Source organism: Molossus molossus, unplaced genomic scaffold, assembly GCF_014108415.1.
Source record: "Molossus molossus isolate mMolMol1 unplaced genomic scaffold, mMolMol1.p scaffold_m16_p_21, whole genome shotgun sequence".
Classification (NCBI taxonomy): Eukaryota; Metazoa; Chordata; class Mammalia; order Chiroptera; family Molossidae; genus Molossus; species Molossus molossus.
Window position 1 is genome coordinate 12,544,729 of NW_023425357.1, and position 60,911 is coordinate 12,605,639.

The 60,911-nt window shown below is 47.4% G+C and overlaps 1 long non-coding RNA gene and 1 pseudogene across 1 annotated transcript; one reads left to right on the top strand and one right to left on the bottom strand.

The window, feature by feature from the left end:
• Positions 1 to 1,450: 1,450 nt before the first annotated feature.
• LOC118639263 lies at positions 1,451 to 7,030 on the bottom strand. Its single transcript, XR_004961164.1, has 3 exons — positions 6,643 to 7,030; positions 4,752 to 4,931; positions 1,451 to 2,775 (listed from the first exon to the last, which is right to left on the bottom strand). It is a non-coding gene; the product is annotated as an uncharacterized LOC118639263 (long non-coding RNA).
• A 30,621-nt stretch (positions 7,031 to 37,651) lies between these two features.
• LOC118639262 lies at positions 37,652 to 46,216 on the top strand (annotated as a pseudogene).
• The last annotated feature ends 14,695 nt before the right edge of the window (positions 46,217 to 60,911 follow it).

Here is a 60,911-nt window from a genome sequence, read left to right on the forward strand (position 1 = left end):
TAGCTCTTTCATCGTACTGGTCACTCTACATGTCCCGCAGCTAAGTGATACCAACTCACTGACATTGTTGGTGCAGGTACCTTCACAGGTGTCCCATTTCGCCTTTGACCTGAGCACAGGCTTGTATCTGCAACAGAACTCTCCTATCGTAGTGGATATTTGACCTATTTGAGCCAAAATGTCGACGTCCAAAATATATTCAGGCAGAGGTGAATATATTCAGGTAGAGGCCCTGCTAGTGCCTCGGGGGCAACCAATCCATCTGCATACAGAATGAGACTCGCTTTCCCTTATAGAACCACCCCCCTAGCCATTGACAGCGGTAACATAGCCCATAAACTTACGAATATTATAATAGGTCAACGTGTATTCTGTTCCGGTATCTATTAGAGTCAAGACCCATATTTTATTTCGTGGGATCTAATGGATGCGCAGCCCTTCATGGGGCCTCCAGTCCCCTTGCGCCATCCGGTACGTGCGCTTGAGCAGGAATAGAACCTGCAACCCTTTGGTCCAAGGGCCGACACTATAACCGCTGAACCCAACCAGACAGGGCCCGCATGCTGTTTTAATTTACTTATCATGACCAGGAGGCCTGTATGGAATCCTGGAGATGTCAATCATCTCCTCCTCCTCAGACAAAATGAATGAGAGGGATGACCCTTCTGTGGAGTCCCAGTTCTTGGGATCTCATCCGCCCTGACCTGATCATCCGGACCCAGAGGCATGGTACTCCCTTTTCTTTCAGTGTTGTTACCCTCCAGACTAAGGTTTCTACCTTCTCATCATTTTCCTGCAAACATTTCGAGAGCCCTTCAGTGGTCGCCACCTGTGGTGGGTGAGCTTCTCTTTCTAATCACAGGTCATCTTCTAAACAGCGATTTCTAGTAGCCAGTGCTAGTGCCTCGTTCCAAGAGAACCTCTAAGCGCAAAGGGAGGGCCGGGCTCCAGTGGCCTCCGTAGACTTAACATCTTCCTTTTCTTTATCTCCCTTCAGCCTCTCCCATAACTCTGCTACATCCCCATACACTCACTTCGTTCCCTTAATCTCCAAGGCTGGTACCAGGTAGCCCAAAGCACACGTACTTGGACATCCTGGGACTTCCTCCAGCACATCTTGTTTTTCCCCCATTTCACCCTGGCTTTAATGGGTTCTTTGAAATCCTACTCACAGCGCCAATTGTTGGAATGCGTTCTGTGCCTATAAACATACAAGCCTTCAAGTATGAAAAATCGAAACATGTAAGCAAACCCAGCGAGGACAGAATCTCCACGCTGCTTCGTGCCAATGCTGATGGATTCCATCAACTGACACCTGTAATTGTTGGCCATCTCGTAAACCTGGAGCTTTTTTTTATGTTTTTTTGTTTGTTTGATTTTTGTTTTGTTTTTTTGTTTTGGTTAATCCTCACTCGAGGATATTTTTCCACTGATTTTTGATAGAGTGGAAGAGAGGGAGGGAGAGAGAGAGAGAGAGACACGTCGATTGGCTGCCTCCTGAACAATCCCAACCAGGGCTCGTGCCTAAAAACATGCACGTCTTCAAATGTAAAAATCGACACCTGTAAGAAAACCCAGCAAGGACATGTTCAACCAGGGACTGAGCATGCAACCCAGGGACACATGCTTGACCCAGAATCAAGCCTGAGACCCTTCGGTGAGCAGACTGGTGGCTGGTCAATCTCAGTCAAGTTCCTCAGTTCTCAACTGATTTGCTTGATGATGAAGATGCCGGCTTAGGTTTAGCAGGGCAAGAGCTTACTGATGACTGTGGGACAGTACAGAACATCGGTGGAGAAGCAGGAGCTGAGGAAGATGGTTTACGGCGGTGAGAAGGTGAAGGGGACCCTGGGCATCACATCTTGACTGAAGGAGAAATAGCAGATGAGGTTATGACCTTGGAAGAGGAGGGTGGGGGTGAAGATAACGAGGAAGAAGAATCAATACGTCTCTGTCTTTTCTCTTAAGATCTTCAACTATTGGATGAGGCCTACCTGTATTATAGAGGATGATCTCTTTTACCCAAACTCTTTGATTTAATGGTTCATCATGTTTTAAAAATCACATTTATGTTCATGGCAAAACAAAATGGAGTTTGACCCAATGTCTGAATACCATAGTCTAGCTACGTTGATGCATAACATGAACCATTATAGGCATATTCTGCAGGTCCAGAAGAGTTAGAAATCTCAGTCAAGTTCCTCAGTTCTAAACTGCATCTGTTCAGGAATAGGCTCCCACCCCTAGTCCCCGGGTCCCCCTCTCTGATTAAGTATAGAGCCTTTGCCTAGGCTGAGAGCTACACTGTTAATCTCACCGGCGGACCTTTTCCCACTGACACTGACCACTGAGCCAGACCAGCTAGAGCTGAAGGTCTGCTTTTTACACTCAAGTCCTGCTCTGGGTCGTTACCTCTGCCTGCCCTTCGGCTGTAGACGGTCAGGATCCCTTCAACTCTGACACTTTGCTTTCAATTGCTAGTGATAGGTCTGAGCCAGACCGTGTCTCTCATTGATGCTCAGTGGCACTTTTGAGCAGCTCTCTTTGTCTTTACCTTTCTCTCAACCCAGGGACAGGGTAGCAGCTGTGCACCCCCAATACCCATCCCAGCACTCCGCAGGTGAAATATATGTGACCCCATGGCTGACACATACCTGGGACAGGCACCCTGCTTCCAGAGGGCCTGTCGCGTGGTGAATGATACCACTCAGAAACTACCCTTGGGGCCGTCTTCTGAGGACCACTGCTGGTGTGGATGATCTCAGGTCCCGTCTCCTAGAAGAAGAACGGGAGGCAGGATTGAGGAGGTGAATGGAAGGGGTGCTGGAGGGAATTGAGACAGTGCACAGTAGCAGGGGCAGGGCTGACTGGGGACCTATTGCGCCCAAGCACTGGGGCTCTGGAGCACACACGGCAACCCAGAGTCACCTCATTTTGGGCTTCAGAGCTATATGCCAGGCAGTCCCTGGCTACCAGCTGCTCTCAGGAGTGTGTGTGTGTGGGGGGGCCACCACCTGTAGAAAAAACTTTGGCTCACCTGAGGGAAATATTGTGGCTCAGCTGAGGAAAATCTATGCTACGGAAGTATCTGTGGGGCTGAATGAGCAGCATGGAATATAGGAACTGAGCAGGGAACCAAAAGTGTTCACTATATTGCATAAGTTTAGAAAACTATCAGGCACTTTGGGAGAAACATCAGGTACTTTGGAAATTAGAAGTGGCAGTAAGTGGTGACAAAGAAGGATGGGATTCCGGTGAGATGGGAGATTGTGAAGACACCAAAGCATCATCAGGGTGAAAGGGAGTTAGTGAGAAAAGGAAAGAACCCCGACACCCACCCCAGAGCGGTGTGGTTTTGAGGGAAGGGCTCAGGGGCTCAGGGGACAGCCCTCTGGGCTGTGTGTGTGTGATTGTGATTGTGTGTGTGTGATTGTGTGTGTGTGCATGTGATTGTGTGTGTGTGCATGTGATTGTGTGTGTGTGCATGTGATTGTGTGTGTGCATGTGATTGTGTGTGTGATTGTGTGTGTGCATGTGGTTGTGTGTGTGCATGTGGTTTGTGTGATTGTGATTGTGTGTGTGTGCATGTGGTTGTGTCTGTGCATGTGGTTGTGTGAGTGATTGTGATTGTGTGTGTGTGCATGTGGTTGTGTGTGTATGTGGTTGTGTTTCTGATTATGTGGCAGCTAAATGGCGCCAGGTTTTGGACCAGCGGAGTCAGGCCAAACCTTTGTTCAGCAACCTTGGTACTTGAGTTCTGGCTAAGAAAGAATTCAGGGCCAAGACTCAAACTACAAGAGAGAATTTATTTAGAAAGTCACAGAGGTAGAAGGGATCTGTAGAAGCAATGGGCTCAGGAAACAAGACTCAAGAAGCAAAGAAGGGCCCTTGGAGCTTCGGAGGAAGAGAGGGGCCAGGAGAATGTGCCTGGGGCAGGGAGACAGGTGCGAGCGCGCTCCACAGGGGAGCTGTGCTGAATCCTCCATTCAGGGCTTCTGAGGGCGGATTGTCGGGGAGGTGCCATGGGAAGGTCTCAATAAAACATGCATCAGCTTTCCAGGTGAGCCCTTTCAGGGCTGTGGTCTCCACTGCTTGGTCAGCGCCAGGCCTGGGGTCATGAGTCAATGCAGTTGGTCCTGAGGTCAGCCATGGCTTTGCTTGTCTGGTTTTGCTGTTTTTCTGGGCCTGGGGCTGAAACACCACTGAGACCTAGATGTATTTGCTGCGGGTCAAAACCTTCTTGTTCTGGGGCTTAATGCTTAAGGGCTATTCTCAGGCCCCCCTTTTTGTTCACCTTCTCAGGGGTCTACATCATGACTAGCAACATGCCTGGGAGGGTCTGAACTGCATACCCAGTGATATGCTCGGGGAGGAAGTTACCCTGGGTGGAGGCCCTTCCTTTTCCAGTTTTGCTCACTGCTGGACACCTGGGCATTTCCATCTGGTGACCTTCCGTACTGGCCTATTGTGCTTGCTCTGCTCACACCTGTCTGCTTGCCGACCACAATGAGATATGTATGTATGTGTAATTGTGTCTGTGTGTATATATGTTTGTGTATTGCGTATCTATGTACACATGTGTATGTGTGATTATGTATATGTATGTGTAACTTTGTGTGTCTGCATAGTAGGCCTTAGCTGAGGCGGTTTGTCATTTCAAAACAGGAAGGGAGTTGTGTGGAAACCAGGGTATTGTGCAGAAGTGCGTTTCTGACTAGAGGGGCAAGGCAGCCAGTGAGGGGTAGACTTACGCAGGGGCAGGGTGGCCTGCGTCCAGCTGCCACCAGGCTGAGATGTGCACCGTGGTTCTCCAAGCCATCTGTGGGCTGGGTGGTCGTGGCCTCTCCGGCGGCGTGTAGGAATGCTAAGGTTGGGCTCCGACCTTCCAGATGTCCTTCAGCCAGGCTGCCAAGCTAGCGGGATGCCAAGATCTGCAAGTGAAACTACCTGAGGGCCCTACGGAGGCTGAGAGGGAGCCTGGGACAGGTAAGGGGACAGGAGAGGGATGGAGGGTGGGGATGCTGGGGGTGTGCTGAAGGCAGAAGACTGGGAAGAACAAGGAGGGCGTGGTGGCGGGGATAGAGAACCAGGGAGAGCTGGAGCGGGGGGAGCCCAGAACAATCTATTACATGGAGAGGTGGGAGGGGGTGGTGAGCAGGGCCAGGGTGAGCAGAGCCAGAGAATATAAAAAAGAGGGGGAGGGCGAGGGTAAGAAGAAAGGGGAAAGAGGATGGAGGAAGGGCCATGCCCTGGAGAACGGGGTAAGGCTCCAGGTGAGGAATTATCCTGCAGTGGGTGGGGCTACTCGTCCACACTTTTCTTCTTTCTTTCTTTCTTTCTTTCTTTCTTTCTTTCTTTCTTTCTTTCTTCTTTTCTTTCTTTCTTCTTTCTTTCTTTTCTTTCTTTCTTTCTTCTTTCTTTCTTTCTTCTTTCTTCTTTCTTTCTTTCTTTCTTTCTTTCTTTCTTTTTATGAGCTGCGCCTGCCTTTCCACTGCCCTTTCCCTCCACCACGTCTTCTTCCTGCCTGACCAGAGTTTGTCTCTAAACTTCCCATACTGTTCGACTTCTTGGTGCATTTGCAACATGCCATTCCCTCTGTCCAAAATGCCCTTCCAGCCCCCTCATCTCCCCAGGTCTAAATGCTCTCTGATTTTTTAAAATTGTTTTTATCCTCACCTGCGGACATTTTTTCATTTTTTGTTCAGATAGAGTAGGAGGCAGAGAGAGGAAGACAGAGAGAAAGAAATAAAACATCCATGTGAAAGGAACACATCATGTGGCTGCTACCTGCACGACCCAACCAGGGCCGGGGACAAACTGCAACTGAGGTACGTGCCCTCAGTGGGAACCGAACCCGGGTCTCTCTGGACCACAGGCAGACGCTCTAACTGCTGAGACATACTGTCCAGGGCCACATTTTATTTCTTAATACCCACAGAGGCTCAATTATATCCCATGATGTTTAAACTGTAGGTCTAACAGGCCCCTTTGGATGGCACAGAGGCTAGTTCAAGTCCACACTCTTCTGGCCGGGCCAGTGTGGCTCAGTGGATTGTCCCGTGGACTGAGAGGTCCCAGTTCAATTCCCGGTCAGGGCACATGCCCGGATTTTGAGCTCGATCCCCAGGTGGGGGTTGCAGGAGGCAACTGATGGATGTTTCTATCACTCTCTCCATTTTCCTCCCTCTAAAAAAATCTATAACAACATATTTAAAAAAAAAACAAAAAACACTTCTAGGGGAATCTCCGCAGGTCCAACTTCCCTCTGTTCCGACCGTGACTTGTCCCTAGACGAATTTGTGTGACAGTGACACACTGCCGATTCCCTGGCTGACCTCCTGGGGCCGCCATTGCATGTCTGCTTCTGCATTTTATGTTGACTCCTCCCTGACAATCTGGAAATGCCGCTACCAGCCTCCTATGGCCCGTCTCCTGCTCTTCATCCCGAGGCCACAGGTTTTCAAAGCCTCCTCAGGAACCCACCCCAGAATGTCACCTCTGAAACCTCCCCCCCCTCCCTAGACCCCATGGGGGCTTCCAGCCCCGGCACCTCCTGCCCCGTGGAGACGGCCTCCCGGCTCCTCATGGGTCCCCTCCAGATTGGGACCCCTCCCCTGCTGGGGGCCCAGGCCAGAGGCTCACCTCTAAATGAGAAGGAAGTCACCACAGAACATCCCTGAGACCACATTCTTGTGGGGCACCCCTTCATCCTCTCAACCTCAAGGCAATGTTAGCAGAAGAGGAAAACAAAGTTCAGAATGAAACTTTCGTCAGTGGTTTTTACAGCTGCAGTTGAGGAATTGGTCCGGGCAGCCAGACAGGGGCCTGTGTGTCCTCCTGAAGATGGTTATTGTAGCGCAATGGAATTATATTTAGTAACGAAGTCGAAATCTCCTTCCTTAACGCCCCACAATGTCTCACAAAAACGTTAGTTTGTCTTTTTTATTTTTTTTAATCCTCACCCGAGGACACTTTTTCATTCTTTGTTCAGATAGAGCAGGAGGGAGAGAGAGAGAGAGAAACATCGATGTGAAAGGGACACATCGAGTGGCTGCCACCCGCACGACCAACCAGGGCCGGGGACAAATTGCAAACGAGGTACATGCCTTTAGCGGGAACCGAACCCCGGTCTCTCTGGACCGCAGGCCAACACTTTAACCGCTGAGCCAAACCGGCCTGGGCCGTTAGTTGGTCTTTTTAAGAATTCACAAAGATCTTGCAGGTACAAGGAGGATTCATAAGCAGAGATGAAAGCACAGTTAGTTTCTGTGGTTGAAAATGGATCATTTTTCTAAAGAACGTGATGTTTTTTTAGACGTTTCATGCCCTACAGGCTGTCTGCAGTTTGAATCATCCTGATGAATACAAGTATCACAATAATCTCGAGTATGTCTGGAGCTATGGGGTCTAGGGTGCTCAGGACTGTCTCCATTCCCCATGCCACTGATCTAGTTCTGATGACACTCCATATGCACCCTGAGAGACAACGGAAAGTCCAAATCACAGCTCTGGGAGTCACAGAAACCAGAGTAGTCCTCAGGTTTCCTTCTACGCGTCCATCCAGAGCAGTACTCACGGTTCCTTCTGCACGCCGAGTCAGAGTGGTGGTCACGGTTGCCTCCATGTGGGAGGTGACACAAGTGACCACGAAGCCTAAGAGAGCAAGAACGGCAGGCATGATTTCCACTAGACAGTCGAAGGCCGTGTCCTTGCTCATGGCCGTCCTCATTAAAAGTGTGTTCTAGAATGGTCTATGTTTTTTTACGGAAGTGGCCCTGCCCCTTGAAGGAAGCCAATACCAACGTCACTTCCTCAAGTGGGTCAGGGCAAATGCCATTGGAAGAGAGAGGCTACAGGCCCGCCCGCCCCATTACCCTAAAGACTTTGTCTGCGCTGGAGCCTGCTGATTGGGCAGGTGCCGGGAAACGAGTAGCACCAGCAGCCCGGCCCCTAACGCTGCTGTGGTCTCACTTCTCGTCACTGTTGTACTTTCAGTTTGACTTCCCTCTGTGGAACAGGTTCCCGCGGATGTGGAAAGCTTTTCTGTCATAACCCTGACAGCCTGTTTACTGCAACAACCCCTTAAAAAGCCACCTTACAGCCCGGCCGGTGTGGGTCAGTGGTTGAGCATCGGCCCATACACCAAGGGTCGCCAGTTCGATTCCCAGTCAGGGCACATGCCCAGGTTGTGGGCCCGATCCCCAGTGGGGGGCATGCAGGAGGTCAGCCGGTCGATGTTCTCATGAATGTTTCTATCTCTCCCTCTTTGTTTATTTATTTATTTATTTATTTATTTTTATTTTTTTATTCTCACCCGAGGACATTTTTCCATTTTTTACTCAGATAGAGTGGGAAGGAGCGAGAGGAAGAGAGAGAAACATCGATGTGAAAGGAACACATCGAGTGGCCGCCACCCACACGACCCAACCATGGTCGGGGACAAACTGCAGCCAAGGTACATGCCCTTAGCGGGAACCGAACCTGGGTCTCTGTGGACCGCAGGCTGACGCTCTAACCGCTGAGCCAAACCGGCCAGGGCTATTTATTTATTTCTTTATTTTCATGGTCCAAGGAACATAAAAGTTTTATTTCAAAATAGCGACATTCTTATATTGAAGCACTGGCCAAAATTCAATACTGATAACCAATGTATAATTTCTTAGGAGGTCAAAATATGTGTGTCCGGTGAACTTTATGAACTTCTCTTAAAGGCAGAAATTTTAAACCATATAAAACAATTAGATACAATATACATCAACAGCATGTGTAAACTAAGCCACATTCAAGTTCAAGCTGAATAACCAACCCATATAAGATTACCTCAACTAATATTTGCTGACATCTAGAACATTGCACACATTTTCAGTAATTTAAAAGTTAAGGTCTATCTACGCTTCTCATCTCCCATTCCCTCGAGGAAATACAACTTTTAAAAATTATATTTAAATGATAAATGCAACTATTTCCTCGTGGTAGGAGACTCTGGTATTATCTACGGCTGAGATAATCAGAAATAAAGAAAATCATGAAGATTTATCAAGTATTTAAAAGTGATCACTTATAGTAATTCATTAGGAGCCCTGGGTGAGAAAGGCAGTTCTTTGTTTTCTAATAACAGCTCAGGTTTACGTTGCGTAATGTAATTCCGCAGAACAGCATTCTGACCAATGGTGAGCACCTTATAGGAAAATTTTTCAACTATTCAGTGTTCCAGTTTTTTATTTTATTTTAAATCTTTATTATTGAATGTAGTACAGATGTTCCTCTTTTTCCCCCATTGACCCCCACTCCCCCCCTGTCCCGCCCCCCTCACACCTTTTCCCATACTATTGTCTGTGTTCATTGGTTATGCATATAAGTTCTTTCGTTTATTTCTTTCCACCCCCAAGCCCTTTCCCTTTGAGGTTTGTCATTCTGGCAATAAATTTGTACTTCTTAATCCTTTCACCTTTTTCACCCATTGCCCCAACCCCCCTCCCATCTGGCAACCAACAAAATGTTCTCTGTATCTATGAGAATGTTTCTGTTCTGCCTGTTCATTTTGTTTGTAGATGCCATTGTCGATAGATATGTATTCATTGTCATTTTGTTTGTTCATATATTTTATCTTTTTCTTCAAAAAGACCCTTCATCATTTCATATAATAACGGTTTGGTGGTGATGAACTCCTTTAGCTCTTTCTCGTCTGGGAAACTCTTTCTATGGCCATCGATTCTAAATGACAGCTTGGCAGGATAGAGTAATCTTGGTTGTAGGTTCTTGCTTTTCATCACTCTGAATATTTCTTGCCACCCCCTTCTGGCCTGCAAAGTTTCTTTTGAGAAATCAGCTGACAGCCTTATGGGAACTCCCTTGTAGGTAACTAACTGCTTTTCTCCTGCTGCTTTTAAGATTCTCTCTTTGTCTTGAACCTTTTGCATTTTGATGATGATGTGTCTTGGTGTGGGCCTCTTGGGGTTCATCTTGTTTGGGACTCTCTGTGCTTCCTAGACTTGTATGTCTGTTTCCTTCACCAAGTTAAGAAAGTTTTCTGCCATTATTGTTTCTTTTTTTTTTTTTTTATTTTATTTATTTTTTAATCCTCACCCGAGGACATTTTTCCATTTTTTGTTCAGATAGAGCGGGAGGGAGAGAGAGGAAGAGAGAGAGAGAGAGAAACATCGATGTGAAGGGACACATCGAGTGGCCGCCACCCGCACGACCAACCAGGGCCGGGGACAAACTGCAGCCGAGTTATGTGCCCTTAGCGGGAACCGAACCTGGGTCTCTCTGTACCGCAGGCCGACGCTCCAACCGCTGAGCCAAACCGGCCAGGGCCTGCCATTATTGTTTCAAACAGGTTTTCGATTTCTTGTTCCCACTCTTCTCCTTCTGGCACCCCCAAGATGTGAATGTTGGCACGCTTGAAGTTGTCCCAGAGGCTCCTTACATTATCCTCCTTTTTTTGGATTCTTTTTTCTTTTTGCTGTTTTGATTGGGCATTTTTTGCTTCCTTATATTTCAAATCAATGGTTTGCTTCTTGGATTTACGTACTCTACGATTGAATCTGTGTAAATTATTCTTTATTTCAGTTAGTGCCTCCTTCATTTCTGACTGGTCCTTTTTTATGCTCTTGACACTCTCACTAAGTTCGCTGAGGTTCTCACTAATTTCACTGAGCATCCTCATAAGCAGTATTTTGAACTCAGCATCTGTTAGGTTGCTTAACTCCATTTCGCTTAGTTCTTTTCCTGGGGTTTTGTTCTGTTCTTTCATTTGGGACCTGTTTCTTTGTCTCCTCATTTTGGCTGCCTCCTTGTGTTTGTTTCTATGTATTACTTAATGAGAGGTATGGGGCTCGCTGAGACCAGATGCTGCTTGTTTGAAAGAATTTAGGAAAACCTGAAGCAGGATCCAAGACAGGCCAATCCTATAGTTGACAGCCGCCCCAGGGAAGGGCTTGCCAAAGGAACAAAGGCCTCTGACAGCACGTTTGTCCCAGAGAAAGCCCCACTCGAGCCCTCACTCCAATGCCAAACAGCTCAGTTCTTCCCTGTATGTCTCTGGTGCCCCTCAAGCTTTCTCCCCTCCAGGCTTAGAGGGAGTGAGTCCGATAAGTCCGTGTGCGGGCCCTTTAAGAGGAGCTGCCTGGGGCTCCAGCTGCCTCAGCCTCCCTGAGCCTCAGTTCCCACTGGTTTTTCCAGCCAGAAGTGATGGGGATTCTCTTCCTGGCACTGGAACCCTGAGCGGGGCACCTGGTGTGGGACGAGGACCCCTCAGTCCTCAGGGAGGACCCTCCCAGCCAAGGTATCCTCCTGATTTTTATTCATCACATGTGGGTGTGGGACCAGCCCCTCCGCCTCCGCCCCTGCTCCCAGTCTCCATGCGGCTGCTGCTTTAATTCGGTAGCTGTAGGACTTCCATTCAGCTTGATTTCACGTGGTTCTGAATGATGGTTGTTCTGTAGTTGAGTTGTAAGTTTGGTGTGGTTGTGGGAGGACGGATACCGCGTTTACCTACCGCCACCCTGACCGGAAGTTCTGCGTGGGCCTTTTACGAGGAGCTTGCCTGAGACTCCAGCCACTCTGTTTCCCTCAGCCTCAATCCTGCTTCTTTTTTTTTTCTTTTCTCCGGAGGATATTTTTGCACTCATCTTCAGATAGAGCTAGAGGGAGAGAGGGAGGAAGAGAGAGAAACATCAATGTGAAAGAGACACATCGACTGGTTGTCACCCGCATGACCCAACCAGGCCCGGGGACAAACTGCAACCTAGGTACATGCCATTAGCGGGAGCCGAACCCAGGTCTCTCTGGACTGCAGGCTGACGCTCTAACCACTGAGACAAACCGGCCAGCGTAGAAAATTGTATGTTTCTAAAAATTTATCCATTTCTTCCAATTTGTCTGATTTGTTGGCATATAATTGTTCATTGTATTTTCTGATAATCCTTTGTATTTCTGTGGTGCCAGTTGTCACTTCTCCTCTTTCATTTCTGATTTTATGTATTGGCTCCTCTCTCTTTGTCTCTTGATTAGTCTAGTTAAAAGTTTATCAATTTTGTTTCTCATTTCAAAGAAGTACTTTTTGGTTTTATTCACCTTTTGTAATACTTTTTGGACTCCAAATCTTTTATTATTGCTCTGATCTTTCTTATTTCCTTTCTTCTACTCACTTTGAGCTTTGCTTGTTGTTCTTTCTCTAGTTGCTTTAGATGTAAGGTTAGATTGTTTATTTGAGATTTTTCTTGTTTTATGAGATACGCCTATAGTGCTATGAATTTTCTCTTTCTATTTGTACGTTGATTTTGCGGCCTTGTGTTTTTATTTTGATTCGTCTGAAGGTATCTTTTGATTTCTTTTCTGGAACTTGTGGTTAATTATTCTTTGGTTCGCAGTATGTTATTCAGCCTCCATATAGCAGCGTGTTTTCCAGTTTTCTTCTTCTGATTGATTTCTAGTTTCATGCTGAGGCAGGATAGTAGGAAGTTAGGGAATTTTTTCTTTCTCTGAATGCCTTGTTTCGCTTAGCATAATACTCTCCAGGGTCCTCCATGTCGTCTCAAAGGATAAGTGATCTTTCTTTCCTACAGCTGTATAGTATTCCATTGTGTAGATGTAGCACTGCTTTTTTGTCCACTCATCTATTGATGGACACTTGGGTTGTTTCCAGATCTTAGCAATTGTAGATAGTGCTGCTGTGAACATAGGGGTACATATATTCTTCCTGATGGGTGTTTCAGGCTTCTTAGGATATATTCCTAAAAGCGGGATCACTGGGTCAAAGGGCAGTTCCATTTTCCATTTTTTGAGAAAACACCATATTGTTTTCCACAGTGGCTGCACGAGTCTCCATTCCCACCACCAGTGTACTAGATCCCCTTTTCTCCACACCCTGGCCAGCTCTTGTTGTTTGATGATTTGTAAATGGCAGCCATTCTGGTAGGTGAGGTGATACCTTATAGTTGTTTTCATTTGCATCCCTCTGATGATTAGTGATGTTGAGTCATTTTTTAAATGTCTCTTGGCCTTTTGACAATCCTGTTAGGGAGGTGTCTATTTATGTAATCTGCCCAATTTTTAATTGGATTATTTAAAAAGATTTGTTTTGCTTTATTGATTTTAGAGAATGAGGAATGAAGAAGGAGAGAGAGAAATATCGATGAAAGAGAACATTGATTGGCCGCTCCCTGCATGCTCCCACTGTGGATTTGGCCTACAACCTGGGCATGTGCCAGGTCAGGGAATTGAACTAGCTACCTCTTGGTGCCTGGATCGACGCTCGATCAATGAGACACATTGGCCTGGCTTCATTGGATTTTTTATTTTCCTTTTGTGGAGTTGTATGAGCATTCTATATATTTTGGAAATTAACCCATTATCTGACGTATCACATAGGCAATAATGCTCTCCCTTATAGTGAGTTCCCTTCCCAGAACAATTTTTCCATCATGTCCCCCAAGACCTGAACCAGTGTGCTAACTGGAATCAAGCGGTTATGGCAGAAAGTCCTTTAGGGTGAGAGAGGAGAGAGAGAGAGAGAGAGAGAGAGATATTGTGTGTCTGTGTGGTAAGGATATTAGATGAGTACAGAAATCTCTAGGAGCACAGGCTGAAATGAGACAGGGCACAGGAAATAAGGTGAAGAGGAAGGTTCAAATCCCGATGACGGGATTAAGAAGTACAAATTGATTGTTAGACTGAGGAACCTCAAAACGAAGGGGGTAGGTGGGGAGGGAGAAAGAAGCCAAAGAACTTCTATGCCTATAAGCATAACCAGTAGACACAGACAATACTGTCAAGAAGGCAGGAGGCAGGCAGGAGTGGGGAGGAGGGTATCAAGGGGGTGGGAAAAGAGGCACATTTGTAATACATTTATAATAAAAATTTTCTTTTGTTTTTTTTTTAATTACCAATAATTTTTTTTTTTATTTTTAATCTTTTGGCTGTTTTGGTCATTCATTTTAAGAAACAATAAGCTGCAACAAATAAAAGAGCTTATTTATATCTTTGACACTAAATATATTTTCTTCCAATGAATAAGAACTAATTTCTCATGAGTAAATAGGAGAATAAAACTCATTTAACCTAAAAGGAAAAACCATTGAGAGAAAAATGTTAAATGGTATTTCAAGATTTTACAACTTTCAAATTTAGTCAAAGAGCATTACTTGAAATTTGATTTGTCCAAAACAAAACAAAACAAAACAAAAACTCCACTAAAACAGTATTTACATATGTCATTATTACAGATATCTAATTAATCAAAAATATAAAAATATGCCCTGGCCCGTTTGGCTCAGTGGGTTAAAGCATTGGCTTGAGGTCCAGAGAGACCCGGGTTCGGTTCCCGCTAAGGGCATATACCTTGGTTGTAGGTTGTCCCCGGCCTTGGTTGGGTCGTGCGGGTGGCAACCACTCCATGTGTCCCTTTCACGTCGATGTTTCTCTCTATCTCCTCCTCTCCCTCCCTCCCACTCTATCTGAACAAAAAAATGAAAAAGTGTCCTCGGGTGAGGATAAAATATATATATATATATATATATATATATATATATACACAGTCAAAAATCTATTTTCATCTTTAAGGCTCTATATAACCCATAAACTGGTACTAAATCTTAATTTCAAACAGTCAATATCTTTCAGTGGAGAGTGTATCACACTCAAAAGACAATTTTCAGTAAAAATAACACTAAGGTTCAGATTCCAAGTCAAGAGGAATGATGTCGGATTTAGACCACATTCACTATGAAGAACTAAACCACTGATGTGTCACTATACATGAAAAAAATGATCATGGGGGATGGGGAGGAGGGTGTCAACGGGGTGAAAAAGGAGAAACATCTGTAACAAGTAAAATTAAAATTAAAATTAAAAAAAAAGATGACTGGGGATGGGGACAAGACTGGAGTAGACGGTGGCGACCCCGGGAAGGTGGAATCTCTTCTCTCTGCCGGCCTCGCGTCGCTGCTCCGAAAGCCCCGGAACCTGCGCCTGCCGCTCCCTCCCGCCCCGGACTCGGCCCAGGCGACCGCGGAGCAGCGAGAAGCCGGGGCGCACAGTCAGGGCCCCGAACCCCCGACTTCCGGAAGGTCCCAGACCCACAGGCCCCGGCGGGGGAGCAGGTCCCACCCGCAGCCGGTTCCGGGGCGCCCTGTAAAGATAAGTTTTAGAACAAACTAAAGAAAGAAAGAAAGAAAAATGTTGCTGCTGTGAGGTTTGAAATTTCATTGCCTCCATGTTTATTGATTTAAAGTCAAATTTAAGTCTGTATCCATTTGCAGGTTATTCTTGTGCATGGTGTAAGTTGGTGCCTAGTTTCATTTTGTTCCCTATAGTGGTCCAGTTTCCCAGCACCGTTTATCCAAGAGGCTGTCTTCACCCCACTGTATGCTCTTGCCACGTCTGTCAAATTCTAATTGAGCATAATGTCTTCAGTCGATTTCTGGGATCTCTCTTCTGTTCCGTTGACCTATATGCCTGTTCTTGTGCCAGTACCAGGCTGTTCTGATTACAATGGCTCTGTAGTAAAACCTGATATCCAGTATGGGGATCACTTCTACTTCTTCTTTGTCAAGACTGCTGTGGCTCTTCGGGGTCTTTTTCTGTTCCATATAAACTTTTGGAGTGTTTGTTGTAGTTCTGTGAGATATAGACATGGCTTCTTCTTTATGTCCATAGTTATAGTTCCTTTTTTTTTTTTATTCTCACCTGAGGACATTCTCGATATTTTGTTCAGATAGAGTGGGAGGGAGAGAGAGAGAGAGAGAGAGAGAGACAGAGACAGAGAAACATCTTTGGTTTCAAAGGGAAAGATTCAGGGAGTCAGTCCTGAGGCGCAAGCAAAGCAGGACTCTGGGGAGGGGGTGCAGTTAGGACCCAAGGAGCTAAATAGGGTTAGGGTGGTAGTGTCCCCGCATGAGTCCGCATAAGGGGAAGAGCTTAGGTCGTGGTTGCCGATGATGAAGCATGTCCCCTGCCCTTGTATGTCTCCAAGGGTCAGGCAGGAGCCCGTACCTTCATAGCAGTGGCCACCCTTGAATGCATCTAAATTGGGTAGATGCTTGGTATTGGCCATTTCTTGGTCTTCCCTGGTGTTAAATACTCTCTGAGCTGTTTCAACTAACTCCCTAAGATGCTTTCCTTCAAAACCCTCTAATTTCTGGAGTTCCTTCCTAATGTCTGGGGCCGACTGGGTGGAAAGGCTATATTAATTGCCCTCTATTCTCAGGGGCCTCCGGGTCTATGGGAGTAAAGAGGCGATAAGCCTCCATGAGACGTTCAAGAAGGGCCGCTGGGGATTCCCCTGCGGTTTGAACAGTCTCGCTTACCTTAGACAGGTTAGTTGGCGTTTTGGCAGCTCCACGGAGGCCCTGGAGGAGAGATCGGCGATACTAGGTGAAAGCCTTCTTACCTCGATCAGTGTTCAGGTCCCAGTTGGGTCGGGTGGTTGGGAGGTAGGCTCCTATTTGGGCCGGATCCATGAGTGGTTGGCCGTTTGGTCCGAGGACGGATTTTGCTGCCTCTCTTTGGACCCTGCCCCTCTCCTCGGAGGTGAACAGGACCTGCAACAATTGCTGACAGTCATCCCAAGTGGGCTGATGGGTGTGGAAGACTGTCTCTAGGAGAGTGATTAATCCTTAGGGTTTATCAGAGAAGGAAGGGTTCTGCTGTTTCCAATTATACAGATTGCTACTTGAGAAGGGGACATAAACCATGAAGGGCTGAGTCTGGTCTCCACCCAGTGCTGGAGCAACCTGACGGAGGGGCAGGATGGCAGCCGAGGAGTCTGGCGCCTGCGGAGGGGGTTATAAGGGGTGCCGCCACGTGTATGGGGAGGACCGAGCGGCTGAAGGGCTTCAGCCTCTCCGGCAGCAGCGGGTGGCAGAGGCCGATAAGGGGGTGGCGCTCAGGGTCAGTGAGGGGGTCATCTGGGGGTTGCGTAAAGCCTTTGGGAGGGAACAGGAACCGAGGGCTTCTGAGGGTTCTACGGAAGCGGGGCAATTAAAATATTCTCCCTCTTAGGGCACGAACATTTCTTAATATAATTAGGCTTGTCAGTAGCAATGTCAATCCAAACATCGATGTAAGGAGTTTGGTCTGGGTGTCCGGGATCCCGTAGATGACGTCTCGAACTGCAAACAAAGAGCTTCAGTCGAAAGTGCCCTGGGAGGGCTAGTTGACCTGGAATGTGGGCCACTCCAATTCGCACAAAGTGCACACGAATCCAGGGTCTGCTGAGACGCTGCAACCTGAGGTGCGCTTGGAAAAGCCTGAGAAGTTTTTTTTGTTTTTGTTTTTTATCCTCACCCGAGGACATTTTTTGATATTTTGTTTAGATAGAGTGGGAGGGAGAGAGAGAGAGAGAGAAACATCGATGTGAAAGCGACACATCGAGTGGCTGCCACCCGCACGACCCAACCAGGGCCGGGGACAAACTGCAACCGAGGTACATGCCCTTAGCGGGAACCGAACCCGGGTCTCTCCGGACCGCAGGCCGACGCTCTAACCGCTGAGCCAAACCGGCCAGGGCAAGCCTGAGAAGTTATCTTGGAGACATTGAAGAGGGGTCCTAGGTCCTGAAGGTCCCTGACCCATTTTGAAGGACACAGGCTGGCACAGCACAGAACACAAAACACAAAAGGACAAACAAATAAGACAGACAAAAAGCCAGACAAACCGAACCGGGGCCAAAAGCAACGTCTGGCTATGGCCCTGGGGCTGGATCTCTGTGTTGCGTCCAGCGATTCCACTTCTCACTCTGCAGAGTTTTCAGAAACAGACTTACCGAGGGACGTCCCGTCTGCTGAACCAAACCTGGGCCCAGGGTTTCCAGATGCTCTCTAGATGGCATTTGGAGTGGAGACAATTCCAGGGCAGAATGACGTCCGGGGAAGAGGAACGTCTCTCCAAGGCCTTCCCTAGACCACGGGTCCGCTCCTGGGATGGACCAGACTCCTGGAGTCTGAGGAGGTCAACCCGCCGACAGTGGGACCTTGTTTGTCTTTCTCACTGGGGCCTCCAAATGTTGTAGACCAACGAGACAGATCCGACTCAGACTGAACTGGGTTCAAATCAAGAGAGTTTTATTAGCCGCGCGGCGACTGTCCCATGCTACGCAGAGGAGAGAGCAGCCCCGAGCTCAGGGAGAGAGTTGCTTATATAGTTGTCTTAGCCCCTGCTAGGGAATTTGGGCTAAGGGTTTGTGAGCCAGCAAAGATGTACAGAAGCAGATATTTGCAGTTAGCTGTCATGCCTGAGGGAGCAAGCAGGTTCGGTGTACACAAAGCAACGGTTATACAATGCAGTGGTTATCTATTAGCAGCTAGTTCTTGCCATTCTCTTAAAATCCAGGGTGTAAGGCCACCTAATGGGAAAAAATTTTACTGTACATTCACATAACGTGTTTGTCCTTTACAGTTAGCATGAGCTCAGATGGGTGCGGGAGGCAGCCACTCGATGTGTCCCTTTCAGGTCGATGTTTCTCTCCCTCTCGCTCTCTCTCTCTCTCCTTCCCACTCTATCTGAACCAAAAATGGAAAAATGTCCTTGGGTGAAGATAAGAAAAAATAAAATAGAAGTAACCCAAGTATTAGTAATCGTGTTTCCATTATGTTCCCAGGACCTGAACCAGTGTACTACCTGGATCAAGTGGTTAGGACAGAGAGTCCTTTAGGCTGAGTGTGTGTGTGATTGTGTGTTGTGTGGTAAGGGACCGGGGAGGACACTGAGGTGCAGGCTGAAATGGCTCAGGGCACAGAGAATAATGTGAAGAGGGGGATTCAAATCCACATGGGGCAGGACATCTATGAGCAGAGACTGCAGTATGTCGTGAGAACCTGGGCTGACAAGAGGCCTGAGATGAGTGTGTGGGCTAATTCAAAAAAGGAACTGAGTTGAGTGTTGGGGTGTGGAGCAGAAGAGGTTTCTGAACGTTGTGCAGAAGGGTGGCCAATGAAAAGAGTCTCGAAGTGGTGACACATCTGTCAAAAACGGTTTCCAGAGCCACGTCTGCACTTGCATTTTCCGTTTTTCGCTGGCTGAGGGGGCACATTTCCTCTTGAAGCTGCGTTTTTGTCGGGTAGTTGCAGCTTTTCCTGTGTTGAGTCGCAAGGTAATGCTGATCTTCAGGCTTCAAGACGTCCTTCAGCCGATCTCCCACGTTACCAAGATGCCAACTTCTGTGAGTAGAACTTTTCGAGGCCCTGTATGGAGGCTGAAAAAGAGCCTGGGTGAGGTGAGGGGGCAGGGGCAGGGGTGCAGGGCAGCAAAGTCTTGAAGAGGTCTGAGCCCAGATTAACCTAAAAATGGGGTGTAGGTAGGAGATCAAAAACTAGGAAGACAGCGTGCAGAGACAAGACGTATGTAGAGGATTTGAGAGTGTAGCCCAGTAGGTGTGCTTCCATGGACTGAGCGTCAGCACAAGGACTAGAGGTTGTGATTTGATTCTGGGTCAGAACCCATGCCTGGGTTTGGTCTTGATCCCCAGTAGCAGGTGTTTTGGAGGCAGCCAGTCGATGTTTCTCTCTCACATTGATTTCTCTCTCTCTCTCTCTAAAAAAGTCAATAAATACATATTTATAAATGAAAAACTTGGGGTGTGGGGTAGGATATTAAGAGCCAATAAGCCCTGGCCTGTTTGGCTCAGCGGTTGAGCGTCAACCAGAGAGTCGAAGGTTTGGTTTCCACTAAGGGCACGTATCTCGGTTGCAGTTTGCCCCCTGCCCTGGTTGGTCGTGCGGGTGGCAACCACCCGATGTGTCCCTTTCTCGTCGATGTTGCGCTCTCTCTCTCTCCTTCCCACTCTATCTGAATAAAATATCAAAAAAAGTCCTCGAGTAAGGATAAAAAAAAATGTCCTTGGGAGAGGATAAAAAAAAAACCAAAAACAAGAAAAAGACCTGGTGTTTGGGGAGCCAGATGAATGGAGAAGGTAGAGAGAGCGAGGGGATTCTGCTCAAGGGCCAGAAGTTCTGCAGTGCGGGGAGCCCCGAATAATCTAGAAAATGGCGGCGGGAGATGGTAAGGGGAAGTGGGGGGAGGGGAGGGAAAAAGCCCTATATATTTGGGGCTGAATCATTTGGGGCTGAATCTTGAGAGTAGAAAAAACTTTACAGGGTTTGGGACTATTTGTCCACACTTTATCAGACACACACACACACACACACACACAACTTTACAGGGTTTGGGACTATTTGTCCACACTTTATCAGACACACACACACACACACACACACACAACTTTACAGGGTTTGGGACTATTTGTCCACACTTTATCAGACACACACACACACAACTTTACAGGGTTTGGGACTATTTGTGCACACTTTATCAGACACACACACACACACACACACACACAAAACTTTACAGGGTTTGGAACTATTTGTCCACACTTTATCAGACACACACACACACACACACACACACACAACTTTACAGGGTTTGGGACTATTTGTCCACACTTTATCAGACACACACACACACACACACACACAAAACTTTACAGGGTTTGGGACTATTTGTCCACACTTTATCAGACACACACACACACACACACAAAACTTTACAGGGTTTGGGACTATTTGTCCACACTTTATCAGACACACACACACACACACACACACACACACACACACGCTGTCTAACAGGCCCCATTAGGACGGCATGGAGCCTTGTCAAGTCCACACTCTTCCCCATCCGAGGTCTGTCTTTACACTTCTGGGGATTTTCCGAATCACAGAGCTTCACCTTCCCTCTGTTCCCACCATAATTTGTCCCTTGGAGACTTTCTGCCCCTAAGACCACGCAGGGCCTGTGCACTGGCTGACTTCCTCCGGCGCCATGTTGCGTCTGCTTCTGCAGCTTCTGTTGCCTCCTCCCCGAATCTGGAAATGCCGCTGCCAGCCCCCAGGGTCTGCACTGAAGGCCCCTCTCCTGCTCCCCACACCGAGGAAGGAGGTTTTCAAAGCCTCCTCAGAAATGCACCCCAGAATTTCACCTCCGAAACCTCCCCTCCCCCCCAATCCCCATGGGGATGGACAGCCCGGCCCCTCCTGCCCCGTGGAGACGTCCTCCGGGCTCCTCCTGGGTCCCCTCCAGATCGGGACCCCTCCCCGCCTCAGAGCCCAGGCCACACACTCACCTCAAATGGGCAGAAGGTCAACACAGAATCAGCCTTGAGATCGCATCCTGTGGGGTAACCTCGTATCCTCTCAGCCTCAAGTTTCCTTTTTTGTCAAGTCGGTGGTATTAGTGTCATAACGAAAACAAAGTGTAGAATCAAAATTTTGTAACTTGTGGTTGTTGAAACCACAGTTGAGGAATCAGCCCAGGCCGCCAAGATAGGAGCCTGTGTGTCTTCCTGAACATGGTTCTCATAACTGCAGGATTTATTGGTAGTGTAGCCGCAGTCTCCTCTGTAAATGTCCCGCGATGTATTGGTTTAGAAGTATATTAGGTGGTCTTTGAAGAATTCACAAGAATTGTGTGGACAAAGCTGGATTCATCATCAGAAATTAAACCCCAATCACTTGTGCCGGTCGGCGATGTGCCATCCTTCTAAAGAAACGCGTGATGCTTCTTTGCAAACCTTGCACATTGGCCCGGTTGTATGCTCTTGAAGCTATCTCGTCAAATACAGTTATCAGCGCCTTCTTTATCAGTAATGGACATGGTGGGTCTAAGACAGGCATAGCTTGTCCCATTCCATATGTTATTAATATATTTCTTGCCCTTTTCCAAATCTTGTGCGCGAGAAATGTAGCCACCTTTTCTCTCACTGCAGCCACGCCTTCGTCCTTCCACCGTGAAATAAGCAGATGGAGGGAAGAAGGTTGCTCTGTGTCCATCGCTCTCCGTCCAAGGTTTGACTCCACTGTCTGAGAGCCCGCCTTTTATAGGCAGGGCGTGGTCTATGAGCGTGTGTTATGGGACTTGGAAACAGCGGGAACAAAATTTCTTATATTGAAGGTGGAATATTTTGAAGTTGGTTTAAAATTTTTTGGGCCAGGCTTTGTCCCACAACCGGAAGCCTGATGACCTGAGAGGGAACAGGAAGGGTGGAGCCCACAGCAGCCCTAACCACCAACACTGTCTAATTCCATATGTACTTTCACTTCACCTTTTTTTTTTTATTATTATTAATTCATTGATTTTTGTTACAGATATTCCCCCTTTATCAGGCATTGAGAGCTTCCTCTGGATCCTGCACCCCCCCAACATTGTTGTCTATGTCCATTGGTTATGCCTTTATGCATATAAGTTCTTTGGTTTATGTCTTCCCTCCCTCCGTCCCCTCATCTGAGGTTTGTCAGTCTGAACCCTACTTCTATGTCTCTGGGTCTGTTTTGTGCATCAGCTTATTTTGTTCGTTATATTCCACAAATAAGTGAGATCATGTGATGTTTGTTTTTCTCTGAATGCCTTATTTCGTTTAGCATAATACTCTCTAGGTCCCTCCATGTCGTCTAAAAAGATAAGAAATCTGTCTTTCTTATAGCTGCATAGTGTTCCATTGTGTATATGTACCACAGCTTTTTTATCCACTCATCTACTGATGGACACTTGGGCTGTTTTCAGATCTTAGCAATTTTAAATAGTGCTGCTATGAACATAGGGGTACATATATTCTTTTTGATTGGTGTTTCAGGCTTCTTAGAATATGTTCCTAGAAGTGAGATCTCTGGGTCAAATGGCAGTTCTATTTTTAATTTTTTGAGGAAACACCGTATTGTTTTCCATAGTAGCTGTACCAGTCTGCATTCCCACCAGCAGTGTACTAGAGTCCCCTTTCCTCCACACTCTCGCCAGCACTTGTTGTTTGATAATTTGTTGATGGCGGCCATTCTCGTAGTTGTGAGGTGATACCTCATGGTCATTTTAATTTGCATCTCTGTGATGACTAATGACTTGGAGCAGTTTTTTAATATGTCGCTTGGTCATTTCTACGTCGTGTTTGGTGAGGTGTCTATTTAGGTCCTCTGCCCCACCTTTAATTGGATTCTTTGTCTTCCTTCTGTTGAGTTATATGAGCATTCTATATCATTTGGAAATTAACCTCTTATCTGATATATTGTTGGCAGTTATGCTCTCCCATACAGTGGGTTCATTTTCCATTCTTTTATTTATTTTAATTTTTATTTTTTATGAGAGAGAGAGAGAAACCGATGTGAGAGAGGCACATCAATTTGTTGCCTCCTGCATGACTCTGACCATGGCTGGTACTGAACTGTAACCAAAGTACATGCCCTTGACCAGAATCTAACCTGCGACTCATTAGTCCATGGGTTGACACTCTAACCACTGAGCAGAACCAGCCAGGGCTCCCTTAACATTTTGATGGTTATTTCTTTTGTTATGCAGAAGCTTTTGAGTTTGATGTAGTCCCATTTATTAATTTTTTTCCTTTGTTTCTCTTGCCTTTAGGCATTGTATCAGTGAAAATTCTGCTGAATGTAATGTCTGAAATTGTGTTGCCTACATTTTCTTCTAGGATTTTTATGGATTTACGACTCACATTTAAGTCTTTTGTCCATTTTGAGCTTATTCTTGTGTATGGTGTAAGTTGGTGGTCTAGTTTTTTTTTTTTTTTTTTTTTTTTTTGCATGTGCTGTCTAATTTTCCCAACACCATTTATTAAAGAGGCTGTCTTTACTCTATTGTATGCTTGTGCCACCTTGGTCAAATATTAATTAAGCATAATGTCTTGGGTCAATTTCCAGGTTCTCTGGTCTGTTCCATTCATCTATATGCCTGTTTTTGTGCCAGTACCAGGCTCTTTTGATTACAATGGTTTTGTGGTATAACCTGATATCCGTATTGTGAACTCTCCTGCTTTGTTCTTCTTTTTGAAGATTGCTGTGGCTATTTGAGGTCTCTTTTGGTTCCATAGAAACTTTTGAAGTATTTGTTCTAGTTCTGTGAAATATGTTGTTGGTATTCTAATGGGGATTGCATTGCATCTGTAGATTGTTTTGGGTAATATGGATATTTTAGTGATGTTAATTATTCCAATCCATGAACAAGGTATATGCTTCCACGTTTTTATATCTTCCTCTATTTCTCTTTTCAATGTCCTGTAGTTTTCTGCTAACAGGTCTTTTACTTCTTTGGTTAAGTTGATTCCTAGGTATCTTCGTTTTTTTGTTGCGATGGTAAGTGGGAGATTATTTTAGTTTCTCTTTCTGTGAGCTCATTATTGGTGTATCAGAACCCCATCTAAGAGGAGAAACATCTGTAACAAAAATAAACGCATTAAAATTGAAATTTCTTTTGTTGTTATTGGTCTGTTCAAGTTTTCTATCTGTTCCCGGTTCAGTTTTGGGAGACTATGTGTTTCTAGAAATTTGTCCATCTCGCTTAGATTGTTGAATTTGTTGCCGTATAACTGTTCAGAATATCTGTTAACAATCCTTTGTATTTCTGTGGTGTCAGTTATTATTTCTTCTCTTTCATTTCTGATTTTGTGTATTTGGGTTCTCTCTCTTTGTTTCTTGGCGAGTCTAGCTAACGGTCCATCAATCTTGTTTATCTTTTCCAAGAACCAGCTCTTTGTTTCATTGATCCTTTGAATTGGTTTTTGGTCTCCATGTCATTTATTTCTGCTCTGATCTTTACGATTTCCTTCCTTCTACTTGCTCTGGGGTTTTCTTTCTGTTTGCTTTCTAGTTCTTTAAGTTGTGAGGTTCGATAGTCTATTAGAAATTTTTCTTGTTTCTTCAGGTAGGCCTGTAGTGCTATGAACTTCCCTCTCAGAACTGCTTTCGCTGCATCCCATAGATTTTGTGTTGTTGTGTGTTCATTTTATTGGGTTTCCAGGCAGTTTTTAATTTCTTCCTTGATTTCCAAGGTAACCATTCATTCTTCAATACATGCTCTTTAGCCTCCATGTTTTCAAATGTCTTTGCATGTTCTTGTTGCAATTGATTTCTAGTTGCATGCCATTGTGATCTGAGAAGATGCCTGATATGACTTCAATCTTCTTGAATTTGTAGAGACTTAGTTTGTGCCCTAACATGTGGTCTATCTTTGAGAATGTCCCATATGCACTTGAGAAGAATGTGAATTCTGCAGTTTTGTGGTGTAATTCTCTGTAGATATCTATTAAATCTATTTGATCTAGCGTTCATTTAGAGTCTGTGTTTACTTGTTAATTTTTTATCTAGAAGATCTATCCAGTGATGTCAGCGGGGGATTGAAGTCCCCTGCTATGATTGTATTGCTGTTGATTTCTCCTTTGAAGTCTTCCAAAAGATTTTTAATATATGTTGGTGCTCCTAAATTAGATGCATATATGTTTGCCAAGGTTATATCTTCCTGTTGAATAGATCCTTTCAATAGTATGTAGTGACCTTCTTTGTCTCTATTTATGGCCTTCATTTTGAAATCTCCTTTACCATATGTGAGTATTGCTACCCCAGCTCTTTTTTTGCTTTCCATTTGCTTGAAAGATTTTTTTTCATCTCATCACTTTCAACCTATGTGAGTCTTTTGTTGTGAGGTGTGGGTTTCTTGTAAACAACATATATGTGAGTCATGCTTTCTTATCCAGTTAGCTACTCTGTGTCTTTTTATCGGAGCATTCAAACCATTCACATTTAAGGTGATAATTGATATGTACTTATTTATTGCCATTTTTGTTTAGTGTGGTTCTGTTTTTCTTCCTATTTCTTCTACTAATTACAGCAGTCCTTTTATCATATCTTGCAGTGCTGGTTTGGTGTTAATATATTCCCTTAGCCTTTTTTTGTGTGTCTGGAAAGCTCTTTATTTGACCTTCTATTGTGAAAGATAGCCTTGCTGGATAGAGTAGTCTTGGATTCAGATCCTTGTTTTTCATGACCTTGATTACTTCATGCCATTCCCTTCTGGCCTGTAGCGTTTCTGTTGAGAAGTCAGCTGATAGCCTTATGGGGGTTCCTTTGTAGGTAACCTGTTGCTTCTCTCCTTCTGCTTTTAGGATTCTTTCTTTGTCTTTAATTTTTGGCATTTTGATTACTATGTGTCTTGGTGTAGGCCTGTTTGGATTCTTCTTACTTGGGGTTCTCTGTGCTTCTTGAACTTGAATGCCTTCTTCCTTCACCAAATTTGGGAAGTTTTCTGTCACTATTTCTTCAAGTATATTTTCTAACCCTTGCTCATTTTCTTCTTCTTCAGGGACTCCTGTGATGCGAATATTATTACGTTTCTAGTTGTCCCACAGTTCTCTTAAGCTCTCTTCCTGTTTTTTAATTGTTTTTGTTTTTTTTTTGTTTTGTTTTCTGATTGATTGATTTTTTCTACCCTGTCTTCTAATTCTGATCTGGTCCTCAGCTTCCTCTGCTCTGCTGTTTAGACCTTCCAGTGTGTTCTTTATTTCTGATATGTCATTCTTTATTTCTTCTTGGTGGTTTTTAATTTCCAATTGGTTGATTTTCAACATTTCTGTGTTTTACTCATGGTGTTGATGTCCTTACTCATGCTGTTGAGCTTCTTCAAGATCATGGCTCTGAATTCTAGCTCTTGTAACTTGCTTAACTGCTTCACATTTATCTCATCTTCGGTAGAGGTCTCTTGTTCTTTCATTTGGCTTTTGTTTCTTTGTTTCACCATTTTGGCTATCACAGTGGGTTTTGGAGCCTGCCAAGTTTTCCTTGTGGGTGTTGATGTTCTGCTATTTGTGGCTTTCTCTCCTGGGTTTGGATGAGCAAGGGAAGACCCACGTTAAACACCACTCTCAAGTCTTACTTTCCTGGTTAGAGTTGCTAGCCCAGGAATGGTTCATTTAGCCTCTAGCTTTTTGCCTGGAGGTTATCAGTAGCCATTACTTGAGTTCTCAGTTGAATGAAAAACTCCTTCAGGTGCTCAGCATAAGGGGATTTTCTGAGGGTGGTGCAGATGCTGGTTGTTAATTAGCCTCAATTTGCATTTCAATGGCCCACCTGGGTGGGGTTGAATCTCTGAGGGAGGGGCCACTGCTTCTCCCCAGAGCCCTGGGAAGGAGTAAGATAGCCACAGTCCTGTGTGGCTGCAACTGAGCAAAACCTCTTAGTGCCCTCCAAATCCCGAGTGTCCCCACGCAGTTTCAGTCCAGTCTTCCCTCCCTCTGCCGGAGCCCAAGGTGAGTGGCTGTGTCTATTTTAGCGTCTGTCCCGGCTCTGGGCTGTGGAGCAGGCTTGGGAGTTTAACCCGAGGGCGCTGCTCACAGCTAAGGTCGCTGCTGTCCATGGGCTCCCAGCCCCCCTCTCACGCCTCCGTAATACTACCAGGATCGAGTCAGTGTCCCTGGTTATATGATCCTCGCAAGCTGCTTTTATGTTGCTTTTTTCTGACAATTTGTCTTTATTTTAGTTGTAATTCCAGTTTGGTCCTGGGAGATGGTCTGTGTAGCTTCTATTCACTCTGCCGCCATTTTGGAATTCCTGTCCTCCTGTTTTTAAATTGTTTTTTTTTTTTTTGGTTCTCTGATTGGGTGACTTTTTTCCTACCCTGTCTTCTAATTCACTGATCCAATCCTTGGCTTCTTCTACTCTGCTGGTTGTTCCTTCCAATGTGTTCTTTATTTCTGTTATGTCATTCTTCATTTTCACTTAGTGGTTTTTATCTCTTCTGTAGAATTCTCTTGTTCTTTTATTTATAATTTGTTTTTTTGTTTCACTATTTTGGCTGTCTCAGTGGGTTTTGGAGCCTGCCAAATTTTCCTTGTGGGTGTTGGTGTTTTGCTAACTGTGACTCACTCTACTGGGTTTGGATGAGTATGGGAGGACCCACGTTAAATACCACTGTCAAGTCTTACTTTCCTGGGTAGATTTTTTAGGCCAAACAAAGGGATAAGGTCCTGGGCAGAATTATGTGAAAATTGTAATCACTAAAGAGAAAGAGAGGAAAGGAAGGATATAGTTGTTACCTTGGTTTAGGATGAAGAGACTGTAGATGGACTAGGGAGGGGACTACTGTTCAGGACAGGCTGAGGACTCTGAATTGGGGCTGGGGCTTGAGTGGTGGGCCCACCCTCAGAGCTGGAGGAGGGATTGGGGAGGAAGAGTAAGCCATTCTTCCAGACCTGGGTGTGGTCTTGAGAAGAAAGATAAAATTTTTTGGAAGAAAGATAAAATTCTTGAAGATTCAGATGAGTGGCTATTGATCCTGGAACCAAACACTGGATATGGGGAGTCTATGGTGGGGGTATGCACTTCTTTAGTTAGGGAGAAAACACAGGAAAGCAAAGAAAGAAAGAAAGAAAGAAAGAAAGAAAGAAAGAAAGAAAGAAAGAAAGAAAGAAAGAAAGAAAGAAAGAAAGAAAGAAAGAGAGAGAGAGAGAGAGAGAGAGGAGGGAGAGGGAGGGAGGGAGGGAGGGAGGGAGGGAGGGAGGGAGGGAGGAAGGAAGGAAGGAAGGAAGGAAGGAAGGAAGGAAGGAAGGAAGGAAGGAAGGAAGGAAGGAAAATGGGTGGGGTTGGCAGGCCTGAGGGGCTTGGGCAGAGAATGCAACCCTCAGCAGAGGTATCCAGAGAAACAGTGGACAGTTATGACTAGAGGCTCAGGAGCCCTCGGTTTAGGACTTGGTGGCTCCAGGGAAAGGGGTGACATGCCCCTTGGAGAGGGGTGAGAGGGAGACCCAGGGGGAGAGGGGAACTTAGGGGGCACTGCAGGACCTGGAGTCTAGAGAGAAAGGAGAGGTGGGAGGGTTTCAGGAAGGCCCGGGGGCCGGGGGGACAGGGGGGCACTAAATGCTGTAGAAAAGGCAGGAGGAGACTCTAAGGAGGAGGGGAGTCAGGACATGGTGTCTGATCTGCAGAGGGTTTTGTGAGGTGAGCACCAAAGAGGCTCTGTAGGTTCCATACCCAATTCCAGGGGTGCCAGTCCAAGAGTGAGGCTGCTTTCAATTCCGACTTCCGAGCCAGATATGTTAAATTAAAAATAAAAGGCCAAGTGAGAGGCAACAAGCATTTATTTGAAATCAAACAAGAGAATAGCTGTTCAAAAAGCACTATTTCTGGCAGAAGCTCAAAGACAGGGAAAGAGACACATGTCAGCAGAAGGAAGGCATTTCTATTGGTGCAGATAAGCGAACATAGGGATGCTTATCCTACGGATGTTTTAATTTTCAGTCTGGTAGTCAGCAGTCCGGTAGTCATAATGGTTGCTTTCTTGTCATCTTGTGATCAGTTTCGAATCACAATGTGGTTTTAGGCCCAGTTCAAGGGTTACTTTGCCCTGTTTTAACATTACAAACTTTTGAGACATAAGGATGTACAAGGCAGTTCCTGGGGGTTGGCAGCTCTGGCTCCATTTAAAGCGTCTCCACATAAATATTTTAGTTCCGTTTGCTGTGCAAGAGCCATTCAGTGTGACAGAGACTCACTTGTCTGTTTTTACTTTGTTGCTCTTTCTTTAGGAGTCGGAGAGTATGGGGGTAGTTAAACCACAACCACAACTGTCTTAGAAAATGTCTTCTTCTTTCGAAAGGCATACAAGGTCTTTATTAAAGATTTATCCACAGTCCGATTGTGTTCAACTGGAGCAAGACCACCCAGGATGAAAAGTAGGGTCTTCTTCAACAGAAACTTGCGCATCTTTCTGAAACCCCACCTGAATAACCAGTGTCCTCTGGCAATTCCGAGAGCTGTTTCAATCTTCCCCACGACAGAGAGAGCCATGCCGTCCACCATCCGTTCCGTGTCATTGCGCTTTAGAAGGGACATGACGGAAGCCGGGAGAACACAGGGCCAGTGCCGGTCTGGGGTCCTCTCCAGATAGTGCCGGCCTAGAGGTCGTGTTTTTATAGCCACGGGGTGAGTCATTCATCACCCTGCCCTTACCCTGAGCAAGGATGCTGACTCTTGAGTTTGTTGTCTTATTGAATTAGGGTGCTTAGAGTTAAATGTTGTGCCCAACTAAGGTTGTTGCAATTTGTCACTGGTAGTTCATTCACTGGTAGGCTTTTTGAAATAAGAAAAGCCATTTCCCTTTTTTTTTTTTTTGCCACATCACCACCCTCTCGATGTCTTCGAACTACACAAGATGTAACACACTGCATGCAGCTCAAAGGACATACTTGTGGTCAGGCAGATGGCTGTCATCAACACTTCAGCCTGTGTGTTATGAGGCAAGCGACAAAAGCGTCTTCATGCTTTTAAACTAACATGTCCCTCGGGGCTCTATGGCTGAGAGAGGCCCTGTGCAAAAGAGGACCCAACGTGACACTTGGTACTAAGGCGCTGAGCTGATTGGTTTCCTTTTTACCCCTAAAACTGAAGCTTAAAAAAAATTTTTTTTCAATCACACTTGGCATCAATGCCACATTAGTCTCAAGTGCACAGCACCATGGTTGGACACTGATAAACTTACATAGTGACCCCCACATAAGTCTAAGACCCACCTGTCAGCATACAAAATTATTACAGTATTACTGACTATATTCCCTATGCTGTATTTCACATCCCTGTGATTATTTTGCTGTCCATCAGTTTCTCTTCTTAATGCCTCACCTCTACTGCCACCAATGTTCCTGTCCCCAGGGGCTACAGCATAAAACTCAGAGGTGTGCATAGAGGGGGTCGTGGAGGGATGGGGTGTGCTCAGAGTTGGGATGAGGAACTGTAAAGCCTGTGGTGTTTCGTGGTTTTAGGCATTATATGGGTTCAAGGGAACCTGAGTGCCCTGCAGATTGGCTGTTTTGGGGGGGGGGACTCAGGATGGGGCTGAGGAATATGACTGAGGGGCTGACCTACCTGTTGAGGGAAGAGCCACCGGAGCTGGTGCGGTGAGGTGGATGTCATTCTCCCAGACTTGGGTGGGCGTGAGGGTGAGACACAGGGATGGGGGAAAGGACTAGGTTCTTGAAGATGCAGGTTAGTGCCCTGACATTGGGACAAGAGGGAGCAGCAGATGTCCAGGCTGGCAGGGGACATGGGACAGGGGACATGAGAGAGGGAACAAAGGGGAGAAGGACATGAGCACCGTGTGGGGAGCTAGGAGTCTGGAGCGCGGTGAGGGGTTGTAGGACGTGGACACCATGAACACAGAACAGCAGCCCAGGGAGTTTGGGGATTTGAGTCAGGAAGGGATTGGAGCCCGGGGTAGTTAGACTAGAAAAGGGGTTGGAATGGAGCCTGAGAAGGTGGGGAATGCAGGGCTGGCTTGCGGGTGGGGACCAAATTGAGGGCCAGAGGAGTCCTGTCTCCGGTTCCAACCCAGTAGAGACATGTGCAGAGAGCTCTCGGGGCGTGGTCTGGGGCAGCAGTGTCCACATGGCCTGGGAGAGCCATGAAATTCAAATCCCACCCTCATTCCCCAAGATGTGCCCCAGCTGAGTCAACAAGTTAGCCACGTCCCAGGGGATTTGTGTGTCAGTAAGTCTGCCTGGGAGCCTGGGGACACGCAAGGGAGAGGCTGAGGGTGTGGGAGGGGGATTGAGGGCCAGGATGAGCTGGGAGTGAGCACAGCCTTTTCCTTCTTTGTTGACTCGTCAGAGTGAACTTCCTGTGAATCCACAGGTGAGGGCTCTGTGACAGGTCACAGTGCTGGAGGGGCAGGTGCCAATGGTCTGGGCCACCTGTCCTTGTCTAATCCGGCATGTGTCACTTCCATCTGTGGTGGATGCTGCTCTCCCTTCCTGACCTTATGGGTGTGATAGAGCCCAGGCCACGATGAGGAGTCCTGGCTACCTGGTCACATTACAGCCCACGTTCAGACTCTCCATCTCTCCTGAGGCCCGGACCAGTCAGGAATGTTGTTCTATTGCTGCAGAAGGCGTGGCCTTGCCCCAAACCCTAGGAGTCTGCATGTCATTCTCTTGTTAGGTCTCCCAGAGGCTTCACAAAGCACCTTTCATTCTCTAACATGGACTAGATGGAGGTACTTGTTCTACACTCCGGAGGTATGTCCAGCATGGCCCATAGAAGCCTCATCAATGTGGCAGATCCCTGAAGGGTCTCAGACATGGACAGTCCTACAGCTCACCCTTTGCTTAAACTGCTGATCCTAGAGCTGAGCCTGTCACTGGTGTCACTGTCATCGCTGACGTCACTGTCTTAGAGCATCAACATCAGCAGCATCCACTTCTACCCTTCAGAGCCCATGTGTCTTACTAAGGCATTTAGAAAACTTGCTGTTTTGTTCAACTTTACGGGAGAGCCTAAGTTTTCACCATTAAGAATGACATTAACTGTAGGTCTGTAGTTTTTTAAGACTTGAGTTTGGGTGGAATTGACTTGGAGAATGAACTCATCCATTTTCTCTTCAGGAGGGCTGGCTCATGGGCGCACAATCTGTGAGTCACTCAGAAGGGACTATAGTAGGTTTCATGATCTGCTTTCGCCATCCTGAAATTCTTAATGACTTTAAACAAAGAGCCCTGCATTTTCACTTTTGACTTCTCCTGGTTCTGCCCCTAAGAGTCACCTTGGGTTGGAAAAAATGTCTTGACCCTATTGGGAGGTACAATTTGCAATGTGACCACCAGAGGGTGGCACCATGACAAAGTAATCTGGAGGGACTTTGAAGAGATGACGAGGAGTTTGGGGGCTTTTCCTACTCTGTTTTTGTCATTACAATTGTCTAATGGGCAAGACCACCCTACCCCCACCTCTGTAGCTCATAAAAGGAAGGCTCTCCATTTGTGATACAGTTCAAAGATTCCAATGTAAAGAAATCACAGCTAGTTGGGTCAACTGTGAATTGCATTAAATAGACACAATAAAGACTCCACTACATATTGGTCTTTAGAAAAATACTGGAGAGACGGATGGGAAGAGTGTGTGTGTGTGTGTGATGGGAAAGAAAGCAGCTGAGTCCTCGTCTTCTAAGAGGGAAGACCTTGGATGAGATAAAGCCTAAAAGGGAAAAACCAGTAAGTAGCCTCAGAATGTTATTTACAGAAGACTTTATTTCCATCCAAGGGAGCTGTCATTGTTTGGGGCCGAGATCCTCAGCGTGGCTCAGACAGAGAATTCAGGACCTTCCTGTGATCACTTTGAACAGCACACAGAGACACAGGGCTTATCACAGAAACGTCCGTGTGTCCCAAACACAAGCAAGAACATCCAACAGCAGGAGGCAGGAACTGACTTTGCTCCCAGTGTGAAGATCAGACCCAGGAAAATAGTTTCATGTTCCAGCCACAGTGGGAGTTAAAATCTCCTTGAGGTTGTGGGTGATCACATCAAAACAGTATGCCCCCTTGGGTCTGGTTAATATTTGTCCGAGAAGCCCAGACTCTCTGGCTCTTTGTCCAGATGACATTTGATAAGCGCTGACATGTTCTCTATGTTTTGTTTTTTGTTTTTTTGTTTTGTTTTGTTTTTTATTTCAGGAGAATAGGATTTAAAAATTATAATCTTCAGTTTTTGAACCAGTCCACAAATGGTCTGTTTTCCTTTTGTAGAAAAATATTACATATTTAACTTTATTTTTAAGCATTTGGAAGCAGAGCGAAGTTGCAGCTTCCAGAGTGATCTGCAGGACTAGGGATTTGCCTCACTAGGAAAACTGCTGCTACTTCCTGGATGAAAAACTGGGAAACAAGCACACTGCATTGATCTCAGGTCACAGCCCCTCTGCGGTCTCTGTAGCCACAGTCTAGGACCCATGGCCTGAGTGTGGGAGAGACACAACCCACACCTCACAACACCTCTTCCCCTCCCAGACCTCACACCCTGATCTGCTGTCAGAGATTCCGGGAATTGCTGTCTCTTGGTTCTCAGTTTGTGGCATGTTTTCCAAGGGGTTTGGAAGACTTCATCCAATCTGGGGTGTTTATCCTGCACATCACTGGGGCACCTCTAATGTAACATGTGCACAACCAAGTTCTTTATTCTCCCCACCTCCCAACCTGATCCTCCCAGAGTCCTCCTCTTCTCAGTCAAGGTCAACTCCACCCTTCCAGGTGCTCAGGTTGGAAATCTTCACATGGCATTTGCTGCATCTCTTGATCTCGGACTAATCTCTAATCCATCAGCACACCTGCAGTCTGTCTACAAAGTATAGGTAGAACCAAACACTCAGGTCCAAGCCACCATCACTCCTACATGGAATGATTGTAACAGTCTCCTAACTGGTCTTCCGGCTGCCTCCTTGGCCCACCTTACATCAGTCTTCCCAGAGTAGGACCTGTGAATCCTTATAGATGAATTCTTTTTTTTTTTTTTTCCACATCTTTATTGTTGGATGTAAAATGTATTACAGATGTTCCACATTTTCCCCCCATTGACCCCCTCCTCCCCACTCCCGCCCCCCTCCCACCTTTTCCCACACTATTGTCCGTGTCCATTGGTTATGCATGTAAGTTCTTTGGTTTATTTCTCCCCCCCCCCCCCCAACCCCTTTCCCTTTGAGGTTTGTCAGTCTAGCAATGAATTTGTGCTTCTTAATCCCTTCACCTTTTCAGATGAATTCTTTTAAAACCCAAGCCAGGTCATCCTTTTTCTCCTCAAAGCCCTCCTGTCGCTCACATCTCAGTCACACCAAAATCCAGAGTCATCACCACAGCCCACAGGTCCCACGTTAGTGCTGCTCAAAGTGCTGGTCCGCAGGAGACGGGGCCTTTGCACAGAAGGTGAAGCAACTTGGTGCTGAGGTCGAGAAAGTCTTGCAGTGAAGAGCACGTCAGCTGAAATGAGCAGGACACCGAGGGCTGTGGTTGGTCTGCTTTCTGTCCCAGGGTCTTCAGCTGCTCGCAGATCGCCCTCTGACAGCACTGTCCTCAGGAGCCTGGTCCCGGCCTGCACTTCCCATGTCCTTCTCCTCATCCCACTGTTCTGGCCACAGTGGCCCCTGACCTCGAGCATGGCGCAGCCTCCTTCCCCAGGGCCAGTGCACCGGCCGAGCCCTCTCCCTGAAATAGGCTTTCTCCAGAGACCCCCATGGCCCCTTCTGCCCTGTCTAGGTCTCGCTCAAATGTCACATAGTCACGGAGGACTCCCCTGACCATCTCATATAAGAAGGTAACCCCCAGCCCACCCACTCCCTGCCTGCTTCACCCCACTTTATCATCCTTTAGAGGACGTACCGCCATCTGAACTACTGCTGTTTATTTCTTCACTGTTTCTCCCTCGTCACTAGAATATCAGCTCCATGAGGACAGTGACTGTCAGGTCCACGTCTGTGTCCCCTACAACCACTATAAGCCTGTGCAGAAGGTGTGCTCATTCTTCAAAAAAGGAATTAATATCTCACCTGTGAATCGCTGCTCGCTGGGAAATGAGTATGGTCCCTTCAGTTTCACTGTGTGTGTGACGAGAATAATTCCAGCCCCGTCAACATGTAGGAATCACGTAAGGATGGGCCTCCTTCCTGATACCTACTGCTATCGAACCAAAGACCCAAACTTAACATTGCTGCGTGTCTGACACGATGAGGGGCCTGAAATGAAAAACTCCACTCATGATGATAAATGACCAATTTTTGCACAAGGTACTAAAGATCTAAAATGTTGGGTGAAGTTCCCTGGAGAAGGAATACTGGGGTCCTTTTGAAGAGCCCACCTCCTGGCTTTTCTAGCCTCTCCTCACTCGTCTTCTGGAAGGACCTCGAGGGATCTGCATTGTTCTCACTCTGTCTCAGAGAGAAAACAGGCTTGTACTGGGTTGTCACCTCACAAGGCACAGGACTCAGCGGGACTTTGCTGTCGTCCTCTGTACTCACCTACGCACACATGTGGATCCGACACATGGATCAGTGTCGCTTCCTTTTACTGAACATCGTGTCTCTGAGATACATCCAAGTTGGCACTTGGGGTCTTATTCCTCTCATTGCCATCACTACAAGAGTTTTACACTTCCCCCAAACAGGACACATTTATTAAAGGCAGGACCATCGAGTGTCCATGAAACATGATCTGGATATTTTGAAAGGCAAAGGTCATTACCTTGTTCTTTCTCTTGGGGTCTGGTTCTTTGTTTCCCTATTTTTGCTATTTCTTTGTGGGGGGTTTTTTCTTTTCTGTCAGATAAGACTGCTATGCCTCCCAGTCTTGGGGAGGTGGTCTTCTTGTGGGACCCAGTTGTGTAGTCTCCTAGATCTGCTGAGCTGGGTGCTCTAGTAAGGAATGACCCTTGTGTGGGTTATGTGTGCTCTCCTGTTGAATTTGGGTCTTGATTGCTGTTGTCCATTATGGGTGGGCGCTCTAGGGGGCGACACTGAGACACACAGACAACACAGGACATTTACACATGAACTTGACTTTGGCTAAGGAGGTAGAGGAGCCTGATTTCTATTTGCTGCTCCAACAGCCCTTCTGGGCCCCTCCCCCGTCCCTGCTCTCTCCCACCCATTCCTTCTAGGGGCCTCGGAGCACCTGCTCTCAGGGGTCCCTGTGCTGCTCCCCACCCCACGCCTGGCACCACCCATGGGCAAGGTGATGTGGCCACCAGAAAGTCCTCCAGACAGAGGACAGAGTCTGCTCCTACCACAGGGAAGCACATGGACAGGATCTGCCACAGCTCAGCCAACAGGCACGGAGAGGGAGGGTCTCCTCTAAACCTTGACTCTGAGGCCCTGGAGCCCACAACCACCTGACCAACAAACACAGTCCTCACTTCCAAGGACACACAGGACACCTACCCCTTCATAGCCAGGAACTGCAGGTCCTGCTGAGACACCTGCTCCTGGGTCTCTGTCCTGAAAGCAGAGGCCAGGCTGGGGACAACCTGAGAGAGAAAGGGGGTCCCCTCACCTGTCATCATTCAACTTGCCCCTTTCTCACCCCACAATCATCTGTGTGACCTTTCTGCTGAGAGGAAATCCAACCTTCCCAGAGCATTTGAGAACACTGGGAAGACCCCGTGCCCAGCTGGGTTCCGGTATCAAAAATGGAAGCAATCCCCAGGTTTGGCGACCCCAGGGGCTCTCTGTGTTCATGAAGGACCCAAGGTCACTCCACAGCAGAGGCCAAAGCTGTGTGCAGACTGTCAGGTCCACTGCACACTGTGAAGTCAGAGTCTGCATGTGAACAGGTTCTGCAGACCTTCCCTGTGCACAGGAGAGGGAGGGGGTACCCCACCCCCACATCACGGGTCTCAGTCTGTCATCCCCATGAGCTGGGAGCTGCTGAAGCAGCATTTCTGTGGTGTCACCTGGGCATCGCAGCTTTACAAGTTCCACATGATTCTGATGCCCAGCGGGGATGACAACCCTGTGACAAGAGTTCCTGATGTGGCCCCTGGGCTCCTGCTCTGAAGGGAAAAGTCCCAAGTGATGAGAGAGGCTGTGGGGGACTCCTGGGACCCCAACTTCCCAAGCTTGTGCTTGTCCTAACAGGACCTGTGTGTGTGTGTTTGTGTGTGTGAGTGTGTGTGTGAGTGTGTGAGAGTGTGTGTGTATGTGTGAGTGTGTGTGAGTGTATGTGTGTGTGAGTGTGTGTGTGTGAGTGAGTGTGAGTGTGTGTGAGTGTGTGTGGTGGAGAATCACAGCTGAAGAAGCCTAAGCCTCAGCGCTTCCCAGGACCCAGAACTGTAAACAGAAGGAAAAGGGAAGGAGGGGACTGGGGGCTCAAGAATGAGATGGAGGGAGAAGGAGGGTCTGAGCACAGATCCCGCCCCCTCCCACGTGACCGGCTAGCGCTCCGCCCTGGGAGGAGGTTCCAGGCACAGGGTGATAAGACAGCTGGCACATTCCGCACAAGAGGACAAAGGTGCCTGTGAGCCCAAGCTCTTCTGACAGAGGGAGGGGCCCAGCAGGCAGCAGATACCGGACACCATGGAGTCCCCCTCAGTCCCTACCCGCAGAGGACGTGTCCCCTGGCAGGGGCTTCTGCTGGCCGGTAAGAAGGGGATGATCCCTGGGGACAGACAGGAGGAGGGAAGACAGAGACTGGCTGGGGTGTCCTGGGGAGGACAGCGCTCTGAGAAGGGACAGAGGGCTTCTGTTTGGACTGAGGAGAAAGGACAGGGAGCAGAGTAGGATGGGGGAGGGACAGGAACATCTCCTGATCTGCAAGTGCTGAGGTGCAGGAAAACCAGGATTGCTGTGTGTTTTTATTTATTTATTTATTTATTTTTAAATCTTTATTGTTGAATGTAGAATGTATTACAGATGTTCCACATTTTCCCCCCATTTACCCCCTCCTCCCCACTCCCGCCCCCCTCCCGCCTTTTCCCACACTGTTGTCTGTATCCATTGGTTATGCATATAAGTTCTTTGGTTTATTTCTTCCCACCCCCCCACCCCTTTCCCTTTGAGGTTTGTCAGTCTAGCAATGAATTTGTACTTCTTAATCCCTTCACCTTTTTCACCCATTCCCCCAACCCCCCTCCCATCTGGCAACCAACAAAATGTTCTCTGTATCTAGGAGAATGTTTCTGTTCTGCCTGTTCATTTTGTTTGTAGATTCCATTGTCGATAGATATGTATTCATTGCCATTTTGTTTGTTCATACATTTTATCTTTTTCTTCAAAAAGACCCTTCATCATTTCATATAATAACGGTTTGGTGGTGATGAACTCCTTTAACTTTTCTTGTCTGGGAAACTCTTTATATGGCCATCGATTCTAAATGACAGCTTTGCAGGATAGAATAATCTTGGTTGTAGGTTCTTGCTTTTCATCACTTTGAGTATTTCTTGCCACCCCCTTCTGGCCTGCAAAGTTTCTTTTGAGAAATCAGATGACAGCCTATGGGAACTCCCTTTAGGTAACTAGCTGCCTTTCTCTTGCTGCTTTTAAGATTCTCTCTTTGTCTTGAACCTTTTGCATTTTGATGATGATGTGTCTTGCTGCTTTTAAGATTCTCTCTTTGTCTTGAACCTTTTGCATTTTGATGATGATGTGTCTTGGTGTGGGCCTCTTGGGGTTCATCTTGTTTGGGACTCTCTGTGCTTCCTGGACTTGTATGCCTGTTTCCTTCACCAAGTTAAGAAAGTTTTCTGCCATTATTGTTCCAAACAGGTTTTCAATTTCTTGTTCTCGCTCTTCCCCTTCTGGCACCCCCAAGATGCGAATGTTGGCATGCCTGATGTTGTCCCAGAGGCTCCTTACACTATCCTCAATTTTTTGGATTCTTTTTTCTTTTTGCTGTTCTGATTGGGCATTTTTTGCTTCCTTATATTCCAAATCGATGGTTTGCTTCTTGGATTTACATACTCTACTATTGAATCTGTGTAAATTATTCTTTATTTCAGTTAATGCCTCCTTCAATTCTGACTGTGCATCCATAATTTCTGACTGGTCCTTTTTTATGCTCTTGAGGCCCTCACTAAGTTCACTGAGGTTCTCACTAAGTTCATTGCGTATCCTTATAAGCAGTATTTTGAACTCAGCATCTGTTAGGTTACTTATCTCCATTTTACTTAGTTCTTTTCTTGGGGTTTTGTTCTCTTCTTTCATTTGGGACCTGTTTCTTTGTCTCCTCATTTTGGCTGCCTCCCTGTGTTTGTTTCAGTGTATTACTTAACGAGCAGTATGGGGCTAGCTGAGACCAGATGCTGCTCGTTTGAAAGAATTTAGGAAAAACCTGAAGCAGGATCCAAGACCGGCCAATCCTATGGTTAAGCAAGTGGCAACAGCTTGGGTTAAGCAAGTGGCACTCAGCCTGAATGTTGGGTGGGGCAGGACCTCAGGGAATCACCAGGATGGGGCAACCAGTGTGAGCCAGGTTGCTGGAGTCCCAGATATGGCAGCTGTCTGCCGCCCCAGGGAAGGGCTCACCAAAGGAACAAAGGCCTCTGACAGCATGTTTGTCCCAGAGAAGGCCCCCTCTCCAGCCCTCGCTCCAGTGCCAAACAGCTCAGTTCTTCCCTGTATGTCTCTGATGCCGCTCGAGCTGCCTCCTCTCCGAGCTTAGAGGGAGAGAGTCCGATAAGTCCGTGCGCGGACCCTTTAAGGAGCTGCCTGGGGCTCAAGCCGCCTCAGCCTCCCTGAGCCTCAGTTCCCGCTGGTTTTTCCAGCCAGAAGTTATGGGGACTCTCTTCCTGGCACTGGAACCCTGAGCGGGGCACCTGGTGTGGGACGGGGACCCCTCAGTCCTCAGGGAGGACCTTCCCAGCCGAGGTGTCCTCCTGATTTTTATCCGCCACACGTGGGTGTGGGACCAGCCCGTCGCGCCGCCGCCCCTCCTACCAGTCTGGATGTGGCTGCTGCTTTAATTCCGTAGTTGTAGGACTTCCATTCAGCTTGATTTCAGGCGGTTTTGAATGATGGTTGTTCTGTAGTTTAGTTGTAACTTTGATGTGGTTGTGGGAGGACGGATACCGCATTTACCTACCCGCCATCTTGACTGGAAGTCTGCTGTGTGTTTTTAAACTTGATAATTTCTGAACAATAAGTTTTAGAATCTGATGACAATAATCACAATTTATGTCAGGTTTGGGGAGACTATACCAAGGGTGCTAATCATTGTCCCCCCCACCAGCCTCAGACATGGGACATACTCCTAGGAGGTGCAGGACTGGGAACATCACTCATTCACCCACAGGGGTTTGCCGCTGTTGCAGGCCCTGGGGGACAGGATCTGACTAGGCCCTGCCCACATAGAGCTCACGTTCTGTGGGGAGGAGACAGACAAGGAGGGATCTAGATGGGGTGGCAGGTACACACAGTGCCATGAAGGGGACAGAGCAGGGACAGGGGAGAAAGTGGACACAGAGGGTCTGTAGAGGAGGTGGTCAGGGAAGGTGTCTCCCAAGGGCTCCCCTGAGTGTCAGCAGGAGTCTGAGGGCTATGAGGGGTGAGCTGGGATGACATCCGGCAATGAGTATTTGAAACAGAAAATATAACAAGTTCAGAGGTGCTGAAGTCATGGCGGCCATGCTGCTGACCTTGACCATGGGAGACACACACACACACTCACACACACACACACTCACACACACTCACACACACATACACACACACACTCACACACACCAAGGTTGAGAGATAGAGACCTGCTCAGGACCCAGGGCTTCACCTCTCCAGACCAATACATAGAACCAAATACTGATCAATTTCTCTCCTCCTTCCTAGTCTCACTCTTAACTTCCTGGAGCCCGCCCACCACTGCCCAACTCACTGTGGAATCAGTGCCCCCCAGTGCTGCCGAAGGGGAGGATGTGCTTCTCCGTGTGCACGGTCTGCCTGGGTTTCTTGCAGGCTATGTGTGGTTCAAAGGGGAAAGTGTGGACAGCAGCCGTCAAATTGCATCCTATGTAATAGACACTCAACAAATGTACCCAGGACCTGAATACAGCGGTCGAGAGACAATACACCCAAATGGATCCCTGCTGTTGCAGAAGGTCACCCTGAAGGACACAGGATACTACACTCTGCTAGGAATCAAAAGAAATTTTCAAGGTGATAAAGGAACTGGACAGCTCCGAGTATACCGTGAGTGATTGCTCTCTGACCTGTGGGGTGGGGTGGGGTGGACTCCACTTCACACGCAGGACTGACGGCCCTGGACTCCGCCTCCATCCCCTCTGCGTCACGTCCCAGGTTGGGTTTGGGCATTTAGTGCAGGACACGCACAGTGGAGACAAACTTCCTAAGATCAGAGTTCCCTTCCCGGATTCCAGCCCTGCAGACATTCACAGTGGAGAGAAGGACCAGTCTGATGGGAGTAACTCAGCAGAGGGAGACCAGTCTCAGTCCAGCCCCCTGGGCCCCCCCACCCATCACCATGACCCTGAGCAAGACCCTGCAGGACTGGGTCAGGGCGTGGATTGAGGGGCCCTCACAGAGAAGCTCAGCCTTGGCAGCCCTTCCCCAGACCTCTGTCCCAGGGCTCCTGACTCCAGGGAGCCTGAGGAGCCTGTGTCAGGTTGGGTTTGGTCTGTGGGCAGGGCTCCCTGGGAGCAACGATTTCCCAGGTGCCCAAGTCACAAGACTCCCGAGCTGGTCACCAGCCAGAAGTCAACCTCAAGAGCCACATCTGGGCAGGGGTGGAGCCTGCTCCTTCACCTGAGACTCTGTGTGGAGAGCACATGTGGACAAGGTGGCCAGGCCATTTGTGAACTGCCCCGGGGGCTACAGGAGAGTCCAGGGAACCGTCAGCGCCCCCAGAAAGAACAGGGGAGAAAAGATGCCCCTGGCGGCTTCTCCTCCTCCAGGGATCAGCCCTGGGCACTCTCTCCTGGAGTTGATCAAGAACAGATGCCTCTTATTGGAGCAGCTCCCCTATCCCAGGATTTAGGTCAGATACTGTGAGTATTTTATAGTTAATGGGATGATGATCTGGCAGCCAAATAGTCACCCTAATTCATTAAGGGAAAACTAAGGCACAGGGAGATACAGTCACTAAGCAGAGTCACACTGACCACTAAGAGCTGAGAGGAGGCTCTGGAGGTCCGTCTGCAGCCACAGCCCTGCCCTCGCCTCTACCCCAGGGGCCATATTAGGTGCCTGGACCCTAGACCCACCTTTGGTTCAGATCCTGTTGACGTAGGCATCCGCAGCTCAGAGGGAGAGATTCTGGGCTGAGAGTGAAAGGAAATGGAGAATTAGTTTTTACCCTAGAACCGAATTGCCTGCAGTCACAGGGAGTCAGTGCTGGAGCGCCCAGGCCTCCCCTCAGGTGGCCGAGCCCCAGCTCCCTGCCCTGGACCTGAAATCACTGGTTTGTTTCCTGAGGTGTTGGCGTCACTCCCACTGGGTATGAAGGGAAGGGCTTGGCCTGCTCACTGCCCACTCTACACCTGCAGCCGCTCAGGGACCAGCATGGAACATATGCCCAACTGCTTTTGGTAAATTAGGAAGAAATCAATGGTGATCGAATGAATGAATGAATGAATGAATGAATGAATGAATGAATGAATGATCCAAAATCTCTTCAGATGCTGGAACCTGAATGCCGTGTCCTTGGCATTCTGGCCACACAGGACAGGCTCCCTGTCTTTGCAGGAGCTGACACCCATGTCTCACACCTATGTCTGCTCTCTAGAGAAATAGTCCTTCCTGCTATTGGTCTTAGGTCCTAGGTTATTAATAATAATTTCCACATATGGAAGAATTTTAAGTTCTCTCCGAATTTCTATCTCAGAAGCACCAAACACGAGTGGTCCACAAGGTCCCGATTTCGGCAAGTCCATGCTCCCTCTTGCCGTCCCTCACCCCTTCCTCCGCACCAGTCCTCCCCTGCCCTCAGCAGAGAGAATGGCTTTAATGACCACGGGCAGAGCACACGGTTCTGCTGCCAGCCCCTGCCTGTCCCCTTCACTCCCTCCTAGCTCATTCCTTGGCCTCTGCTCTGTCACTTATTGTCTCACCGGCTCATGTCGGTCACACTCACCTGGGAAGAACTGACCCACCTCTTGGCCCAGGGGCCTGAGTAGTCAAGTGACCACCAGCTTGCTCCTGGTCCCCGTGTGTTATTTCTGCTCCAACCCCAGTCTCTAGGATGTCCTGGGCAATGGTGCCTCATAGAAACACTCCTTAGCTGGGCGATGGAGGTCTGTGCAGCTGAAAGGAAGGTCCTCTAGTCCACCAGGCAGTCAGCTGGTCAGTGAAGAACCAGGAGAACTGCAGGGTGGTCTCTGACTCCCAGGCCTATGTCTTTCCAGGATCAAACCCTGATACTTAACTGACACCTGAGAAAGTCTGTGCTTTCTCCCAGACTTCTGTTCTCTGGAGGAATTCTGTTCTCTGAGCGCTCAGATCCCCAAGTATCCGTCCTGTGATACACAGACCTGCCTCATTCTTTTAAGGACTCAAGTTGGCTGAGAGGTGAGAGGTGCCAACTGTGATGGAAGATGACTTTGTAGGACTCACACGTACCACACAGGGCCGTGTTCTCTTCGTTGCCTGCACAGCGGAGTTACCCACACCCAACACCACAAGCTACAACTCCAACCCCAAGAGTTTTGATTTGCATTTTTCTAATGATAGTGATGTTGAGCATCTTTTCCTGTGCTTAGTGGCCATGTGTGTACCTTCTCTGGAGAAATGTCTGTTCAAGCGCTTTGCCCATTTTAAATCAGGTCATTTGGTTGTGTTGTTAAGTGTTAGGAGTTCTTTGTATATTCTGGATCTTAATGCCTCATCTATATATGATTTGAAAATAACTTTCTCCCATCCCATAGGTCACTTTTTACTCTGTTGATTGTGTCCTTTGATGAATAGTTTTTCATTTTTACAAAGTCCAATTTATGGTCCTTTTTCTTTTTTCGCCTGTGTTCTTAGTGTCATCTTCAAGAAATCATTGCCAAATCCAATGTCATTAAGCTTCCCCCTATATTTTCTTCTGAGTTTTATAGTTTTGGGTCTTTAGAATTAAATCCATTTTGAGTTCATTTTTGTGTACAGGGTAAGGCAGTGGTTCACTTTCTTCGTTTGCATGTGGAGATCATTGTTCAACACCATTTGTTGAAAAGCCTGTTTTTTTTCTCTGTAGAATGGTCTTGGCTCCTTCATTGAAGCTGTTTGATAATATAATGCAGGCTCTATTTCTGTGTCTCTATTGTATTCTATGGTCTATACATCTGTCCTTATGCCAGTACCACACTCCTTTGGTTACTTTAGCTCTTTAGTGAGTTTTGAAATCAGGAAGTGTGAGACCTTCAATTTTATCCTTCTCTTTAAAGATCGTTTTAGCCACGTGGGGTCTATTGAGATTCCATATGAATAGTAGGATGAATTTGTCTAATTCTGCACACAAAGAAAAGTCATTGGGATTTTGATAGGGATTATATCAAATATGTAGATAGCTGGGTGTCTTCCAATCCATGAACATAGATGTCTTTCCATTTACTTGTTTCCTCTTTATTTTCTTTCAAATCTGTTTGGTGGTTTTCAGTGTATATATCTTCCATGTATTGGTTAAGTTTATGCCTAAGTATTCTATTCGTTCTGATGCTATTGTAAATGCAACTGTTCTCTTCATCTCATTTTGGATTTGTTCATTGTTGTTGCAAAGAAATGGAAATGATGCTGAGTGTGGATTTTGTCTCCCGCAACTTCACCGAACTTTTAGTTCTAACAGGTTCTTTTTTTCTGTATTATATGTAGGAATATGTAGGGTCTTCTACATATAAAATTATGTTATCTGTTAAAAGAGATCATTTTTCTTCTCCCTTTCCAACTTGTAACCCTGTATTTCATCTCCTTGTCTAATTGTTCTGGCCAGACTTCCAGTACTATGGTGAATAGAAATGGTGAAGGCAGCAACCCTGTCTTGTTCATGGTCTTAGTGATGTTGCCCGAGGTTCTCCCTAGAGTGTCGTGTTAGCTGTGGGCTTGCATGTGTGGCCTTTCCTTTTATTCACTGAGTACTTTGCTTCTCTTCCTGCCCTTTGTTAAAACCACGTCTCTCCAGAGATCTCCTTCAGGTGATATTCAATCTACAGAGTCCTGTGCAGACTGAGGAAACCTTTAGATGCAACCTCTCCAGGTCCAAGGTCATGAAGACTGGATTGGGCTGTTTTATTGCCTAATGAGTTTTAACAAGAAGTATACGCCATCTCGCTTTCTGTCAAGTTTCTTTGGCCCCAGATATGGACAGAGGTGGTAAGCCTGCCTTCCCCAAAATGCATGAAGTTTACATGAGGAACGAGAGTTGATTTGTTTGTTTTTTAAATCAAACAAAGTTCTAGAAAAGGGTCAAAAAGTTTGTAGACAAAAAATTCTACCTGAGGATGAGGTTCCTGGTGCTGATACTAGATGTCCAGGGACACAGTCAGGGATCATCCTCGGGGGATCTGGGACCACAGAGAAGGTGCAGCCCCCTCCTTACACAGTCACCTGAACAAAGATACTTGCCCTGCAGAGGTCAGGACCATCCTCTGGTGACCTTTACAGAGCTCACTGTGGACCGTGGTGGCTGAGATCTCTGAGGAGGAGCCCACTCTCAGTCACCTCCTCTGCTTCTCCACAGAGCCCGTGGGGAAGCCCTCCATCCGAGCCAGGAACAGCAGTCACAGAGCATAAGGACACCGTGGGCCTGACCTGCCTCACGGATGACACTGGGATCTCCATCCTGTGGTTCTTTAACAAGCAGAGTCTGTGGCTCAGGGACTGGATGAAGCTGTCCTGGGGCAACAGCACCCTCACCATAGACCCCGTCAGGAGAGAGGATGCTGGCGGTTATCTCCAACCCTGTAAGTTCCAGCAAAGGTGACCCCCTCAGGCTGGACGTGCAATGTAAGTGACCCTCCTAACCCCCACCCCCGCCCTATGTTGTTAAACTCTGAATAAATTTTTTCTTATCTGAAAATGATGCACTTTCTAAATAGTTTTCTTGTGACTAGTCAATGACACAGGATGAAGGTCCTTGGAAAACTTGCATTGAGTCAAAAAAATGATAAAAAATGTGAGCTGACATTGTCATTATTGTTGACTCAAGGTTGCTTTCCACACCAGAGGCCACCTCGGGATGGTCTCTGTGGCACCATCCCACAGTAGAGGCAACTCCGAGACTCCCAGAGGACATGCGGTGGTCATGGATGACTGGCGGGAGCACGTGGTGAGCTCCGTGGATGACTGGAGGGAGCACGTGGTGAGCTCCATGGATGCCTGGCGGGAGCACGTGGTGAGCTCCGTGGATGACTGGAGGGAGCACGTGGTGAGCTCCGTGGATGACTGGCGGGAGCACGTGGTGAGCTCCGTGATGACTGGCGGGAGCACGTGGTGAGCTCCATGGATGCCTGGCGGGAGCACGTGGTGAGCTCCGTGGATGACTGGAGGGAGCACGTGGTGAGCTCCGTGATGACTGGCGGGAGCACGTGGTGAGCTCCGTGATGACTGGCAGGAGCACGTGGTGAGCTCCGTGATGACTGGCGGGAGCACTTGGTGAGCTCCATGGATGCCTGGCGGGAGCACGTGGTGAGCTCCGTGATGACTGGCGGGAGCACGTGGTGAGCTCCATGGATGACTGGCCGGAGCACGTGGTGAGCTCCTAGCAGTTGCCCTCCTCCAGGGGGCCTGTGCATGGCTCCTGGACTCTGACGTGGACAGCAGGAATAGACAGGAGGACCCGCATGCAGGTGGCAACACCGAGATGACTTGCACTTGACACAACGCAATCTGCCTCCATCTTCCTTCTCAGAGGTGGGAGGAGAAGGGATCAGAGAGCCCAAGTCTCAAGCTGAGACCCTGGGACAAGATGCAACCCAGAGGGAAGGAACAGTCTCAAGGCAGATTCCACCCCCATCTGCACACCCCACCCCACCTCAACCCACCTGAGTGGCACCTCCTGAAGGGCAGTGTGTGAATCCGGGACTCAACTTTTCTGTAGGGACAGGGACTCCCTGGGCTGAGGCTTAACGATAGAGGGGCTCACTCAGGACAAGATCTCTCTCCACATGAGGCTCCACCATTGCCACAGAAAAATGTACTCAGCACACTGCTCATGGGGGAGCAGCCCGGGCTGACTCATGCTATTGGTGAACCTCAAAGTCCTGGGGACATCCCAACCCTCCATGCCCATTCCAGAACCTGTAGGTTTTGTCTTCTTGGGCCTGCGCCCCCCAATACCCAGCCTCCAGGGAATGCCTTTCACCCCACTAAGCTGCAGGGCACCCGGACATCCCTGCAGAAGGGTCCACAGGTTGGCCACGTGGGGCCTGACCTCATTCTTTCCTCAACCTCCCAGGGCCCAGGAGGCTCTCCTCCCGCGATCTCCCTCTCTCCTCGGGCTCAGGGAACTGTGCGGCCCTGAACCTCAATCAAAAGGAAGCTGCACATACACTCCTCCTGACTCTATGTGGACAGCTCCACCCAGTGGGCACAGATCGCACAACTGCAGGGGCGCCCTCACCTGGAATACACCTCCAGTGCCAGTTCAATGATCAGCACTATGGGCCCCACCAGTGGCACTGACGTCTCTACCGCCCAGGCCATGGCTCCTCTCACCACTCAGTCATCCTGCTGAGCTCCATCCCTTGTTTCCACACCTGTCTGCAGGGAACACCTGGCCCTCCTCAGCATCCCCAGTCCCAGCACAGAGGGGGGCCTGCCTCATCCAGGGAAGAGACAGGGCTGGGGACCCCCAAGAGAGGAGCACCCAGTGTCCCATCCAGGCAGGTGACTGGTGACTGAACTCTCACTCTGTCCCTCAGGCTTCCCCGGAGAGGACCAGCCGTCTGCCCTCATCTCTGAGGGGACCCTCGGGAGGCAGCGGGAGGTCGGGAGCTTCTGATGCAGGGAGGTGGCGACGGAAGGTTCAGGACCTGGTCTGAGGAATGGACAGGAGCAAAGAGAGGAGGGAGGGAGGTCGAGAAAGCTGTCCCCTCATCTCCAGGGTGATGGGGACAGTGAGGTCTGAGGGAAGAGGCTGCACAGGGTCCGGCTGAGGCCCTGCCAGTTTTCCCTCCCAGAGCAAGTCCTGCAGACACTGGCCAAGGGGAGCTCATGTCTGACACAGGAGCAAATCTAAACAGTATTTGAGGGCGGGGTTTGTGGCACAGAAACATTCCTCTCAGGTGATGGAAAGGTCCTCAGGAACTCAAGGAGGCGCGTGAGCGCCCTCTGGTGAATTTTTCCTGCTAGAAGAGGAGCAAAAGGGGCAGATTGTTGAGAGGTTGGAGCTGACCTTGGACAAAGGGCACATTCAAGTTCAGAAGAACTGGAACTGAAGATGCAGGAGGGGAGGGACTGGGTGTGGGCAGGGGCAGAAGCAATGAGAACAGCAGGGCATCAGGACGCCTCCTGGGACTGCTGGGGGCAAGGCACACACCAGGGCTCTGCATCCCCTCAACAGAGATATTTGGGGCCTGTAATCCTTGTTGGGGCTGTTCTGCGTACTGTAGAGTGATAGCACCATCCCAAGACCTCTACCCACTAGATGCCAGTAGAACTCTCCACCTCTCAGTGTGAAGGACATTTCTCCACCGACATTGTCCTATGTCCTAGGAAATGAGAGAGGAGGTGACACAATCTCCCCTGGTTGCGAACCACTGAGCGACACTAATCTATAATATCAACTATCAAATGACACCCTGTACCTCTCAGTGTGTGAAAAAGAGAAAAAACAGACATCTTTACTATGTAAAAAAAAAACAAACTTAACTTTAATCAGCCAAAAGTTGATGTATCAGTTGAAGGCATACTTGGAGGTGATTATTTGATGGCTGCCTATACCTCACCAGCTGGAAGACTGTGGGTGTTCAAAGGGTGTACCCACAATCAGAATGACACCACTGGGTTGTACTGCAAAGTCAGAAGAGGGAAATTCTGCAGACAGTGGGAAGAGAAAATACATGACAACAAATCTCCATGCAATGTCATTGCACAGTCTACTCTGATCTTCTTACCATAACAAGAAACTTGGCAATGAATGCAAAGTCCCTACAATCTGTTGGAAGCAACATTTTATTAGAAAGAATATTATATCATAGGAGTTTCTCTGCATTTTCAGAATCATATACAGTGGCATTATTCCTTACATATGAACACCCAGAAATTGACTGAACAGTGTCTGGTCTCGTTCCCAGCACCTGTGAGCTGACAATACCCTGTCCCCATCCCTGGCCCCTGTCTAAACCACAGGACCTTTGATGCTCCCTCATGAAGGGGACAGGGGGTCTTTGTAGTGTTCCCTCCATTCGTCCCTCCACCTCTCAGACTCTGGGCAGAATCTGTTGTCCAATCTTAGATGTGACACTTGAATTACCAACCTCAATTTCTGTCCCTCATCCATCCCCACATGGGATGGGCCCAGGAGGTGCTTTCTGCACGTGATTTCGAAAGGAGAGATCTCAAACCGTGTCCCCCGCCCACCCTGAGCAGAGCCCCACCTTGAGGGCCACCACCATCAGCTGCAGCTGTGGGATCAGATGCTTCCGCCTCTGGGGGAACGTGACTGTACAGGGATGAGCGACAGAACCAGACAGAGAAATCTCACTAGTGCTCACGGAAGATGGTCGATATGAGAGCTTAAAATCATAGGACAGTCCACATAAAATCCACATTCCCCAGGTAAACATGGAGCGTGGGTTGCGTTCTCCGTTTTCTAAGAGCTAAACTACCAACAGTGATGTCAATGAACTAGAAAAACAGAACAGGCATCTCTTACTAATAAATTGAGAATGGCTATTTGTTTTTTTTTTAAAGAACATTCCAGGGTAGCCCTGGCCGGTTTGGCTCAGCTGTTTGAGCGTCGGCCTGCGGTACAGAGAGACCCGGGTTCGGTTCCCGCTAAGGGCACGTACCTCGGTTGCAGTTTGTCCCCGGCCCTGGTCGGTCGTGCGGGTGGCAGCCACTCGATGTGTTCCTCTCTCTCTCTCTTCCTCTCTCTCCCTCCCACTCTGTCGGAACAAAAAATGTCCTCAGGTGAGGATTAAAAAAAAAAAAAAGAACATTCCAGTGTATTCTTTTCATTAAGGGAGTTCCCGTCTGTCAATTGCCTATCCACAATGTTGTGACCTGGTAGGAATTCCTCTCCTTTCCCCACTTAAATCTCAAATACAAAACTCCAGGCTCCACAGGCCCTCATTCGGATCCCACCGCCTCCCACCAGCAGCAGGATGAGCTGAGTCCCGGGCTCCATGGTCCTCAAGACAGAGGGGGGCGCCCTGCGTGCTGTCCCTGCGCCCTGCTGTCCCCTCCGCGGGCGCTGCTTGGTGGCGCTGCAGCTGGAAGAGTGCGGTGCTCTTTGGGGTTCGGTCGGGCCCATCGGGCCGGTCCACAGCAGGGGAAGCTCTGCAGATCGAGTCCCTTCAGCAAAGCACCGACGCCGCGCTCAGCTCCCACGCAGCTCTGCGCGCACCTGGACCCCGAGCGGACGCCCGACAGGACCGGCCAGTCCCTGCAGGCGGCGGTGACCAGACCTGAAGGCCCTCTCCCAGAGGCGGCCCGACCCCATCACCTGGCCCTTGACCCTGAGAGAGTTACTGAGCGTATGGTTTGGTCATTTGGCACCTTGGGAACCCGGATTCTGTGCCAGAGAGGCCGTGCTGAGGCCCCGCGCAGGACGAGGAGGAGGCAGGGAGTCAGGGTGGGAGGCGACCAGAAACCCTCAGTGAGAGCTGGAGACCCAGCCAGAGCACTGGCATCGGGGAGCAACCCCTGAGGACAGACGGGAGTCCAGTCCTTGTGCCCAGGCAGGGACTCTGAACAGAGGCCTCCCTCAGCCACAATGCCCGCCAGGAGGACACAGAAGCCAGGGATCACCAGCTCTGCCCGTCCGCACCCTCACAGATGCTCCGTAAACACCCTCAGTGGAGGAGGGATATCACACCACTGAAGCCTGTCACCCTGTGTGACGCCTGGGGACAGCGCATGCTCCCTGCAGACCAGGGCCTGGTGTCATCACGGTGAATACCAGCGAGTGCCCACGGCTGTCCCAGGAATGAGCCTTTACCCCTTGTACAGTCCGGAGGGAGGACAGGATCCCCTCACAGTGAGGGGTCAGCTCTCCCTTCTCTCCCAGAAAACAGACACACACACACCCCCACACACCCCTTGTGCCTGCCGTCCTCTCTCCCTGGAGGACCTGGGCAGCAGCCTGTGTCCTTCCTCTCCTCACCTGGCACAACTCTGGACTCTCGACTCCAGGCGCCTGATCTCTGTCTCCTGAGGTGCTCACCATTCGGGGCTCAGACCCCAGACGGCATCAGGACCAGGGTAGAAGAGGCTGATCCTGCAGCCGAAACAGAAGCGGTCCCCAGGCTATTAGCTGACTGCCCTGGGGGACATAGGAGACTCCAGAGGGAGGTCAGGTCCCCAGGGAGGAACAGAGGAGAGAGGATGCTCCTGGCAGCTCCTCCACCACCAGGGGTCAGCCCAGGGGACTCTCTCATGGAGGCAAACAGTGGTAGTTGCCATCTATTTGGGCGGCTCCTCTACACTAAGCTTGAGGTCAAGTACTCAGGGATGTTTTCAGGGTAATTCACAGACAACATGGTGATCCAGAGTTCATTTACCATTTATTCGATTTTTATTCAGGGGAAACTGAGGCACGGTGTGATACAGTCATTGCATCAGAGTCGCGCAGACCAGGAGCAGCAGCTCAGACACAGCAAGGTCCTTGGGCAGCCGCAGCCCCACCCCCTCCTCCACTCGGGGTCCTATCTGGTGTCTGTGGACCCCGAGACCAGTCATCGGTTCAGGTCCTTTCTTCTCAGCTGTCCCCAGCTCAAAGTAAATGTTCTGGTCTGGGGAGTGACAGCAAAAGGAAAATTAATTAGTTTTTACTCTAGATCCAAATTGCCTACAGTCACAGTGAGAGCCCAGGCCTCCCCTCAGGTGGCCGAGCCACAGCTCCCGGCCCTGGACCTGAAATCACTGGTTTGTTTCCTGAGGTGTTGGCGTCACTCCCACTGGGTATGAAGGGAAGGGCTTGGCCTGCTCACTGCCCACTCTACACCTGCAGCCGCTCAGGGACCAGCATGGAACATACACCCAGTTGCTTTTAATGAGGGAGGAAAGATTATGGTGAATGAATGAATTAATGAATGAATAAATGATGCATAATCTCTTCATATGCCTATAATGTTTTTGTACCTGTCCTAGATTAATGGTGTAAGACAACAGCTGGAGGGTTTCCTCATCTATTAGCAGGTCAGATCTGAGAGAGAGCTGCTGGGAGCTTATTGGCCAGAGGTGAGTTCAAGGTGCTAAAGCATTTCTTCAGGTCTTGAGGACTGCTCCAAGGTCTGTCTGGCGTCCCTCTGCCTGGTTTCATGGGAAAGCAGCCAGGGGTCAAGATGTTATCTTTAACCTGCCAGAGGCCAAACCGATGACTTTGATGTCCACTGCTTCTGCCCAGGACCCTGGATCAAGACTTCCTGACTTAGCTAAACATAAAAACTGCAAAAATAAGAAATGTCCCAACCTGTAGAACAACCTACAATCAAAATTACTCTATCCTGCAAAGCTGTCATTTAGAATTGATGGTCATATAAACAGTTGCCCAGACCAGAAAAAAACTAAAGACTTCAACACCACCAAACCAGTATTATATGAAATGTTGATGGGTCTTCTTGAAGAAGAACAAGATAAAACAAAATAGGGAACATACAATGGCAATAAATACATATCTATCAACAATTGAATCTACAAACAAAATGAGCAAAGCAGAACAGAAACAGACTCATAGATACAGAGAACTTGTTGGTTGCCAGAAGGGAGTCGGGTTGAGGGAATGGGTGCAAGACATGAAAGGATTAAGAAGTACAAATTAGTTGTTAGACGAGGAACCTCAAAGGGAAGGGGAGGTGAAGAGGGAGAGAGAAACCAAAGAACTTATATGCATATAAGCATAACCAGTAGACACAGACAATACTGTGGAGAAGGCAGGAGGCATACAGCAGTGGGGAGGAGGGTGTCAATGCGGGGGAGGGGGAAGGGACATCTGTAATACATTCGACAGTAAAGATAAGTTTAAAAAGAAAAACCGAAAGAATGAGAGAAAGAGAGAAAGAGAGAAAGAGAGAAAGAGAGAAAGAGAGAAAGAAAGAAAGAAAGAAAGAAAGAAAGAAAGAAAGAAAGAAAGAAAGAAAGAAAGAGAAAGAAAGAGAAATGTAGAAAATGGCAGTGGGAGGTGGTAAGGGGAAGTGGGGGGAGGGGAGGGGAAATGCCCTAGATATTTGGGGTTGAATCTTGAGGGTAGGAAACACTTTACAGGGTTTGAGACTATTTGTCCACACTTTATCAGACACACACACACACACACACACACACACACACACGCTGTCTAACAGGCCCCATTAGGACGGCATGGAGCCTTCTCAAGTCCACACTCCTCCCCATCCGAGGTCTGTCTTATACTTCTGGGGATTTTCCGAATCACAGAGCTTCACCTTCCCTCTGTTCCCACCATAATTTGTCCCTTGGAGACTTTTTGCCCCTAAGACCACGCAGGGCCTGTTCCCTGGCTGACTTCCTGCGGCGCCATGTTGCGTCTGCTTCTGCAGCTTCTGTTGCCTCCTCCCCGAATCTGGAAATGCCGCTGCCAGCCCCCAGGGTCTGCACTGAAGGCCCCTCTCCTGCTCCCCACACCGAGGAAGGAGGTTTTCAAAGCCTCCTCAGAAATGCACCCCAGAATTTCACCTCCGAAACCTCCCCTCCCCCCCAATCCCCATGGGGATGGACAGCCCGGCCCCTCCTGCCCCGTGGAGACGTCCTCCGGGCTCCTCCTGGGTCCCCTCCAGATCGGGACCCCTCCCCGCCTCAGAGCCCAGGCCACACACTCATTTCATCTTTATTTATTTATTTATTTATTTAATCCTCACCCGAGGACATTTTTTTTATTTTTTCTTCAGACAGAGTGGGAGGGAGAGAGAGGAAGAGAGAGGGAGAGAAACATCAACGTGAAAGGGACACATTGAGTGGCTGGCACCCGCACAACCCAACCAGGCCCGGCCACAAACTGCCCTTAGCGGGAACCGAACCCGGGTCTCTCTGGACCGCAGGCGGATGCTCTAACCGCTGAGCCAAACCGGCTATGGCCAGACACTCATTTCAAAATGAAAAGGAAGGCACCACAGAACAGCCCTGAGACCATATACTTTTTTTTTATTTTAAATTTAAATTTAAATTTTTTTAATTTGAAAGAGGGAGAAAGGGAGAGACAGAAACATCAGTGAGTGAGAACATCTATTGGCTGCCTCCTGCATGTCCCCCCACTGGAGATTTGGCCCAAAACCTGGACATGTGTCCTGACCAGGAATCGAACTGGCGACCTCTTGGTGCACGGATCAACACTCAACTTCTGAGGCACACCAGCCCCGGCAAGAATCCACATTGTTGTAGGGCAATCCTTTATCCTCTCCGCCTCCAGTTTGCCTTCTCTGTCCAGTAGGTAGCATTCGTTTCATGATAAAAACAAAATTCAGAATCAAAAACTAATGCAGTGGTAGTTGAAACCAAAGTTGAAGAATCAGCCCAGGCCGCCAAGACAGGAGCCTGTGTGTCTTCCTGAAGATGCTTCTCATAACTGCGGGATTTGTTGGTAGTGTAGCGCAGTCTCCTCTGTTAATGTCCCGCGATGTATCGGCTCATAAATATATTAGGTGGTCTTTGAGGAAGTCACAAGAATTGTGTGGACAAAGCTGGATTCATGACCAGAAATTAAACCCCAATCACTTGTGCCGGTCGGCGTCGCTGTGCCATCCTTCTAGAGAAATGCGTGATGCTTCTTTGCAAACCTTGCACATTGGCCCGGTTGTATGCACTTGAAGCTATCTTGTCACGTACAAATATCAGCACTACGTAGGTCTAAGACATGGATATAGTAGGTCTAAGACAGTCATAGCTCGGCCCGTTCCATATGTTATTAATTTACTTCTTCCCATTTTCCAAATCTTCTCCGTGACAAATGTAGCCACTTCACTCGCTGCAGCCATGCCTTCGTCCTTCCACAGTGAAATAAGCAGATTGATGGAATAAGGTAGCTCTGTGTCCATCGCTCTCAGTCCAAGGTTGGCCTCTTTATAAAGTACCAGGAGTGTTATGCTTAAATATATTTGTCTGTCTTCAAGCTCAATAGTGTTTCACTGAACCATTTCTGTGGTTTGTGGCACTATTTCTTTGCCGTAAATATTTCATTATTTCCTCTAGCTGAATTGTGGTTCACTGAACCAAGTTTCTTTGGGTGGGGCACTTTTCATGCATTAAATATTTAATTCTTTGTTCCAACTGAATACTGGTTTCTGAACTAAGTGTTCTTTGGAGAGGCATGTGGTCCTGCCTTAAATATTTAATACTTACTTCCAGCTGAGTAGTGATTCACTGAACCAAGTTTTTTGGGTGGGGCACTTTATATGCATTCAATATTTAATTCCCACTTCCAACTGAATACGGGTTTTAGTAGCCAGTGTTTTTCTGAGAGGCATTTTTAAGTGCCTTAAAAATTTAACTTATTTCCACCTGACAAGTGTTTTACCGAATCAAGTTTTGGTGTGGGGCATTTTTTCTTTGCCTTCAATAATTTTTCTTTCTTACAGCGCATAGTGTTCGATTATGTCTATGTACCAGTTGTTTATCCACTCATCTATTGATGGACACTTGGGTTGTTTCCAGATCTTAACCATTGTAAATAGCACTGCTGTGAACATAGGGGTATATAGTCTTCTGATTGGTGTTTCCAGCTTTTTAGGATATATTCCTAGAGTGGAAACACTGGGTCAAATGGCAGTTCCATTTTTAGTTATTGAGGAAACGTTATATTGTTTTCCAGTACTTCGTGATTTTTAACCGCCACACATGGGTGAGGAATCAGCCCGTCTGTGCCTCCACCCCTCCTACCAGTCTCCATGTAGCTGCTTCTGCTTCTTTTTTTCCTTTTTTTTCCCCTTTATCCTCACCCGAGGACATTTTTCCATTTCTTCTTCGGATGCGGGAGGGAGAGAAAGGAAGAGAGAGAGAGAGAGAAACATTGACACGAAAGGGACACATCGAGTGGCTGCCACCCACACGACCCAACCAGGCCGGGGACAAACTGCGACCGAGGTACGTGCCCTCAGTGGGAGCTGAACCCGGGTCTCTCCGGACGGCAGGCCGACGCTCTAACCGCTGAGCCAAACCGGCCAGGGTTGCTTCTGCTTCTTTAATTTTGTAGTTGTAGGCCTTCCACTCAGCTGGATGTCAGGCGGTTCTGAATGATGGTCATGTTGTAGTTGGTCGTAACTTCGATGTGATTGTGAAAGGAGGAGAGCACCGTGTTTACCGACACCACCACCTTGACCGGAAGTTCCTTTCCCAGGGTCTTCAGCTGCTCGCAGATCGCCCTCTGACAGCACTGTCCTCAGGAGCCTGGTCCCGGCCTGCACTTCTCATGTCCTTCTCCTCATCCCACCTGTTCTGGCCACAGTGTCCCCTGACCTCGAGCATGGCGCAGCCTCCTTCCCCAGGGCCAGTGCACCGGCCGAGCCCTCTCCCTGAAATAGGCTTTCTCCAGAGACCTCCATGGCCCCTTCTGCCCTGTCTAGGTCTCGCTCAAATGTCACATAGTCACGGAGGACTCCCCTGACCATCTCATATAAGAAGGTGACCCTCAGCCCATCCACTCCCTGCCTGCTTCACCCCACTTTATCATCCTTTAGAGGACGTACCGCCATCTGAACTACTGCTGTTTATTTCTTCACTGTTTCTCCCTCGTCACTAGAATATCAGCTCCATGAGAACAGTGACTGTCAGGTTCACTTCTGTGTCCCCTACAACCACTATAAGGCTGTGCAGAAGGTGTGCTCATTCCTCAAAAAAAGAATTAACTCACCTGTGAATCGCTGCTCGCTGGGAAATGAGTATGGTCCCTCCAGTTTCACTGTGTGTGTGACGAGAAAAATTCCAGCCCCGTCAACATGTAGGAATCACGTAAGGATGGGCCTCCTTCCTGATACCTACTGCTATCGAACCAAAGACCCAAACTTAACATTGCTGCGTGTCTGACACGATGAGGGGCCTGAAATGAAAAACTCCAATCATGATGATAAATGACCAATTTTTGCACAAGGTACTAAAGATCTAAAATTTTGGGTGAAGTTCCCTGGAGAAGGAATACTGGGGTCCTATTGAAGGGCCCACCTCCTGGCATTTCTTGCCTCTCCTCACTCGTCTCTGGAAGGACCAGAGGGATCTGCATTGTTCTCACTCTGTGTCTCAGAGAGAAAACAGGCTTGTACTGGGTTGTCACCTCACAAGGCACAGGACTCAGTGGGACTTTGCTGTCGTCCTCTGTACTCACCTATGCACACTACGTGGATCCGACACATGGATCAGTGTCGCTTCCTTTTACTGAACATCGTGTCTCTGAGATACATCCAAGTTGGCACTTGGGGTCTTATTTCTCTCACGTTGCCATCACTACAAGAGTTTTACACTTCCCCCAAAGAGAACACATTTATTAAAGGCAGGACCATCGAGTGTCCATGAAACATGATCTGAATATTTTGAAAGGCAAAGGTCATTACACATTTAAAAGCATATTGCATTTTTCAAACAATGTCTTCACGATCAATAAGACACGGTCATTTTATTTTCTATAAGGACACGCTCATTACTTTAAAAAAAAACTGAGCGAGCACTGCACTTTTATTTATTTATTTATTCATATTTTTAAATTAATATTTATTGTTGAAAGTATTACAGATGTCCCTCCTTTATTCCCCCAGTGACACTCTCTTCCCTGCTACTGCACCCCCCTGCCCTCAATGCACCTGTGTCTATGTCTATTGATTATGCATATATGCATATAAATTCTTTGGTTCATCTCTTCTCCCCACTTTTCCCCTCTGCCCTCTAAGGGTCGTCTGTCTGTTCCCTACTTCCATGTCTCTGGATCTATTTTGTTTGTCAGCCTATTTTGTTTATTATAGTCCACAAATAAGTGAGATCATATGATACATGTCTTTCTCTGACTGGCTTATTTCACTTAGCATAATACTTTCCAGGTCCCTCCATGTCATCTCGAAGGGTAAGAGATCTTTCTTACAGCTGAATAATATTCCATTGTATCTATGTACCACAGAGTTTTTTACCCACTCATCTACTGATGGACTTGGGCTGTTTCCAGATCCTGTCAGTTGTTACTTCATCTCTTTCATTTTTGATTTTATTTATTTGGGTCCTCGCTCATTGTTTTTTGGTGAGTCTGGCTAAAGGTTCATCAGTCTTGTTTATTTTTTAAAGTACCAGCTCTTAGTTTCATTGATCTTTTGTGTGTTTTGTTTTTTTTCTTTAGTCCCCATGTCATTTATTTCCACTCTGACCTTTATTATTTCATTCCTTCTACTTACTCTGTTTTTTTTTTTCTTTTTGTGTTCTCTTTCTAATTATTTAACTTGTAGGGTTCGATAGTCTATTAGAAATTTTCTTGCTTCTTTAGATAGGCCTATAATGCTATAAACTTCCCTCTCAGGACTTCTTTCGCTGTGTCCCATAGATTTTGTATTGTTGTGTGTTTATTTTCATTAGTTTCCAGGGATTTTTAAAAAATTTCTTCCTTGATCTCATTGGTAACCTATTCATTGTTTAATAGCATGCTGTTAAGCCTCCATGTGTTCAAATGTCTTTGCGTGTTTTTGTTGTAATTGATTTCTAGTTTCATGCCACTGTGATCTGAGAAGATGTTTGATATAATTTAAATCTTCTTGAACTTGTAGAGACCTCGTACATGTCCTAACACATGGTCTGTCTTTGAGAATGTCCTGTGTGCACTAGAGAAGAATGCAAAATCTGAAGCTTTGGGTGAAATGTTCTGTTCATATCATTTAAACCCATCTGATCTAGTGTTGTTTAGGGTATCTGTTTCGTCGTTATTCTTTTGTCTAGAAAATCTATCCAGTGATGTCAGTGGGGTGTTAAAGTCCCCTACTATGACTGTATTGCTATCAATCTCTCTCTTAAAGATCTCCAGAATTTTTGTAATATATTTGGTTGCTCCAATATTGGGTGCATATATGTTTACCAAGGTTATATCCTCCTGTTGGATCAATCCCTTTATATAGTGACCACTATTATATAGTGACCATCTTTGTCTCTTGTTATGGCCTTCATTTTTAAGTCTATCAGATACGAATATTGTTATCCCAGCATTTTTTTTTCATTTCCATTTGCATGGAACATTTTTTCCCATCCCTTCACTTTCATCCTGTGTAAGTCTTTTGTTCTGAGGTGGGTCCCTTGTACACAGTATATATATGGGTCATGTTTTCTTATCCATTCAGCTACCCTAGGTTTTTTTTTTATCCTCACTCGAGGACATTTTTCTATTTTTTGTTCAGATAGAGTGGAAAGGAAAGAAGGAAGAGAGAGAGAGAGAGAGAAACATCAACGTGAAAGGGGAAAATCGAGTGAGTGGCTGCCACCTGCACGACCATCCAGGGCTGGGGACTAACTGCAACCAAGGTATGCACCCTTAGCGGGAACCAAACCCAGGTCTTTCTCTAGACTGCAGGCCGATGCTCTAACCACTGAGAAACCAGCCAGGGATGCCCTAGGTTTGTTTTTTTTTTAATAGGAGCATTTAAGCCATTTACATTTAAGGTTATTATTGATTGGTACTTATTTGTCATCATTTTAATTTTTTATGCTTGCGTTCCTCTCTATTTCTTTTTCTTACAACAGTCCCTTTAGCATTTCTTGCAGTGCTGGTTTGGTGGTAGTAAACTCCTTTAGCTTTTTTTTTTTTTTTTCTGTCTGTAAAGTTCTTTGTTTCACCTTCAATTTTGAATGTTAGCCTTCCTGGCTAGAGTAGTCTTGGCTTCAGTCCATTGCTTTTCATTACTTTGTATACTTCATGCCACTCCCTCCTGGCCTGCAGTGTTTTTATTGAGAATTCAGCTGACAATGTAAGAGGAGCATCCTTGTAGGTAATTTTCTGTCTCTCTCTTACTGCCTTTAAAATGCTTTCCTTGCCCTGGCGGGTTTGGATCAGCGGTTAGAGCGTCGGCCTGCGGTCCTGAGAGACCCGGGTTCGGTTTCCGCTAAGGGCGCGTACCTCGGTTGCAGTTTGTCCCCGGCCCTGGTCGGTTGTGCGGGTGGCGGCCACTCGATGTGTCCCTTTCACGTCGATGTTTCTCTCTCTGTGTCTGTTCCTCTCTCTTCCTCCCACTCTACCTGAACAAAAAATAAATAAATAAATAAATAAAATAAAATAAAATAAAATGCTTTCCTTGTCTTTAATATTTCCCATTTTAATTATGATGTGTCTAGGTGTGAGACTTTTTGGGTTCGTCTTGATTAGCATTGTTTTCTAAACTTCAGTGAATTTTTCCTTCACCAGGTTAGGAAGGTTTTCTGCCATCATTTCTTCAAACAGGTTCTCTATACTTTGCTTTTCTTCCTCTCCTTCTTGTACCCCTATGATGTGGATGTTGTTATCTTTGATACTGCCCCAAAGCTCCCTTAAACTATCTTCCAACATTTTAATTTTTTTTTTTCTGCTCTGATTGGGTGTTTTTTTCTTTTCTTTCTTTCTACCTTGTCTTCTAATTTGCTGACTCACTCCTCAGTTTCTCCTAATCCACTGTTGAATCATTCCTGGGCATTCTTTATTTGAGTTATGTCATTCTTCATTTTCAATGGGTTCTTATTTATTGTTTCTGTACCTGTTTTCAAGCTGATGAAGTTTCTACTAAGTTCACTGTAGTTGTCACTAAGTTGTTTGAGCA